This window comes from Protopterus annectens, chromosome 3.part0 (genome assembly GCF_019279795.1).
Source record: "Protopterus annectens isolate FY-2018-M chromosome 3.part0, PAN1.0, whole genome shotgun sequence".
NCBI lineage: Eukaryota > Metazoa > Chordata > Ceratodontiformes > Protopteridae > Protopterus > Protopterus annectens.
Window position 1 is genome coordinate 1,638,672,521 of NC_056731.1, and position 72,089 is coordinate 1,638,744,609.

A 72,089-nucleotide genomic window follows, 5' to 3' on the forward strand; every position below is an offset into this window, starting at 1 on the left:
GTTAGGATCCTTTTGAATTTTAGGTAAGCCCTTTAAAATAGGTAAAACTGGCTGGTCTACTGATAAAAACTGAAATAATGACTCTTCTATAGTCCTACACATCATGAAATCATAATGAGTATCTTGTATCTGTCCTAATACTTTTTGTACAGTCTGCTAAATGTGCAAAAATGGGAAAAAGGGTTTGAGGATGGTTGGATGAAGATTAATATATGTTAGGAGGCTGGCATAATGGTTAAGGCATTACCTTACAGACACAAGGTGCAGGATTTAATTCTTACATGGGGTAGTTGGCTAGGCTTAACATGGCCAACAAGGGTAGTAATCTATGCGCTGTATGTTGAATTATTAAAATACAAAAACATCAACAGTAAACTGATTGATTCCAGCATTTCAAAACTCACCATATCACAAAATTCACAAAAAAAAATCATTGCACAAGGAAACATACAGTTTCCTTGTGCAATCCAGTCATCAAAACTGTACTACACATTCAGACCAAATTTGTCAGAATGTTGGTAGTTCTAGAAATGGTTACGTGTATACATAGCAGGCATTAGTAAGATGGGGGAGGGGGCTTCACCCACTACCCCTAACCCTGTCTCTGCCCCCTGTTGTAACCCTAATCCACTTTTACTTACACCACCAGTCCAAATCCCCAATGACAAACCCTTCAGAATATCGAAAAGAAGCTTTGGCATTAGCTTCCCAAAGCCACACTTATTTTACCTTCATACTTTTAATATTCCATTCACACGAAATCTTAAGATTTCAATGAATAGAACACTTGACTGCATTTCAGAGTTACTGACAAGGTGAACAACATACACACACACACACACACACACACACACACACACACACACACACACACACACACACACACACACACACACACACACAGATCTCTCTCTCTCTCTCTCTCTATATATATATATATATATATATATATATATATATGTATATGTGTGTATGCATGTAAATACATATATATATTCATACATATGCACCTCTTGTATCACAACACTGAATAAGATAATGTACGTATCAAAAAAATCTATGTATGAATGAAACTTGTTTGTTACATTTAGCAAAGTGCAACTTTGATAGCAGGTGACAATGTAAGCTGGTAATGCAGTGTAATGAGGAGAACTCCATGATATAAACATGACCGAGGTCTGTTATCCCTTTAGCAACTGCTTCTTAGTGCCTGAGACTGATGTCGCGCAACATACAGAATTGCAGTAAGCAAGATGTAATGTATGTTATCAAAATGTGGTTAATTTGGCATTGTAGTGAACTTTTATGTCAAAAGCCCTAGATCCAGTTACTTCTGTGAGAGAAAAAAGAAGGAAAAAAATAACAAAACAAGGCATGATCTAGCAAGGTAGTTTTACATTTGTTATTCATTTGTTGAGTGAGTGGCTTGTTTTGTGGAGTGCTCTTGTTAAGAGTGTAGTAATTCAGAATTGTGGACAGTTTAATTTCTTAGTGACACAATGCACAATCATAGAATCTCAAACAAAGTAAAAGTCATAGACTTTCAGATACAGACATACAGTACATAGTCACAGAGTCTCAGAAACAGTGTGTGATTATAGACTCTCTGATATAATTCATAGTCATAGACTTTCAAATACAGTAGTTAAAGACTATCAGACACAGGACAAAATATATAGTCATAGACTGTCAGGCACAGCAATTAGTCACAGACTCACAAAAAGTAGATAGTTATAGAATCTCACATACAGTACAGAGTTATAGACTCTCAGACAAGGTACATAGTTACAGACTCTCAGATACACCACATAGCTATAGACTCTCAGACACAGCACATAGTTTTAGACTCTCAGATACACCACATAGCTATAGACGCTCAGACACAGCACATAGTTACAGACACTCAGATACACCACATAGCTATAGACTCTCAGACACAGCACATAGTTATAGATTCTCAGATATACCACATAGCTATAGACTCTAAGACACAGCACATAGTTGTCGACTCTCAGATACACCACATAGCTATAGACGCTCAGACACAGCACATAGTTATAGACTCTCAGATACACCACACAGCTATAGACTCTCAGACACAGCACATAGTTATAGCCTCTCACATACACCACATAGCTATAGACTCTCAGACAAGGTACATAGTTATAGACTTTCAGATACACCACACAGCTATAGACTCTCAGGCATAGCACATACATTCTCAGACATAGTACACAATAATAGATTATAGATTCTCAGACACAGTATGTAATTATGTGCTCTCAGATACAACACATAGTTATAGACGCTCAGATACATAACATAGTTATACACTCTAAGGCCTAGTCTGCTACAAATTCATACAGACTGCAGAAAAGACAATCCAGAACTTATCTAAAAAGTCCTGTCTTGGTTTGTGATTTATTGATCTTTATTGCATGCAGCAGTGAGCAGAAGCTACTCACACATTTGTGTGAGATTTAAAGGAATTCCAACCTTTTTGTGACTTTCACAACTTCTACGGTCAGCGGAACAACTTTATCGTGCTTAATTTAATATTTAGTTGTATATTGTTTGTGTGACTTTTCTCTTACAAGTTGATTTAAGTTCTCTTTGAATTCTGTCGTAACTGGTTTTGATTATTTTCTTTTAGAATTTTTTATTAATTTGTAGCCGAATATGGATTCATTAAATGAGAATGTCATTAATGATTTGCTAAGGCATAAATATCTTGTACAGTGTAATAAATGCTATGTATATTTAAAGGTAACATCTGATAACACTGGTGATCTGTGCGCCTCATGTCAAAAGTTAGGTGATTTGCTTACCATTATTAGATGCAAATCTATATGACGACTGGACTTGTGCAATTGGCACGTCTTGGAGAACTGCTGTTACATATATAAATGACTGGATTGATGATTTAAATAATGTTAGGCAAAGTGCAAACTGAACACATTTAATAAAGGATATATTAAGCAATCTGAGGATTTAAGGTGTATAGAAGGAACTAAAAAAGAAAGAAAAAGTTCATAGCAAATAAAAAAGAAACTGATAAATGTAAAGCAAAGAAAATGCATACTAAAAATGACATTGCTTTGTTATGAAACACACAGATTACAGGGAATTATATCATTTTTCTGTCAGAAGACCTTTAGTCTACAGTAAAAGGCATATTTTTTTTCCAAAAATAAAATGGTAGAAAAAAGATGCAAGGGGCAGGTAAAATAGAAGAAATCAAAACTGAATGCGGAAGGATTGAAGAACATTACAGTAAGAAAAAGAAGCGGAAGACAGATGCTGACTACATGGCTCAAGCTGTGTATTTACAATACCAGCTAGATGAGAACTGTATGCTTGCAAACATAATAAGCAATAAAACAGTGGGATTAATAAGACTAATGGTGATGAAGATCATTCTTTTATAACAATTGATAGAATAGATATTACTGAATTAGAAGTTGAAGATTCTTCAGAGCTGATCAACAAAGATACTCTTGTAATTGGAGATTCAATTATTAGAGGAAGTGATACATTTTTCAAAGAAGGTAATGAACATCAAATAGTGTTATGCTTGCCAGGTGGATTATGTAAGGCAGGCCTTAAAACGTCTTAATGTAAGGAAGCATGGATCTGTATTTATACATGTAGGGTCAAATGATCTTATCTGCTAGGTCTCTTTGACTGTTACTAGGAATCTTACAGCTCTCTTAGATAGCATAGCATGTACAGGTGTTAGGATGTATTTTTCCTCAAATCACATATGGAAAGAAGAGTCATGTCATCGTGAATGAAAAGATTTTTTATGTAAATACCTACATGAAAAAAATGTCCTGTTTCAAAAAATGGAAATGTGTAGAGCATCCAAACCTAATTTTGGGCACACGTGTTCAGATAGGATAGTATGCATCTGTCAAGGAGGGGAATTTTTGCAGGAGATACTTTGCAATATTTGACAAACACAAGGCAGGATTTTTACCAGGTCAAAAATTTAACAGTCCACAGATAGCAACATTTGATGCATCTCTGATGGTTGTTGATGCTAGGAGCATTATATATATATATTTTTATTTTTTTATTTTTTACTGGAAAGTTTGCTACGTTTTCACAAGACTGATGTTATTGTTTGTAAAAATGCTTAAAGAACAATGACTGGAAAACAGTTCTGTCAGGGTATAAATGTTTTTATTGTAATAGTCATGGTAACAAAAAATCATGTGTGGGAGTTATGACAGGGAATAAAGATAGTTATGAAACATGATTATTACATATTTAATGATTACACCAATATTATAGATTGCATAACTGTGACAATAAAGACAGCCCAGGAGCATACAATTGTGGAAGTGTATAGACCACCAGAGTCAAGTGCTGATGACCTAGAAGAAGTCATACATTTTTTTTGCACAAAACAAAAGATGGAAGAATAATAGTGGCTGGGGACTTACATTTACCAGAAACAGACTGGAGTAATATTGATTCAATAACATTAGTAAGGAAATTATACACAATGTATGTTCAGGAACAATAATTGATTCAGCTTGTAAAAAATCTACCAGAGAGTGAAACATATTCGACATTGTCTGTGTTCTTAAAGAAATTACTATTACTTCATGTCAAGTTTTACCACCCTTGATATGCAGTAATTATGGAGTTATAAAGATTAATTTGCTGCTAGCTAATTCTGCCAAACTGAAATCTAAACCAATGCACAGAAAGTTAATAACAGATTATTTGGAAGCAAAACAGTCACTATGTAAAACTAATTGGAGTGATACATTCATTTGAAAAATTACAGGAGGAATGTGAAAAGTTTGAAAGAAAAATTGTTTGAATACAAAAAAATTAAAAAAATGTTTAACATTAGGCATACAATTTCAGCAGGATATAGTTCCATAAGAACAACATACTTGATTAAGGTGAAAGACAATGGAAAAGAGGTAAAACGACAACTATGAAAACTGAAATAAACAAGCTGAACAAACAAATTAAGCATAGTGTGAGACAAGATCAGGAAAAAAATTAAAGAAAATTTATATAAATATATTGAACATAATAGGAAACCATTTTATAGATACATAAGATGTGGAAGGAGTAAAGACATGCAAATTGATAAGCTGTGTGTAGATTTAAACATTTATTCTCAGATATAGCAGATTATAGGTAAGTTGTCCTTGTGACATCCAGGTAACCTCAAATACTAAATCAAATTAGATTGCATTGAAAAAGAACTGTGCAAACTGGTCCAATCAAAGCACAGGGAGGAGATGGAATTAGTAATAATGACCTGAGAATACTTCGGCAAGAACTTATATAACCATTATGCCTATTATTCACTAGGTCATATAAATATGGGGAGATTCTTCAAGACTGGAGGCGTGCACTTATTAAACCTGTCTTTATGAGAAAAGGGAGTAGGACAAACTCAGACTCATACAGACCCTTAAGTTGACTTTCATGATGTGGAAAATAACGGAGAAAGTATTATTGGATAAGTTATTGTCAGAACTGTAAAAGCTGGGACTTGAAACCATAAATCAGCATGCAAATGTTGAAAATGGATCTATTACCATCTGTAACATGATGTTTTATAACAATATAATAACAGCTATGAATGAAAAAATGTGCTGTGATGTAATTTATAAAGATTTAACTTCTGCATTTGATAGGGTCATACACAAAACACTGATCAATAAATTAGAGCAACTATGTATTGATGCACTTTTGGTAAGATGATAACTGGATAGCTTGCAAATAGGACATGGCAAGTAACTAGAGGGTGCAGTAGTGCAGTGGTAGCATTGTTGCCTCCCAGCAAGAGGTTCTCCAGTTTGATTCTTAGCTGGGGAACCTTCTGTACAGAGTCTGCATTTCCTACCTGCATTTGTGTGGGTTTTCTGTGGGTGATCTGGTTTCCTCTCATGTACAAAGACATGTGTCTGGAGTGTTTTTCCCCGGCCTCTGCTGAAAATTGGCTTTGTTCCAAGTCAGGCTTTCCTGGTAAACAAATATTAATTAAAAAAAAAAAAAATCATACAGCAACTGGACAGGTGAAATTCTTTTTTACAGCATGGGTGCCCCAGAGGGCTCTGTCCTAGGTCCATACTTGTTTAAATTGTATCTTTAAAATCTATCTTTTTCATCTAAGGTGTGCTACAGTCAATATGCAGATGACTTGAAATCAGGTAAACTGATTACATGCGTTATAGACAGCAAATGAACATGACTAAATTGACCTTTTGGGCACAGGAAAATAATATGCATAAATAATAAGCATATGAGATTTCAGAGAAATAAATTGAAAGCTGAATATTTAGTACAGCACACAGTGATTGAAACTGTAGATTCATTTAAGTACCAGGGTATATGGGTAGATCCGCCATTGAGTTTTTCTAATCTTAACTATTAGTTGCTTAATGATAGTTATGGAACTATAGGTTGTATAAAAAGATTTATAAAGTCTGTGAAATCAGAAATGATGAAGTCATTCTTTGTTAGTTACTTTAGACTCAAACTTGAGTATGGAATAATGCAATGGAAACCTTATCAGAAAACAAGCATTTTTAAACTGGAAAGAGTACAGTAGAAATATACTGAGGGCATCGATGAATGTGAAAACTTAAGTTATTATAAAATACTAAAATATTTGCACTTGTACAGTGTTCCCCCCCACCAGCCATAATTAAGCTAAAAAACTTCTCAAAAAGCTGACTACAACCTCCTAAGGGAGGGTATATGTGGTTTCTGGTTCACTACATGATCTCAAAGTTTTGAAATATCTAATTTCAAAATCTCAAGACCATATAGCTGAAACCCCTAAATACCGAAAGTGCAGAAGCACGAATTTCAAAATACCGAAGTTCGGAGATGTTGAAGTAGTGCTTTGGGTGTTGCGGTTTGTGAATGGATTGGTGGATGATCAGGTAAGTATCTATGTTTGAGTGTTTTGGTTAGGGACTTTAGTGTGTGTGTAAGTGTGTGTTGTGATGTGTGTGTGTGTGTGTGTGTGTGTGTGTGTGTGTGTGTGTGTGTGTGTGTGTGTGTGTGTGTGTGTGTGTGTGTGTGTGTGTGAGGGGAATGGAGGTGTGTGGTGGTGTTTTTATGTGTTTGTCTGTGTAGTTCGACCTTGGAGTTAGAATATTTAAGTGGGGAGGTGTGGGGGGTATGGGTGCAGGGGTGCTTGCCCCCCTGCTTGTATGTAGTGTAGGTTTGTGTGTTTGTGTTTTGGGTGAAGGTATGTGTATGTGTGTGTGTGTGTGTGTGTGTGTGTGTGTGTGTGTGTGTGTGTGTGTGTGTGTGTGTGTGTGTGTGTGTGTGTGGTGTATGTTTAGTGTAGTGTAGTGTTCGGGATTTTAAATTTCGCGCTTCTGGTCTACAGGTCTTCTCGTCTTTCAGGTATCTGGTCTCGGGATAATGGCCATCGGTATTATGGGTTTTTGGTCTTATGTAGTGAACCCATGGCATCACACCACTGCACCCCTCAGAGGATGCAACAACTATGCTGAACAGTACACCAATGCAGTATACAAGCATCTGTACAACTGCATGGACTCAGCCATACCCAATAGAACTAAAACCTGCTCCTGAAGGAAACATAAACCTGTTTGGTGGACATCCTGTATCAACAGGCTATAGAACAAAAGGAAGAAACTGTTGTCCAAGGGTAAAAAGGAACAAATTCCAAACTGGAAAAACTCCCTCCTTAGCCTCAACAAGCAAATTAGATCACTAGTGAAAACCTCCAAGGCCAATTATGAATTGAAACTAGCCTCCATAACAAAGGGAAACCATAAAGCCTTCTTCAGTTACATCAGGAACCTCCATGGCAAAATCCAGGTTTGTTCCCAATTAGTACTTAACAGTATCACTTACATTGATCCTGCTGACTTAGTCAACCTTCTAGCAGATAGGTTAAGTGCAAACATCACCCCCTGTCCCCCCAAAGGCCCTTTCAACATCTCTGATACTTGTCCCGCACCTCACATCTCCATAGATCAAGTGTTATAGGCCCTATCAAAGGCAAAGAACACAGCTTCCATAGGACCTGATAGTATCCCAGGATGTATTCTGCACCATCTCCAGCAAGAACTGGCTTTGCCATTGAGCACCCTATTCAACCACAGCCTACGTACTGGCTTCATTCAAGCAGAGTGGAGAACTGCCATTGTCATCCCCTTGCACAAAGGTGGTGCCACTACTGACCCTGGAAACTATTGCCCTATTAGCTTGACAAGTCTGATCTGTAAAGCCATGGAGTGTATTAGTATGGATCTCATAAACAAGGACATAGGCAATCTCCAAGCACTTGACCCCATCCAGTTCAGATTCGTCAATGGCAGATCTTGCCTGTTGAACCTGGTTGACTTCTTTGAGACTGTCAACAAGGCCCTGGATGAGGGAAAGTCAGTACATACAGCTTACCTTGACTTGGCCAAGGCCTTTGACACAATCCCCCACTCGGGCATCATCGAAAAGCTAACACAACTTGGCGTAAATCCCTATCTCATCAGGTGGGTGGCCAAATGGCTCATTGACAGGACCCTCAAAGTCAAAATAGGCACCTCCACCTCTGATAGCAGACCTGTCACTAGTGGAGTTCCCCAGAAATCTGTCCTGGGACCCCTACTGTTTGGCATTTATTTCTCAGAGATCTAGACAAAGACAAAAGGCCTGTGGCAAACCAAGTTTGCAGATGACTGTAAGTTGGGTGCTGTCATTGACTCCCCAAATGATGTTAACATACTGCAAGAGGGTCTCATAGCAACTAATGACTGGTGCCAAAGTCATGGCGTCTAGCTAAATACAAAAAAATGTATCATCTTTCCATTCAGCAAAAACACAACCCCTATTGATTACCACATCAACAGGACCCCCTTAAGTGCACAACCTGTTGTGAGAGACCTGGGCACTCAGGTTGATAACAACCTCACATTCGACCATCATGTAGCGGCAGTGGTCAGAAAAGCCTTTTATTTGGTTCATGTCATAAGTAAAGGGATTGGTTCCAGAAAAAAAGAGGTTATTACCTCTCTATACTCCTCCCTCATTAGTCCAATAATTGAGTATAACACCCCGTTTGGGATGTACCTCTCCAAACATCTGCACCAACTGGAAAGGCCACTGAAATACCTCACAAAGAGAATCCATGGCCTTCAACATCTGCCCTATGCTGACAGACTCAAATTACTTTCACTCTGCTTGGTATCATACAGATTGCTCAAGGGTGATCTGCATCTCGCCTACAAGGCAATCTCGGACCCTGCCCTACTAGAGATGCTCCATATCCATAACTCTAACTCCTCACGCACTACCCGCTCAAAAGGCCTGAATCTAATATGCAACATCAACAAAACCTGCTGGAGAGACAGGTTTGTCTCCCAGAGGCTGCCCCGTCTCTGGAATAGACTTCCCATACATATCAAACAGAGCACCTCGCTTACCCTCTTCAAGCGTAACCTTGATGAGTGGATAGGAAACCACAAATTTGTCCCAGGGGTTCCACCTGTGCCCCTCATTGACAAGGGCAACAGGTGCTAACTGAGGTTTCTTTCTGGGTATAAACTCTTGGCTAGGCTTGGAATGGCCCCAGGGCCATTAGTCTAGTAAACTCCTATGATCCTATGATCCTATTCATATAGATATTTAAGAGGAGACCTTATTCAGGTATATAGAGCATTTAGAGACAACTACCTCTGGGAATGTTTGGGGTTATAGATTAGATTTACATGTAACATCAGCACAGATAGTTTGCACTATTTGGATGTAAATCTAGTTAAGAACACGGAACAGGGCTGTTTTCAATCCAGTATCTATAGGAAGAAAAGTTATTCTAACATGTTACTTCATTTTGACAGCTGCCATCCACTCTTCCAAAAGAGAGGGATTATTAAGGGGCAGCTTATTAGAGCCTCCAGAATGTGCAGTGAGGACAATATATTTAGAGAGGAGGTTTCATTTTTGAAAATATTATTTAAAGAGAGAGGCTACCCCATGCAGTTGTTTGATTCTGTAGCGTTGGAAGTTTCAAACAAAAGGATTGACAACTATTTTCCTTTGCTAGGTGAAAAGCTTAGACAAAATACAGCAGTAACGAAGAACAAATTTAAAGAGCAAAGTAATGTATTTATTTACACTAATAGTAATGAAAGTGTAGTTGTGGAAAGTATTGTAGAAAAATATTGGCCGATTTTGACTATGAATGATGAACTTAAACAAGTCCTTGGTGGCAAACCACAGTTCATTAGGAGAAGGAATATGAACTTGAAAGATTTACTAGAAGCAAACTTGGCAGTTAACGAACAAAAAGGGCAACCTTTGTTGGGTACATATAAGTGCAAGGCATGCAAGCAGTGTCCTTATATAATCAATAGTAAAGGTTTTTATTTAAAACCAAGGAAGGTTTACATTAGATCCCCAGGTTGTTACAATTGTAAAACAAAGGGAGTAGTATACCTTGGGTTTTGCCAGCATTGTTGTAGTTTTTATGGTGGCAAAACCGAAAGGACACTGGCAAAAAGAGTGTATGAACACCTTTATGAAGTTAGTAGAAAAAAGGACTCAAATGCATTCTTTAAACATTCCTTGGTTTGCAAACATATGGACCTTAAATTTATAGTACTTGAGCAGGTTAAAATCAATCCAAGGGGAGGGGATTGGGAAACATCCCTAGAATATAGAGAACTGCTCTGGCAGTTAAAATTGGACGCCTCAAGACCCCCTGGCCTTAATGATGCCATAAGTTTAAGTAGTACACTTAAACTTAGAAGGGCGAAGCTATAATAATCATATTTGGTGTTGGTAGTTGTAAATGTTAGTTTTTTAGTTTTTATTTATAAGTAATTGCAGAATGTATACAGCACAGATATAAATGTTATTTAAACATAGCAGTTAGTTAGTTTATTATGACCAAGATACTGAAAAAAATTCATATATTACATTTACTATTACAAGCTGGTATTTGTCAGTAAGGTTAATGGTATTTATGTAGTTTTTTAAAACTTTTTATAAATGTTTTTAACACTATCTGATGAGTGAACATAGAAATTTACCCTTAGAGCAATAAAGTTTAAATTTAGGGCAAATTGTGCAACAAACTAGTTAACAATGTTGTAATTAATTGATTGAATTATTGATTTTATTTTTAATTGTCAAGTCACAGTATATAAGGATTTATCCAAATGTATAATGGTTCATCTTGAGAAAGCCTGGGAGAGCCTGGGTGAAAGTGCTTGATGTATTGGATGTTTTGACTTCCGATTTTTGTCGCTATCAGATTACTTTTGAATTAAAACAGTGCCTTCAGCACTTGGTTTCCAGTTCATGGACTTTTTTGTTGTTTAATGTTTGGGGTTATCAAAAAGTAGTAGGGAATCAACAGGCAACCTATGTAGAAGATATTATAAGAATGAGAAGTGTACTTATTGGTTCTCTGAGAGAGCAGCTGATGCATGGAATAGACTACCAAATTACATTAAAGCAATCACTAATTTATATATTTTTAAGAACCACCTGGACATTTATTATGGGAACAACTGTTTTTGGTATATTGGCAGGCTAGAAGGGCATTAATGCCTGTGCTTGAAATATTTGTATGTGTGAATGTTTGCATGTATGGCATTGAACAGCTATAGACAAGTACAGAGCAATTTGATAGACTCTCAAGCACAGCACATATTTATAGACTCTCTTGGCTGGTAGTTGTGCAAGACATTTTAGTTAGTGAAACCTAAGAGCAGACATACACAATCTACCTGTACTTTTCACCATGTGGCCTTTGCAACACTGATCCACAGAACATTCTGTGTTATACAGACAACTCAACAAACTGGAACTATCTGCTTGTTGTAAACTATATATGATACTAGAATTACAGCTAAAAAGCAGGCTCAGATGAACAAAGGCTGAAGTATAAAATCTGCAATATATATTTTGAAATCTTAAAAAAAAATGAAACAAAATAATTTCAACTGTTTCCAAAGATATACAAGGAACTTAATCAGTTCTGGCCTTCCCAACATGATCTGGGAGCATTCCCCTTCAGCACCTTAATGTGTGGCCATGGTTGGCTGCAGGAATTCTGGGGGAGGGGGATCACAGCCAGGTGTTGTTGGCTCACATGTCACATATACTGTTAAATGGCCCATTGTAGTAGACAGTGTGGGATGCAAGACAGGACTATTCTGTCTGATGGAACACATACCATGCAGATATGAATGATATGTCTGGTCTGGAGAGATGGCACAGTCCCCATGTAAGTAGACGCCTGTGCAGGTGGTATATGTCAGACCAGGATATTCTATGCCAAGGTGTTGTGGTGTTCCCTTCTCTTGATGGTTAAAAACACCCACCACCTGCTGATGCAGTTTTTCATGGCATCATGAAACTCCATATCCATCCACCATAGCTACCAACTGTTGGCCTATTCCATCTGTATTGAGATACACAAGACCCTACAGACAGAGAAGGCGGTGGTGTAGAGGCCACACAAAGTAGTTACTTCCTTCCACATCGTCTTGTTTAGTTCTTCCCTGGAGTAATGCATCATCTTGGCCTTTTCCTTCACAGCACAATCTGAGAGACAGTAATGACTGACCATATAAGCATGTGTGTACACTGTGTATGGTTGTGATCAACTTCTGGCACATTTATGTATAACAGTCAATATGTTCCTTAGGCATACGAGTTATCACATGTTGTGCATAACATCTGTGTCTTTAACAAATGTACACAGTATTATGGCCAGTCAATGTATCATCCTTACTTTGAGAATATGGAGCATACCATGTGACACAAATGTCACACATGTAGACTATTATTTGAATTAAAGGCACGTCACCACACCAAAGGTGAATGTGCTTTTACAGCTTCAGTTTGTGAACAGACTCTGACAATGAACATTCAGCTGTGTGATTTGTATTCACACTTTGCAATGCATATGTATACATGGTTGTACAAGTATATACAGAACAGGTGTCAGCTGTGACTGTTGTCAAGCACTGTATAACCAAAGAACACATATAGCGATCCTGTGACAATATAAAACATTCCATATTTGTGCAAACTGCACTTGACTTTGCACAAAGTAGAAGTGGGTTAACCAAGTAACATTCAGGTGATAAGCAGTGACTTACTGTTGTGTGAATCATACCTTGTGTTGCTCAGTGTCTGGGAAATAATAGCCTACAGAACCCTGTAAACAATGATAAGGTGAATGACAAAGTGTCAGTCTTAACTGTTGATGTGCAATGTTTAGCCATTCTGGTGCTACAGTAGACTATGGTCATTTTTAATGGTCAGTATGAATTGTCCAGTATGCACTGTGCATAGGAATGTTACTGGAGTACTGATAAAGATGCTTTGCAAGAGCAGTAAGGTCTGTCAAACAGATATGTAACAGATGGACTACTGCAGCTTAAAATAGCTTTTATGACCTACTAAATTCACACTGGAAATGCAATGGCTATGGATGTATGTATTTATGATAGCTCTGACTGAGGCATTGGCCACATACCCAGAACACCCTTCTAGTCTCCTCTCTGTCCTCTTTTGCTATAAGAGGAGCACAAGTTAGCAGCAATTAAATAACTTTTTGGTTTGAAAGACACCCTATAACTATTAAACTTCCATGGTGCTGGTGCAGAATGTCTTCTATGAGAATTAACTACCCTTTGCAGATGCTCTGGTTGGCACCTTGACATATCAGATCACTTGTGTTGGTACTTCCCCCATTTTTGGGGGATCCAGTGTCAGCTGTAACAGTGAAACTAATCCTCTCCAAAATATAAGCTCTGCAATGTCCATCAGGCAGCTGTTGCTGCCCCCCAGATACATCAATATATAGGAAGACATGGCCAATGAGCAGCCTTGTCTCCCTTTGCTCCCCCACTAATGCTTGGGGCCTTTATGTAGATGCTGGTATATTTATACATTTTATGAAAGATAAACTTGTTGATGAATGAAGAGATATGTAGGCATGTGCAGTGACTTGAACACATAGCTGTCAGTCATATCAGCTGTATGAGTATTTTGGGACATTGTAAGAATGCTGTATGTTGATCAATGCTATTTATGAGATATGGTTTGACATACCCATGACTGTGCACCATACTCTGTACAATGTATTTGTTATGTGGCTTGTGCTAAGGATGAGTCATAAAAAAGTTCCTATTGTGATGATTAATTGTATATGTGAGTGCACCAATGTCTGTTTAAATATTGTTAATATACTGGCCTGCTATCCATATGCTTTGATGCATGGTTGTTGCTGTAAGTTGGTAGATTCTAGCTGTCAAGACTGTGTTGTTGTGACATTAAGGGAGGCACAGTGGTGCAGTGATTAATCATTGTCGCCTCTCAGCAAGAGGTTTGCCAGTTTGATTCTTGGTGGGAGTGCCTTCTCTGTGAAGTCTGCATGTCCTCCCTGTTTTCACTTGGATTCCCTCTGGGGATTCTGGTTTCCTCCCACATTCCAAAGACATGCATCTGGAGCGTTTCTCCCCAGGCATCCCATGAAAACAGGCTCTTTCCTGGTCAACAAATACTTAATAATAAATACATTTCTAATATCTGAGATTAGTAAGGAGAATTACATTTCTCATATTTGAGATTAGTAAGGAGAATTGTTTCTCATGCAATTTAGCTTACTGACTTGATTTATATAGCACTTTTCAGAACACAGTCAGTGTTAGTATTTGATTAGGATATCATTATAATGCTGTGGGAATACTGCTATATAACTGAATAATATAGTTACTGCAATGCATTTGTGTTATACCTGCAGAAACATTCCCTGTAACATCACTCTGTGTTGTATCACCTGTGTGCCATTGAATCAGCATAAGAGGAAGGTGAATTCTACTGAGTAGGTGATGCAAGTGCTTCTGAATTTCCTCTTTTCCCATGGTGCTCTACATACAGTAGAGAGTCAGTTACCCAAACTAAGTGGGACCTAGGGTAGTTCGGATAATCAAACATATAAATGAACTGGATAAAAAACATCTAAAATCTTGTTTTTTTCATCACACAGGAATATACTTTTCAACCATTCAATGATTCCAGTAGACAATAAAGAATATTTTTCACACATGAGCTGGCTACAAGCTCAAAAAACATGCTCAAGTGAATACGTATAATGTTTATGGTTTACTATTGTTTGTGCAAACTACATTCTGTCGACAGCAGTGTGCCAAAAATCAGAATGTCGAGCACACAAACAATAGTTGATGAGATAGTCGAAGACACTTATGCGAATGCACTACTGCATTCGCATAAGTGTAATTTGGCTATCTGCACGGAGATCGCGGTACAGTGGGGATTGGAAATTCATCCATATCCCCACTGTAGTGTGATCTTGGAGTTAGAATATATAAGTGGGGGATGCGCCCCCCACATGGGGAGTGCAGGGGGGGCTTGCCCCCTGCTTATAATTGTACATGAGTAATATGTTTCTGTATATATAAAACAGTGATATGTCATATAGGAGTCTGATTTACATCAGCTCCTATATGGCTATCACGTGCTGGTTTCAACAACAATGTCGAATCAAATGTGTCAGGCATTTGGTTCGACATTGTCACCACTTTTTTTTTTTTTTTTCATTTTTGGTGTTACTATTCGTTGTTTCGAACGGCAAGTGTTTTGCCATTCGAATAATCAGTAGTACACCAATGTTTACATATACAAACTTTATGATTTTTCCCACCCAAAGCTATGGAAGGCCGGTTCTGATAATGGACTGTTTGGATAATCGATGTTTGGTTAATCAGCTCTCTACTGTATAGCATGTGATATCTGAAGCAGCACAGGTGGGTGCAGATGGTTGTGGAGGCCACAGAAAGCTCACTTCAGAATATTGTCATAGAATTGTGCCTTCACAGTACAGTAATAGAACAATGGACTCCAGATATGAATTACATGAGTTTAAGGCCCATGGGCCCAAACTGCTCTTTCTTCATGTCAGTTGGTGCACAGGGTTAAGGCTGTGCGTTGTAGTTCCTGTGGTACAGGTTTGATTCCCCCAACCCTCATTTGCTTCTTGTATGACCTTGAACAAGTCACTTAACTAGACATTGCGCCCAGGTCAGCCAAGAAAGGGGACTGGGTGTCCAGTGGGCTTACATAGTTAACAAATGGGTATTATTATTATTATTATTATTATTATTATTATTATTATTATTATTAATTAATGATATTAGGTAAAAGTGAGAAATACCCTTGAAAATATGTTGATTATGACACATTTTAAAAATTAGTAAAGACTAACGTTCCACTAGTCAATGAGCGGGTGTCAGGAGAAATGAGCACATGATCAGAATCACAAATACAACAGCTTGAGTATAGTAAGAGTTCTGAGGTCAGGACCTTTGGTACATATTAAATTCATGAATGCAGATTTCTCCTGTAGTTCATTCTCCTGTCCCAGACAAAGAAGTCCAAGGACTATCATAGTAGTGGTCAATATAAAAGGAGACTGACTTAGCTCCTCTGGCATGTTTGCCTCTACAAGTGTGATACAGTTTCCTGATGGCCCTGCAATGTAAGTCAGTACTCCTTGGTGAGATAAGGTCTCCAAGATTTGTTTTCTCCTTACCTCTTAAGTCTATGTTCATTCCTATTATATTTTATTCTCTGATTCCCTTCTCCAAAATACATCACTTTTAATTTCATTTTCCTTTATTTTTATCCATGGGAACAGTAAGCAGTTGCTTATTATCATGAATCCAAGATAAACAAATAAACAAACAAACAACAATAACCTTCTGACACTGGGTGAGTTGAAGCACTGATCCCCCTCTTGTCTAACTATCAGGTCAGTTTTCTAGCTTCTCAAATTCTTCATACTCACTAACACTATCATCAGTAACCAGTGGTCCACTCTTGGTGTCACTTACATCTGTTATACGGTTAAAGCTCTGCTTGATACCAGCCAAACATATGGCAAACAGCAAGGGCTCACAAATGAAAACTGTGACACTGTGGCACCCTGGTTATCGCCATTTTTTCTTTTGATTTGCCCACTTCTCATTAATACTGCCCTTTAGTATGTCATCTCAAAGTTAGCTCTGCACTTTCCTCACAAGGCTTTCTCCCACCAAAATACTTCAGTCTCTTTAGCTGCTTTCTGTTAGGAAAGAAGTAAAGAGCTTTGATGAAGCCCAAATTAAACCACTTTGCTGAAATCATGCATTTAGCTCTGATGTGCTGTAATAAAACTGCATTAAACTGGATTGACAACATCTTGCTAATATGAATCAATAATCACTTGAAATGTATATGACATAGTCTTTAGACCACCAGGTTTGCTCTCTCACAAATATGTTGATAACAGACAGCAGTCGTGTTGGACACTAGAAGAATCATACATTGAGGACTCTTTTTACAGATGGTGTCCACAAATACAATTTGTCTAGCAATTAGTTTTTATCATATGGGGACACAGACACAGAGGCATTGCATGCTGACTGTGAAATAGAAACATCTAAGCATGGTCTTTGGTGTTGCAAGGTCTGCTTTGTTCTTAGTTCCTTTTTAGATATTTCTCTTTATTAGTTACGTCTTTTTTAAATCGATATCTGTTTCTGAGACTTTTGCCATCTAGATCAGTCCAGCTCTGGTCACCATGGTTACATTTGAAGTGAAGGCCAAGCCATATGGGAAATAAAGCAAAAATAATACATTTGTAAATGAAACTAACTGATGTTTGTTCTGGTCGATCAAACTGTTTCAGAAATCTTCCGAATGCTTTGTGTACAGGGCAGTAAGTAAAAAAAAAATGCTTTATTAACATTTAGAAGGATTCATTTTCAAAATAAAAATGCATCATCATTTCATATAACAGCAGACAAGTAAGATACATTTTTAAAATATATGTATATGCAAGAAGGCCTAAAACAGTTATACAAGACAAAATCCATATTTCCAAATAATTAATGTCGCAAGGGGAACAGGTTGGCAGTTTATCACACAGTGATGGAAAGCCGCAACTGCCAATGACTGTGCCAGTATTCGTATTATAAATTTGTGGTGTCATAAATTTAAAGGCTAAAATATTGAATCCCTGACATGAGAAGCCAAACAAATGAAACTCATCCGCTCCAAAACCATTTGAAAGTGAACTGAATACCATGTACCATGATACCTGAGATAAGTAGAAAAACAAAATATACATTAGAGAAAAAGAAAAAAATAACATATATATATATATATATATATATATATACACACACACACACACACACACACACACACACACACACACACACACACACACACACACACACACGCACACACACACATCACCTAGCATTTTACAAGGGGGGGGGCTCTGTCCCCTGTACTCACTTACTTATATATATATGGCAATTTTACAGTCATATATAACCATGGGGGATTCAGCAATTCCAGGATTATAAATAGCTGCATGCTCTCTGCTGCAGTACTTACTGCAGCTGACATGACCTGGGTGCAATAAACATACTCATGCTCCTTGCAAATGAAATAACAAGTGTATCCATAGGCAAGTAGGCATAAATAAATATGGAATCCAGTTCATGTTGTAAAATGCTGAAATGTTTATTCAGCTGTCATTACTTAACCATGAATTTAAAAAGGATGAGGCATTAAGCTTCTCCTTGTGTTAGTGATGCATCTAGTAAATGCCAGTGTTACTGTAGTACATTTCACAGAACCTTGATAACCCAAGGACACATGTTATGGATGATTATCCTACTGGTGGTTGAAGCTTGACCTCTCAAGCTTCATCTGCCTGAGCTTTAACTTGCCGACGATTGGAGCTCCTCCATAAGAAATCATTGTTGGTGAGTTGTGCAACACTTGATTGCCTTTTGGGAGGAATTTCTCTTTTTTTTTTCAAGTAAGTGTGACCTTAGAGTTGGAATATATAAGTTTGTGTGTGTGTGGGTGGCTTGCCCCCCCCCCATGTCTGGGGGTGTAGGGGGCATGCTCCCCTGCTCAAAACACTTAATTGTAGACCCAATTATAATGCTTTATAGTACATGGAGTTTTATCTACTCTGTACTATTGATTGCAAAAAAAGTGTAGGAGTACAACATGTTTTACTGGCTAAGCTGGTAAAACACTTAGTGCTGTCAAACAGACAGCAGCAGCAAGCTTCTCATCTTATTTTGTTTAAGACTTCTGGACAAATCTAAAAATAATGAGGAGACAGAGGATCGAAAATAGGGACAGGTTTAAATAATGCTCTAATTGATTTAAAAAATTAATAGAAGAACAGATTTTGTATCAATATGCATTTTCTGAACAGTAAGAAATATGTGACTATAATGTCTGTCATTACTGACTGACTGTAATCCTCAGTGATCTACCAGAAAATCAAAACATTTACAAGGGGCATAGCAAAATATCAGACAAACTCAGGAAAAGTTGAGAGACATGGAAAACAGGCAGAAACAAAATGATTGAGCTGCTGTAGCTATACTTTGCAAGCCAACACTGTCTGCTGTTTGTCCTTAGAGTGGCAATCAATCATAACAGCACTTAGGGGGGTGCTTAACAACACATAAGCACCCCCAAGCACTGTTAGAATTGCATCTCACACTAGGGAGGCTTTTAACAAGCTTATCCTTTTTCCCCAAATCAGATGTAACTTCAGCTCTCCATGCACTAAATCAGTTTTACAACTGAAAAGAAGTCTGAAACTGTAATATCTGGCATTATGGACTAATTGTAATCCTCACTGATTTTTATCAGAAAATCAAAAATTTAATGAAGAATGGGGCAAAAATTTGAAAGAAAATCAGAATGTTCTACAAAATCAGGGACAATTGAGAGGTATGCTCAGAGTTACAAAAGGTTAAATTTAACATATAGGGTTGCACATTAAAAAATGAGAACTTGCATTCCTGGCATGAAATGAATATAAAATCATGAGAAAAAATGAGTTTCATTCTGACACTATTTCTTGGTCTCATTAACTCAGAACTGGGAGCAACAGTTAAGGCAAATAGACCAGTGTCGTCTTAATGCCTGGACACACTGGGCAGTTGCCCGGGGACCCCATGAGCATGGGGGGGACATGCTAATCTATGTATGATGTGACTTGCTGTCAATAAATAAATAAATGAATAAATAAATAAATAAATGCTACACTATACTAAATTACAAATGTTTGAAGAATTATGAAAATAATGAAAATTATAAATATTAGAAAGCTCTGTACAGTAGAGCATCAATCATCCAAATCGACAATTATCCAAATGCAGCCTTCCTAAAACATCAATTATTTGAACACAGCCTTCCTATCCTAAAAATTGTATCTGTATGTGCATCACCTGTTCTTCCTACTACACAGAATTTCTGTGTGTGTGTGTGTGTGTGTGTGTGTGTGTGTGTGTGTGTGTGTGTGTGTGTGTGTGTAATGCCCCAATTAGGGATAACTGTCAGTTAGTGTTACTTTGCTGAGGCTCAAACACTGTACCTTAGGTACAAGAGCCTGAATTCTCTTCCCCTACAAGTGCTTGTGTTTCAAGGAGTTGAGTGCATAGCTCTCAGCTGTCCAGATTTTCACAAAATGTCTGGAATTTTAGGCTCATACTTTTGATCTGTTCCTCTAAAATGTGTGGTTTTCTTACAAATCAGTGAGGACTGAATACACTAAATATAGTAATGACAGACATTTAAGTTTCAGTCTTCTTATCTTTCGGGAAATACATGGTAACACAAAACCTTTATTCTAGCAATTTTCTAAGATTATGCAAGCAATATTTAAAACGTGTCCCTGGTTTTGGGACTTTTTTCCTCCCCACCCCCATAAATTTTGTCTTTTTCCAGATTTATTGTGCTACAAAGTTGAGAGATATGTTTGAGTGTCAAGTGCATTTTACAAGAAAGTGAGTGTCAAGTGCATTTTACAAGGAGCAGAGAGCTTTAGGGGAAGAGAAGCTTAGTGCTGCTTATGTGCCAAGTCTGCTTACAATGTGCAGCTGTTGTTTCACAAATGATATCACTAGTATTGTGGTAAAGTATTTAAACTCATTAGTAGCACAGCAAGGAGTATACTTGCTTTTGATGAAGAAGGCTGTGGGTTCTACTCCCATAGTATATAAATAGATTGCTAATACTGTTTTTTTATCCAGTTCAATTATATGTTTGATTATTATAATAATTTCATACTGTGCCATCTGCGTCTGCATCATTTATTAGTTGTAGGATCATTAATTTGTCAAAGTTTTTGTGTTTTTCAAGGCTCATGTTACATTGTTCAAATGTTTATGTTTGTGATGCCCGTGCCCTGGCCCAGCAATCAAGGAGCTGCAAAACTCACCACTAACACCAGAGAGGGTATCTCATATGAGAAGAAAGGATAACAGGTGCACACAGTAAAGTGCAATTTCCCTTAAGAGCACACAGAGATCACAGTCAGTCTGGGGCTAGTCACTCCCTTGCTCCCCAGGTCCCTAATAATACTCCCCACTGGCACAGCTATAGCGTCCAGATCTCAGCCTAGCTGGCAAGCTAAAGCCTCCAATACCCTCTCTGTCCAACCAGTGCTTCATGTCCCTGCCCAAGTAGCTGACACATACACACACACACACACACACACACACACACACACACACACACACACACACACACACACACACTTACTTTGAGATAAGTATTTATACAACTTCACAGACACTCCTGGGAAAGGCTGACACATATTCTCCAGCTGTGCCCCTATACACAGACTATACAGTAGTAATTCCTGCCACCACCAGCTAATAATTATCAGCTACCCAAAGGCCCTTAAAATGGTGTCCAATTATTACTGTGCAATATTATTATCCAATAGTAGTGTAACTAAGCAATCAAAGCTTATTGGAAGGGCTTATTACAGGATCACTTATAAGCATGCAATATACTCTAGAGCTTAATTTATCTCTACATAAACCAGCCACAGTTTAAAAGGTTTTAAAAATATTTAATAATAAATACTAAAAACACAAGACAATACTACTATACCACAGTGCTATTCAAGAGTTCAGTGATCACATATAAACTTAAAATAATTCAGTAGTACAGTTCTGACATAACAGAAAAACACTTAGACTAATCTTTGTAGTCCTAGCTATTTCTACAAGAAAACACACTTCTAAGATAACTTACTAAAGACAAAGGCAAAGTGCTGATAAGTTGGATATCAAAACAAAAATGCTTAACGATCTCTGGTTCTCACTGTTTAAATTGAAACTGCAGTTCTGATAAACATTACATCATCTTTTATACTTTCCTGGTGTTCCCAGGCTAACACATTAACTAAATTTACATTCTTAACATCTCCCTTTTGTTATCTTGCAACTGGTCAGGAACAGAGCAATAAAAATACATTTGCATATTTAAGTCTAGCAATTTTACTCTTGGTTAAAACAATAGAAAGAATTTCTTCATCTAGACTTTTTGGCACCACTGTCTACTTGAAAGGGTCACCACAGGCTTTACTTTGGCCAGTAGAGTGCGCTGTTGTCACATTTATTTTCAGTTCCACATTCAACAGTATTTCTTTACATTTAAGACAAGAAGCCTGTGATTCACATTCATATTTACAAATGCTAGAATTATGTATCAAATTCTATTTGACTAGGCTGGCAGCCTTCACCCATCTATCTCTACCAGTCTTCACAATGTTGACTAATGTTTGCTGTACAATATTTTTTTTAATGTTTAAACACTGATTTTGTTGAAAGTATCAATAAATATATGTTTATCTTTATTGGCCATTTTCATTTTTAATCCTGTGAGTGGTTATGTAGGTAGGGATCCCAGTGTACTGCTTTTCCCGAGGGCCAAAAATACTGTTAATACAGCCCTGAAACAGACATTTAAATTATTTTTTCAGGTCTGTCTTTTCTTGCTGCCTGATATCCTAACAGCTAAGTACTGGCTTGTGCTGCCGTTTTTTTCCACACAATACCACAGCTGTCCCTTCTCTGCTCTGAATATGTTGTAAAAGTCTGCTATCTGTATTCATTGCAATATGGTCATGTTGCTGCCTTGTACTTAAGTAATTAAATTTTGGTTAAGAGGTATGCCCACAGCTGTGTAAATGTTTTGATGTGTTCATTATTACTATTATTACTATTAGTATTATTATTATCATTATAAAGACATGCGTGAATGGGCATGCCTTCGTTGAAGGTTGGGAGTCGGGCTGGCACCTTGGCACCATACAAATCAACTGCCAATCATTAGCGGACCAGAATTCCGCTGTGGCGACCCCTAACCGGGAAAAGCCAAAAGAAAAACAACAACAACATTATCACAAAAACAATTACTGACCAAGCTCAGAAAAACATTTTTATTCACTTTATAGTATGCTGTATTCCTGCACTATTTGGAAACATTGCTGTTTTTCAGGAGCTTTACCTTATGCCACAAAATTGTATTTGAAAGCATTGAGCTATGTAGCATTTACTGTGTGTGTGTGTATGTGTGTGTGTGTGTGTGTGTGTGTGTGTGTGTGTGTGTGTGTGTGTGTGTGTGTGTGTGTGTGTGTGCATGTGGTGTGTGCATTTCTGTGTGCATATACATTTTTCCTTGTCATCAACAGCAGTGAAAAGTGGTCTCAAAACTAAGCAGTATTATAGTTAGGCAGGAGGGACCATTCTACATGAACATTATGTATATACATATTACTTATTTAAAAATCAAAACATGACAATGCAGTTGCCCATTTTCCTAAATAAAATAATACTTTCCAAGGTGTGCATAATAAATAAACTCTGGATACTCTAGGTGTGTGGTGCTGGACCTCACATCACTCCTCAGTGGTCCCTTTTTTACTTGCAATGTTTCAGGCATTTTTGCTTGTATAATGTCTATAGGTCTGTACAATATTATTCAATGGAACAAAGCAGGTTGTTTTATATTATGCTACACTGTGCTGCAAAAAATGACAGGTAGTGATCAATCTTTTCTTATGTTACGTTACTCTGACACTGTTTAGAAAAGGTCTGGGACAGAGGTAAGCACATATACGTGTACAAATGTCCAGCACAATACTCCTCAGTGGTTAATTTTGCTCCACAAATATGTATAAGCTACTTGATTCCTCTAACCTTGTATTTTAGAAGAGAATACTACAGCTACTGATTCTCATCCAGTTCAGAAACATAATTTTTCAACATCCATTTCCAAAAATGTGCTTAACTGATAGGGAATGCTTCTCTCATGGATGTCAGCAAATGGAAATGGCGATTTCATGAGAGCATTTCCAAGAAAAAAAGTCAAGCACTTACCAAAACAATAGATCTGTAAGAAAAAGACTGGTAACCATGAGGACTGATGATCCATCATTTAGGTAGATAAAACTTTCTAAAGTTGTCTGGTATCCTCCTCCTTCCCAGCATTCATTATGCATATCTCACCATCCAGTTCAGTAAGTAGCACAAAGATGAAGAAGGAGGTAAAAGGCAGAGGAGAGAAAAAGCAGAGAAGAATAGAAATGCCAAACATGGTAGATGGAAGAAGGGTGTGTTACCAAAGAAGAAACTTTTTTTAGAAATCTCCTTATAGTATTAGGATTGAGTCCCTAGCTAATCCGTTGGGGTGGTTACCATCCTGCAAACATAATCCAGATGACATTAATCCTGAAATAAAACCAGAACCTGGAAATAATCCAGCTTCCAATGCCTAATAAAGTTTTTCTAAGAAAGACTAATTGGAGCTGCCCAAAAGTCATCTAGAGGGGCATTATAGACATAGGGTGAAGAAGTAGCTGTTACTTTAGTGGAATGTACCATGCAATTTGCAGAAGGAGGTTTTCTATATTTATGTGACAAAAAAGTTAATGCAACTTGTTAATTACCTGGTAAAAGTGTGTATAGTAAGTTTTGTGATTAGTTTAGACTTAGCAAAGGAAATAAATAACTAATCAATCGTATGAAGAGATTTAGCCCTGCCCACAAAAAAAAAATAAGTTGCCTATAAAATGAAGCATAGACCGAAAACAATTTATTTGATAGAAAGAGCTTAGAAAGTCTCATCTGAAGTAATGATTATTAAAAACAGTATTTCCCAAGCTTAGAACATCATATAAGCAGATGCTATAGCTTAAAAAGGCAGGAAAATAAGCTTCTCAATTTGGAAAAAATATCCACAATGGAATGCCTTAGGTGGAAAGTACCATGAATAAAGCCTTACAACCTCATCATAATCACCAACCACCTATTTCCCATTTCTACCTAGGATTGAGGTGTTGTATCAATTGTTGCCACATCTGTCAATTCAGAATCCTTCTGTTATCATCTTTAAGATTCACACCTGACTGTTGTGCGTCTCCTCTCACGCAATCAATCCATTTCTTGACTGGACACCCTCATCTCCTATTGCATTCTTCCTGTTTCTCCCAAATTATCTTTACCAGTTAAGAACAGAATGTCCAGAGCCACAGCTGATTTTTATTATGTAGTGATGCAGTCAATAACACACAAGCTTTCATGCACCTCAGTACACTTTATTAAGCATTAAAGTTGTGCTGAAGCGTGTATGTTACTGAGTATATTGTTGTATAATAGTTCCAGATGCATTGTTCTTTATTGTTTCTATGAACTTGGAAGTTTTGTCCACATTTGTTTATTGTACTGAAGGTTTTTTGTTTCATAAATTTTAATCAATACAGCTTCTGGTTTCCTTCACATGTGAACTTGTCTGCAATTGGGGCTACTATGGCTTCTGCTCATTTCTTCATCTGTTCTGCAATGTGGATCCTACTACCCATCTCAGACACTTCAATGCCATCACCTCTGGTTTCCTCAACTGTTCTGCCTTCACTTCTCAGTTTTCTCTTCCACACAGAATTACACTACTGTTTTATATGCCTTACTTTTCAGCTTTTTGGCATTTTTCTGTCACATATTACTTCTGACACTTTGTGCCAGTTGGCTGCAGCACCTCTGATTCTAACTTTACAAAATGCCTTGCAGACCTTCAGTAAAGTAAGAAAAGCAGAATCTGGAGCAGAACGAAAGCTGGAAATAGCCACCAAACAATTGTTAATGAAGGAGTAACTAAGTTTAGAATCAAACAATTCAGAAAGATAGGAAAGGACTACAGAAGAGGGATGCTGATGGGATCAATAGTTTTAATAGTCATCCAAATAAAAACAATGACTTCATTTGCCCTAAAAGTTTTCTATCCAGATGACCATTGAAAGGTAAAAATGATAGATACCAGTTTTTGTGTAGGGCATGGTCCTTTGCCTGTCATCAAGACACTAGATTATCAACTTCAGTAATAGATGGTCTTGGTGTAGTCTGCAACAAGGGTAAGATAACAGTGTCTTGAATATTATAGCTGGACAGGTTTTTAAAAGAGAAAGGAATGCAAGAGAAGGAACCAACTCTTTCTAAGCCAAAAGTGGGCTTCAAGAAAGTTTGTTTTTTGAGGAGCTTGTCTTTTTGAATGATTATTGTTATCAGATATAATGGAGAAACATGTAAAGAGTCTATTTGGTTATTGGTTGTTTAGGGAATCGCTGACCTCCCAGTTAAGGGATCAGGGAAAAGATGTCACATAATGGGACACCTCATGGAAGAAATATTCTGTTTCATCAGAGTGGCTCAAAGGCCACTTGTAAGACATCATTAGACAATGGCTAGAAATCAAGGGAGGGGTGAATCCCTATCTAAGGTGGAAATTTAATTCCATTAGCTCCAAAGGTGGGACAATCATTTTTGATACAGTGACTCCTTCCACATTTTTACATCACTTTTCATATTCACAGTGACTCTTTCCATAGTTTTACCATATCTGTAATAGGGGAAACCTCTCCATTAAGCCTTTAGAGTGCTTTTTCCTGCATCTCTACCATATATCTATGATAATGTAGAGAATGTTTAACCTCCCAAGTGGTGAGAAGCTCCCAGTACTATCTTGGGACCAGCTGGAAGGCCTAAAAGTGGACTCCTTCCTGGGGTAGAAATTTAATAATATGACAACACTCCTAACATAAGCGCTGTCAGACACAGCAGAGCTGAAAGACTACATAGCTGCCAATAAAGCTAGAACTGTAGCTTGCTCAGTGAAAATGGCTTTCTTTGAGTCTACAGGTATGACTTAGTTATAATCCATGTGGAAGTAAATGACATGAGATATACCTTTGTGGACTATATGAAGAGACACATTGTGGAGCTCTGAGACAACATGTCTCAGGCTGGTATGAACCTAGCATTGAGCAACATTCTACCTTCAGCAAGGATGATGCCATTATGTGAACAGAAAATGATTGACTTCAATAATTAGCTTAGCTTCTGGTGTCATTCAAAGTGGTTACAATGTTTGTCAGCATGGGAGGATATGGTCAACAGACCATGTTGCTTTGCCAAGCATGGTCTGCACCTGTCCCCTCTAGGCTTTTGAATATTGGCTCAAACATTATTTTACCCATAGTGATTTTTTTAGGCAATACCAAACTGAAAAACATTCCATCTTAACAAAATCAACCCAAGGGAATCAAATGAGTTACTGCTCAATGCCAGGAGCCTAAATAAGAAACTCCACTTTCTTAAAGCTCTCCTCACCTTGGACAATGCAGACATCTGTGCAGCTACCAAGACATGGTATAAAGCTGCAGAGCACAACACTGTAGTTCAGGGATACAATGCCTTGTACACATTTAGACCAGTTACTGCACAGGCAGGGGATTAAAGGTGGATTGTCTTGATTTACATCAAAAACAGTCATACCTCAAGGTTGGTCAGACAGTATGATATGCTTGAGCTTCTCTGCATCCAAATTACCATAGGTAGAGTCCCCTATCATATCCCTGCAAGCTATGGACCACCCTTTATGACCCAATAAACCCTTAGCTCATACTTAGACTCACTGGAGGCATTTACTATTCAACCCAATAGCATATTTATTAGGACCTTAACTACCGCTCTATAAACTGGAAATCCTACATGACCACAGACTTGTAAACACAAACACCCTCGACTGGTTAGTCCACTCACCAACAAGAGGTTCTAGCATACTGGATCTGCTAGTCAGAAATATGGGAGAACAATGCACCTCCAGCATAGTATCCTCTCTTGTGAGATCAAACCACAAAGCTGTCTCTTTCAAAAAATGCCAAGACTCCAGCAAACCGTGTAAAAGTTATGAACTATTTTAAGGCAAACTGTCTATTTTTATGGAGTTACCTGGCAAAATTTCAAGCATCTCCAAACCTAGGCAACACAGAATTTTACACAGAAGCACTGTGCATTCATATTAATAAATGCATAGAGACAGGTGTGCCTACCAGAGACAACACTGGAGCAAACTCAAAAAATAAACCACCCCGTTGGAATCCAAATAAAAACAGATTGTTCTAAAAAAGCAAAAAGTCATCGCTAAAATTAAAAAGTGCAACACCCAGAAGGACAAAAACTCTCTCATCAGGCTAAACAAACAAAACCAATTTCAAGGTAAATATAGCCTCCCAGGACAAGGACAACCACAAGGCTTTCTTTAGCTGTGTCTAAACATCAAAGGTGTTACACATCAGTGCACAGAATTGACTGTTAATGGAGCTACTAACATGGATCAGAAGATATAATAAACCTGCTGGCTGACAAATTCAGCTCCAGTTTTACCCCCTTCACCAGCTGCCCCCAAAGTAATACTTTAAATATAACCCCCCAACTATCACCAGGAAGCAGGTCTTAAATGCATTCTCTAAGGCTAAATACAAAGTATCCATGGGGCCTGATAGTATACCAGGATGCTTCCTAAATAGCCTGAACCATGACCTATTTGGACCCCTAGAGTCACTATTTAATCATAACCTCCAGACAGGCTTTGTACAACATGAATGGAAGAATGCAATGGTCATACCTCTGCACAAGGGCAGTCCATCAAGAGACCATGGAAACTACAGACCCATAAGCTTGACTAGTCTCGTATGCAAAGCCATGGAAAGAATTATCACGGATATGATTAATAATGATATAGGAAATGTTCAAACCCCAGATTTAACTTAGTCAGGCTTCATCAAGGGTGGATCATGCTTACTCCATTTGGTAGACTTGTTTGAAAAGGTCACCAAGGAAATGGATGAGGGCAGAATGGTGCATATTGCCTCTCTTGACCTGGCAAGGGCATTTGATACAATGGCCCATTTGGGCATTGTAAAGAAGCACACAGAATTCAGCATTAACCCTAATGTTACACACTGGATAGTCAGCTGGCTCTCAGATAGGACCCACAAAGTTAGGATAGGGGAGACCAGCTCCACAAAGAGGCCTGCCACTAGCAGAGTCCCACAGGGCTCTATGCTGAGCCTGCTCCTTTTTGTATTAACTTCTTAGAAGTCAAAGCCAATGTCAAAGGCATCTGGCTGACCAAGTTTGCAGATGACTGCAAACTAGAAGGAGTCACACCATATCCCCCAGACACTATCATTCTACAGGAAGATCTAACACAGACAAATGACTGAAGCAAAAGCTATGACTTAAAACTCAGTGTCAAGCAATGTATAATAGTACCCTTTGAGACATTGGCCACCCAAGGAAACTACATCAATGATAGCATATCACTAACACTGGACCCAGTAGTTAGGAATTTGGGTTTGTGTGTAGATAGTAACCCGGCTTTCAACCAACATGTGTCTAAGGTTGTAAGGAACTCATTCTGTGTTGGTCAACTTATAAGCAAGGGTATGACATCTAGGTTAGAGGAGGTCATTGTTCCTTCATATTTGGCTCTCATCAGACCATCTAGGTTAAAGGAGGTCATTGCTCCTTCATATTTGGCTCTCATCAGGCAATAAAGGTCAAAGGAGGTCATTGTTCCTTCATATTTGGCTCTCATCAGACCATCCAGGTTAAAGGAGGTCATTGTTCCTTCATATTTGGCTCTCATCAGACCATCTAGGTTAATGGAGGTCATTGTTCCTTCATATTTGGCTCTCATCAGACCATCTAGGTTAGAGGAGGTCATTGTTCCTTCATATTTGGCTCTCATCAGACAATCTAGGTTAGAGGAGGTCATTGTTCCTTCATATTTGGCTCTCATCAGACCATCTAGGTTAAAGGAGGTCATTGTTCCTTCATATTTGGCTCTCATCAGACCATCCAGGTTAAAGGAGGTCATTGTTCCTTCATATTTGGCTCTCATCAGACCATCTAGGTTAATGGAGGTCATTGTTCCTTCATATTTGGCTCTCATCAGACCATCTAGGTTAAAGGAGGTCATTGTTCCTTCATATTTGGCTCTCATCAGACCATCTAGGTTAAAGGAGGTAATTGTTCCTTCATATTTGGCTCTCATCAGACCATCTAGGTTAAGGGAGGTCATTGTTCCTTCATATTTGGCTCTCATCAGACCATCTAGGTTAGAGGAGGTCATTGTTCCTTCATATTTGGCTCTCATCAGACCATCTAGGTTAGAGGAGGTCATTGTTCCTTCATATCTGGCTCTCATCAGACCATCTAGGTTAGAGGAGGTCACTGTTACTTCATATTTGGCTCTCATCAGACCATCTAGGTTAAAGGAGGTCATTGTTCTTTCATATTTGGCTCTCATCAGACCATCTAGGTTAGAGGAGGTCATTGTTCCTTCATATTTGGCTCTCATCAGACCATCTAGGTTAAAGGAGGTCATTGTTCCTTCATATTTGGCTCTCATCAGACCATCTAGGTTAAAGGAGGTCATTGTTCCTTCATATTTGGCTCTCATCAGACCATCTAGGTTAAAGCAGGTCACTGTTACTTCATATCTGGCTCTCATCAGACCATCTAGGTTAGAGGAGGTCACTGTTCCTTCATATTTATCTCTCATCAGACCATCTAGGTTAGAGGAGGTCACTGTTCCTTCATATTTGGCTCTCATCAGACCATCTAGGTTAGAGGAGGTCATTGTTCCTTCATATTTGGCTCTCATCAAACCATCTAGGTTAAAGGAGGTCATTGTTCCTTCATATTTGGCTCTCATCAGACCATCTAGGTTAAAGGAGGTCATTGTTCCTTCACATTTGGCTCTCATCAGACCATCTAGGTTAGAGGAGGTCATTGTTCCTTCATATTTGGCTCTCATCAGACCATCTAGGTTAGAGGAGGTCATTGTTCCTTCATATTTGGCTCTCATCAGACCATCTAGGTTAAAGGAGGTCATTGTTCCTTCATATCTGGTTCTCATCAGACCATCTAGGTTAGAGGAGGTCATTGTTCCTTCATATTTGGCTCTCATCAGACCATCTAGATTAAAGGAGGTCACTGTTCCTTCATATATGGCTCTCATCAGACCATCTAGGTTAGAGGAGGTCATTGTTTCTTCATATTTGGCTCTCATCAGACCATCTAGGTTAAATAAGGTCATTGTTCCTTCATATTTGGCTCTCATCAGACCATCTAGGTTAGAGGAGGTCACTGTTCCTTCATATTTGGCTCTCATCAGACCATCTAGGTTAGAGGAGGTCACTGTTCCTTCATATTTGGCTCTCATCAGACCATCTAGGTTAAAGGAGGTCACTGTTCCTTCATATTTGGCTCTCATCAGACCATCTAGGTTAGAGGAGGTCACTGTTCCTTCATATTTGGCTCCCATCAGACCATCTAGGTTAGAGGAGGTCACTGTTCCTTCATATTTGGCTCTCATCAGACCATCTAGGTTAGAGGAGGTCATTGTTCCTTCATATTTGGCTCTCATCAGACCATCTAGGTTAGAGGAGGTCATTGTTCCTTCATATTTGGCTCTCATCAGCCCATCTAGGTTAGAGGAGGTCATTGTTCCTTCATATTTGGCTCTCATCAGACCATCTAGGTTAGAGGAGGTCATTGTTCCTTCATATTTGGCTCTCATCAGACAATCTAGGTTAAAGGAGATCATTGTTCCTTCATATTTGGCTCTCATCAGACCATCTAGGTTAGAGGAGGTCATTGTTCCTTTATATTTGGCTCTCATCAGACCATCTAGGTTGAAGGAGGTCATTGTTCCTTCATATTTGGCTCTCATCAGACCATGTAGGTTAGAGGAGGTCATTGTTCCTTCATATTTGGCTCTCATCAGACCATCTAGGTTAAAGAAGGTCATTGTTTCTTCATATTTGGCCCTCATCAGACCATCTAGGTTAGAGGAGGTCATTGTTCCTTCATATTTGGCTCTCATCAGACCATATAGGTTAAAGGAGGTCATTGTTCCTTCATATTTGGCTCTCATCAGACCATCTAGGTTAGAGGAGGTCATTGTTCCTTCATATTTGGCTCTCATCAGACCATCTAGGTTAGAGGAGGTCATTGTTCCTTCATATTTGGCTCTCATCAGACCATCTAGGTTAGAGGAGGTCATTGTTCCTTCATATTTGGCTCTCATCAGACCATCTAGGTTAGAGGAGGTCATTGTTCCTTCATGTTTGGCTCTCATCAGACCACCTAGGTTAGAGGAGGTCATTGTTCCTTCATATTTGGCTCTCATCAGACCACCTAGGTTAGAGGAGGTCATTGTTCCTTCATATTTGGCTCTCATCAGACCATCTAGGTTAAAGGAGGTCATTGTTCCTTCATATTTGGCTCGCATCAGACAATGTAGGTTAGAGGAGGTCATTGTTCCTTCATATTTGGCTCTCATCAGACCATCTAGGTTAAAGAAGGTCATTGTTCCTTCATATTTGGCTCTCATCAGACCATCTAGGTTAGAGGAGGTCATTGTTCCTTCATATTTGGCTCTCATCAGACCATCTAGGTTAGAGGAGGTCATTGTTCCTTCATATTTGGCTCTCATCAGACCATCAAGGTTAGAGGAGGTCATTGTTCCTTCATATTTGGCTCTCATCAGACCATCTAGGTTAGAGGAGGTCATTGTTCCTTCATATTTGGCTCTCATCAGACCATCTAGGTTAGAGGAGGTCATTGTTCCTTCATATTTGGCTCTCATCAGACCATCTAGGTTAAAGAACGTCATTGTTCCTTCATATTTGGCTCTCGTCAGACCACCTAGGTTAGAGGAGGTCATTGTTCCTTCATATTTGGCTCTCATCAGGCCCATCATTGAGTACAATGCACCTTTCAGTATGTACTGGACAAGGCACATGCATCAACTGGAACATCCACAGAGGTGCCTCACAAAAAGAACACATGGTGTAAAAAACATGTCCAGTGCACATCCCCTGAAAGCCTTATCTCTGCACTCTGTTTCCTGCAGACTGTTGAGAGGTGATCAATGTCTGGCATATAAGGCATCCTTGAGTTTTGCTCTGATGCACCACAAAACCAATAGCATCCAAACTACTCAATCTAGGGACTTGAAGCTTGCTTGTGACATAAAGTTGTTATGTTGGAGGGACAGGTATGTGTCTCAGAGAATTACCCTCCTTTGAAAAAGGCTTCCCATCCATGTAAAGCAGATTTCTTCCCTAACTCTATTCAAGTGTAATCTGGACCTGTGGATGAGAAATCAGAAATTCGCACCAAGTTTAGCACCTATGTCTTTAATGGACAGAGGCAGTTTGCAAGTAATACCTTAGCTTATATATACACATTAAAATAACATCTGAGGCACAAAAACTTGCAGAATCTCTTTGGGATGCATGGCTAGACTTATAAAGGCCCTAGTGGTTGTTTGCCTACTATACACCAATAAACCCTATTTGTTCAGTCCACTCATCACAGAGAGGTGCATTCAGTACTTAATGACCATGCAAACACCATTTCTAGCCTTTACACTAAAATGCATGATGTCAAGAACAGGAAAAAAGGTGTAATATAAAATTGGTAGGGGTACCAGAAGGCAAGGAGGGCTCACAAATATTACTAGAAGATTTTTTTTTCTTTTTGAGGGTTTTTTTCCTCCTCAGTTCTTTTTTTTTTTGGTCCTTATGTACGAGAAAATGTCTTTTTTTCCTCCTCAACTTTTGGGGAATAGCACAGGGAACCAGAATTGTTAGCTACACCTCTACTTAGAAGGATGTAGGCTATTTTAGCTGTTAACCATGACAGGCAGAGTTCATGTTTGAGCTCAGCTGAATGTTTATTCATCATTTTTTATCTTTATTGGACATGACAGTTTTTAAAAAGTGACATAGGGGCACATACAGTAATAGAAAAGAAATCAAGCCATAACAACATTTACATTATATGTTTCATACAGTAAACATAAACATTTTCTTTTTAACAATTTTCATTCACTCTAGTATTACATAAATTGCTCAGTTCCTGCCTTTCCTTAAGTTTCATTCCTCCTTATGAACATTATTCCGCATATATTGTTCCCACAAAATCCATTCACTTCTATGTAATTTGCTCCTTCTCTTTTTAAAGATCTTTTCTCCAGTTCTTTTAACTTCTTTATTATATTCAATAATTCAGTATATCCACACAAGAATTAGTTCAGAAATACCCATATTATGGAGAAAGGATAAGATATGTATTTATATGCATGAATTAAAAAGAAGTCTATTATTTCAGCTTAAGATATGAGAAAAGAGATTAAACAAAAGATAATATAAAACCTGAGAAACTCTTGATTATGAACATGGATAGTAAGATTGCAAGCAGTGAAAATGTTTTCAGTCCCTTTAGTTTTATATGCAGGTCATGCTTCTTAATGTCTGGCACATCACTGGCTACATCACTCAGCTACCTTGAAAGATTGTGTGCTAATTCCTTCTTATTGCATTTGCACAAGTTTATTTGATTTTATTAAATGTTATTTTTTTGGATAATATATAACTTAACTCATTGATTATTTAGCATGTCTTAACTTTGCTTGAACAATGATCTATACAAATATATACCCTGGAAACTGTAGCTTGTAATTATAGACTTTGGGCACACCTCTTAGGTGCATAACACAATTTTCCTATCCCCTCCCTTACATGACTTGTAGAAATAAGAGAAGTTGGTGTTTTAAATGCATTCTGATCATAGAATGGAATGCGTTATTATACTTCTTGCTGTGATAACTCATTTTCAATGCGACTGAAGCACAGGAGCCAGGTTATTAATCTAAAACTGTACCTAGGTATGTTTTAAAGAGCTGAAGGAATAGCTAGGAAAGTGTGAGAAACATAGAGTCATCTATGAGAGAAAAGCTGACTGACTTGCAGTTGAGATGAGTTATTTGTTTACACTGTGCAAACTTTTAAGGTGCAGTGCTTTTGCAGTGTTCTGTCGTGTGCAAGAAACAACAATTGCTGCATGGGTTTTTAACTATATCTTCAAGTAAAGAAAGCAATTTGCAAGTTGAAAGGCATTCATGTTAGTGAGAAATTATGGCATGGGCCCACTAGTCTGTATGGATAAGAGCAGACTTAAGTTTAAAGGTTCAATTCTATTTGACGGTACTTAACTGTTTAACTTATTTTTATTATCATTTCACTGCTTTCTACAAGATTCTTGTTCTCTTGTGAGTACATAACTCCTTGATGAGCATCTTGCATTTCTAACCTACTGGTGAACTGTTATGGTGGCTTTGGCTGCATGCTGGGACTGAGAATTATATTACTTTCAGCCACCACTTTTTCATATAACCTATCCATCCATTGTTGTTGCGTCACTTTTGACTCATTTTATGACTCCATGAGTAGCAGTCACCATCTATAGCATTTATATGGTGAGTAGGGAATGGAAGCAGATTACTAGGCCTTTCTTCCATGACACACACACTCACCTATAGACAGTTTAGAGTTGCCAGTCCACCTACTGCATTTTCATTTGCGTGTTGAAGGAAACAGGCATGCATATACAGGAAGGACATGCAGAATCCACACAAAACGTACATCAGCTGAGAACAAAGTGAACAAACATCTTGCTCTGAGATGATAATACTACTCATTGTACCACTGTGCCACACTTGTGCATCCTGTGGTTCAGTGCTATATTTACAATTAATTCTATTGCACACTTTCTGTCTTGAGCTTGAATCTTACTTGACTCTTTTTTGGCTTTTTGCTTTCTGTTCTTTACTTTATTTGAAAAAACTAACTTTATCTGGCAATTTGTTTTGTTAAATTTTTTCTAGAAGTCAAAATTTGGCATGCATGTTGTTGTTCAGAGTTTTCAAGGTGGTCTTGCACTCTCAGAGAACTGGAAACTGCACATTTCTTCTAACCCGGTGAGCTGGAGTTCAGCTCACTAGTGGTTTGAAATTTTGATCTAATTCTTTGTTCTTAGTGCATTTGATTTGCCACAAGATTTGGAACAGGACAGTTTGGACTATATCCTCGAATCTCTGTCTCATCTTATTTAGGTATATTGAAGGTGCATTCTGTCTGGATACTGTCTTTTGCCCCAACCCAGTCATTCTAATTGATTGCTTTAGTTTGGTGTTGCCCATATTATGCACTGTGAATTAATGGAGACTGCAGATTAATTGATGAATAAGTTGTGTGGGATTACAGTTATTTATACCATTTTTTAGCTTTGAATTGTACTGTACCCGATCAATTATTTTTATGTTTTCTTTTGGGGAGGCACAGTGGTACAGTAGTTAGCCTTGGTCCCTCACAGCTATGATTCTCTCTCTTCTGCTTCTCATCTGGCTTTTGTAGTGCATTTGGTGTGGGGCCTGCATGATCTTGTTGAATACATGGGGGTTTTGCTCGGTGGTTCAGTTTCTTCCATGTCTCAAAAACATATCATTGGGTAAACTGATGGTCCTCTATACTGTCAATGTGTGAAAATGGTGTGTGACCTATTGGATGTGTGTATGTTTATCTGTGTGTGTGAGTGTGTGTGTGTGTGTGTGTGTGTGTGTGTGTGTGTGTGTGTGTGTATGTTTATCTGTGTGTGTGTGTGTGTGTGTGTGTGTGTGTGTGTGTGTGTGTGTGTGTGTGTGTGTGTGTGTGTGTGTGTGTGTGTGTTCTGAGGTGGGCTAACATCTGTCCAGGTTTAGTTCACTGCATCATTCCCCATTGAGTATCAGAATAGGCTCCAACTTCTCCCTAGACCAGAAAAGGATAAACCTGACACTGGAGAACAAATGAAGCCTTTTATCCCCATACCAACTTGGATTAATGGTTTAGCTAGAATTTCAGGCTTTTTGGATGCTTGCTAATCATATGTTCTGTATCACTTGAGTTACATTTTTTCTACCTGAAGCTGTTCTAGTTTCAGTGTTAATCTGAAATACACGTTAGGCTTTATACTATGATTTAGCTATGTTCTAGTGGATTATTTATGCTATACTTTTCTTTAAACCTTTGGATTGCATACAGTGTTGCCTTTGTGCTGTCACATAGAGTGATTTGACATTTATCGCAGGGGGTTGGTAATTCTATCTATTACATCTGGATCACACAACATCAAAGATTATTTGACCCAAAGATATAATCTGCTGCTAAGATATTTCTGATTCTCCTCTATTCAGGTGGTGTCATCATTATTGCAGATAATGTTGAGTGACAAACCTTATTTTTCCTATAGGAATCTTAAAATTCATTCTCATTTTATGACTCCATGAGTAGCAGTCACCATCTATAGCATTTATATGGTGAGTAGGGAATGGAAGCAGATTACTAGGCCTTTCTTCCATGACACACACACTCACCTATAGACAGTTTAGAGTTGCCAGTCCACCTACTGCATTTTCATTTGCGTGTTGAAGGAAACAGGCATACATATACAGGAAGGACATGCAGAATCCACACAAAACGTACATCAGCTGAGAACAAAGTGAACAAACATCTTGCTCTGAGATGATAATACTACTCATTGTACCACTGTGCCACACTTGTGCATCCTGTGGTTCGGTGCTATATTTACAATTAATTCTATTGCACACTTTCTGTCTTGAGCTTGAATCTTACTTGACTCTTTTTTGGCTTTTTGCTTTCTGTTCTTTACTTTATTTGAAAAACTAACTTTATCTGGCAATTTGTTTTGTTAAATTTTTCTAGAAGTCAAAATTTGGCATGCATGTTGTTGTTCAGAGTTTTCAAGGTGGTCTTGCACTCTCAGAGAACTGGAAACTGCACATTTCTTCTAACCCGGTGAGCTGGAGTTCAGCTCACTAGTGGTTTGAAATTTTGATCTAATTCTTTGTTCTTAGTGCATTTGATTTTCCACAAGATTTGGAACAGGACAGTTTGGACTATATCCTCGAATCTCTGTCTCATCTTATTTAGGTATATTGAAGGTGCATTCTGTCTGGATACTGTCTTTTGCCCCACCCAGTCATTCTAATTGATTGCTTTAGTTTGGTGTTGCCCATATTATGCACTGTGAATTAATGGAGACTGCAGATTAATTGATGAATAAGTTGTGTGGGATTACAGTTATTTATACCATTTTTTAGCTTTGAATTGTACTGTACATGATCAATTATTTTTATGTTTTCTTTTGGGGAGGCACAGTGGTACAGTAGTTAGCCTTGGTCCCTCACAGCTATGATTCTCTCTCTTCTGCTTCTCATCTGGCTTTTGTAGTGCATTTGGTGTGGGGCCTGCATGATCTTGTTGAATACATGGGGGTTTTGCTCGGTGGTTCAGTTTCTTCCATGTCTCAAAAACATATCATTGGGTAAACTGATGGTCCTCTATACTGTCAATGTGTGAAAATGGTGTGTGACCTATTGGATGTGTGTATGTTTATCTGTGTGTGTGAGTGTGTGTGTGTGTGTGTGTGTGTGTGTGTGTGTGTGTGTGTGTGTGTGTGTGTGTGTATGTTTATGTGTGTGTGTGTGTGTGTGTGTGTGTGTGTGTGTGTGTGTGTGTGTGTGTGTGTGTGTGTGTGTGTGTTCTGAGGTGGGCTAACATCTGTCCAGGTTTAGTTCACTGCATCATTCCCCATTGAGTATCAGAATAGGCTCCAACTTCTCCCTAGACCAGAAAAGGATAAACCTGACACTGGAGAACAAATGAAGCCTTTTATCCCCATACCAACTTGGATTAATGGTTTAGCTAGAATTTCAGGCTTTTTGGATGCTTGCTAATCATATGTTCTGTATCACTTGAGTTACATTTTTTCTACCTGAAGCTGTTCTAGTTTCAGTGTTAATCTGAAATACACGTTAGGCTTTATACTATGATTTAGCTATGTTCTAGTGGATTATTTATGCTATACTTTTCTTTAAACCTTTGGATTGCATACAGTGTTGCCTTTGTGCTGTCACATAGAGTGATTTGACATTTATCGTAGGGGGTTGGTAATTCTATCTATTACATCTGGATCACACAACATCAAAGATTATTTGACCCAAAGATATAATCTGCTGCTAAGATATTTCTGATTCTCCTCTATTCAGGTGGTGTCATCATTATTGCAGATAATGTTGAGTGACAAACCTTATTTTTCCTATAGGAATCTTAAAAATCTTAAAAGGAGATTATGTTACAAGGATTTTAAATCAGTGGATAAATGCCATGTAGTGAACAAACTTGGGACAGTTAGATGTATGAATTGCAGTTGTAATGACATTCTTGCACATAACTACATTTACTCATCCTACAACTAATAAGCAATATGCTTTTTCTTGCTCAGCTAATTGTAACAGCATAATTGTGGTCTACCTTGCAACATGTATCAAATGTTCATCATTCTATGTGGGCAAGCCCACTAGAAAGTTAAAAGAAATGATTATTGAGCATAAGTCTGACATTGGTAGGAAAAATTTAAAAAAATGCATTGAGAAAACATGTTATGAGTGAAGGTTCAGAGCATTGCTTTAGGTTTAGGGCTATAGATGTAGTGTTCAAAGACCCCAGGGGGGCAATATAAATAATGTCCTGGAGAATAAGGAATACAAATAGATTGTCAGACTGCAGGCAGATTTTAAACCTGGTCTTAATAATTCTGTGATTATTAAACCAGTGTTAGTAAGAAAACAGCAACAAAATCTTTAAAACTGTGTTTATCTTACATGTTTTTGCATTTTTATTGTATTTTTATTGTATGCTGTGTTTTAATTGAATGGGTCATATGACAGGCTGGCTGTGGTCATGTGACTCATATTTGCTGTTATTTAAAGTGCTTATTAGTTGTGTAAAGTATTAGCACTGAAGAAAGGTGGTTTACCAGAAAGCTTTGCCTTGGAGTAAATTGTCTTTTGACATTGGAATTTTTGTATTGTTGATCAGATCCTCTATCCAGGTGGTGTCATCATTATTGGAGTGATCAGATCCTCTTTCCAGGTGGTGTCATCATTATTGGAGTGATCAGATCCTCTATTAAGGTGGTGCCATCGTTAATGGAGTGATCAGGTCTTCTATGCAGGTTGTGTCACCATTATTGGAGTGATCAGATCCTCTTTACAGGTATGTCATTATTGGAGTGATCAGATCCTCTTTCCAGGTGGTGTCATCATTATTGGAATGATCAGATCCTCTATCCAGTTGGTGTAATCATTATTGGAGTGATCAGATTCTCCAGGTGGTGTCATCATTATTGGAGTGATCAGAACCTCTAGCCAGGTGGTGTAATCATTACTGGAGTGATCATATTCTCCAGGTGGTGTTATCATTATTGGAGTGATCAAAACTTCTATCCAGTTGGTGTCATCATTATTGGAGTGATCGGATCCTCTATCCAGGTGGTGTCATCATTATTGGAGTGATCAGAACCTTTATCCAGGTGGCGTCATCATTATTGGAGTGATCAGAACCTCTATCCAGGTGGTGTCACCATTATTGGAGTGATCAGATTTTCTATCCAGGTGGTGTCATCATTGCTGGAGTGATCAGAGCCTCTATCCATGTGGTGTCATCATTATTGGAGTGATTGGATTCAACACACTTTGCCTCTGTACTTCTCTAACCTAATTTATATCAGGGCTTAGAGTCAGGTACATCCTTCACTGTCTTGCTGATGTCATACTAATGAATCTTTTGCCGCCAATACCACTACTGTGTTACTCAGTTTTGTTGTCATCATTTAAGTCATTTTCCCTGTTTATTTACACCATAGTATATATATATATATATATATATATATATATATATATATATATATATATATATATAACATTTTGCTACACTTTTTGACAGGCTACTAATTGTACTGTTTTGCATACATACATGCATATCATCATGACCTCTGGAAAAACATTTGGTTTATAGGGCTATGACAGGAGCATCTACATGATTGTTCATGCCTTCATTTTTCTCCAGGTGGTGTAATCATTATTGGAGTGATCAGATTCTCCAGGTGGTGTCATCATTATTGGAGTGATCAGAACCTCTATCCAGGTGGTGTCATCATTATTGGAGTGATCAGAACCTCTATCCAGGTGGTGTCATCATTATTGGAGTGAGTAGATCCTCTATCCAGGTGGTGTCATCGTTATTGGAGTGATTAGATCCTCTATCCAGGTGGTGTCATCATTATTGGAGTGATCAGACCCTCTATCCACGTGGTGTCATCATTATTGGAGTGACTGGATTCAACACACTTTGCCTCTGTACTTCTCTAACCTAGTTTATATCAGGGCTTAGAGTCAGGTACATCCTTCACTGTCTTGCTGATCTTTTGCTGCCAAAACCACTGCTGTGTTACTCAGTTTTTCATTTAAGTGATTTTCCCTGTTTATTCACACCATTTTGCTACACTTTTTGACAGGCTACTAATTTCACTATTTTGCATACATGCTTGTTCATGCCCTCATTTTTCTGAAGTACGGAGACACAGAGACAGACATCAGAAGTGGCCTTCTATGGTGGTACCTGAGTTGAAGGGGTCTTACGTCCTTGTGTTGGTAACTCTTCACTGTTGTGAGGCAAAGCCTCTTGTATTATTTAAGCCATGTGTTCTACATGAGCTCAGGGAGTCTGCATTACATCACAGATAGGTCCCAGGTGTCTGCTGTCTATACTGTTATGTAAAGTACTGCATTTTTAAGTGAATACTGATTGCTATAATCCTGGAATAATCTCTGACGTGTTGCATAATGCTGATTTTGTGTTTATGGTAGAAGCCTGTCCAACCCAAGTTTGTCACACATGTGTTACTGCCTGTAAGGCTTTCAGACACAAAGAGTATGCACAACAAACCCTTAAATTTGCTGCATGTTTGCTAATGTGTTTGCTGCTTGTAGGATGAGGCTGAAAGTGACAATAATTAGTAATATGGACTTACAGTAGGTCACTATGTGGTTGTACTTTTAGAAACATAATATTATGACAATTCCTGAAACCTTTCCCAGTAGTTTATGTTTTCCATTCCTAACATTTAACTAGTAAGGGAAATATGTCCTCTTTCTAACCATTTTATTTGTTTGAAAACTGTAGTCTAGAATACAGCATTTTTGATAGAACAAATCTTTGAGATATAAGTTTGTACATTGAGCTCTTTGGATTCTGACTTGACATGCATTTCAGAATTACATGTACAATATATTTTTCTGATTTTGGTTCACATTTATTGATCAACGTTTAAACAGATGTCCACCACTGCTTGCAGATCTTTAATGAGAGCATTATTCTTATTAATTAAATATTTATTTTGCAATCATAAATTATGTTTTTTTTTTGTTTTGCCAGGTTTCATGATGCTATGTTTATTGACCTTAAATGGGAGGTCATTGCTTGGAGAGTATCTTTGCTATCTTTTATTGACATAATTATGTTATCCAATTTGCAGTCATGTAGGATCTAATTACCCAGACCCAATTTCCACTTATATACCTGAGAACAATCTGAATAGAAGTAGTCAGAGTACAGAATCTTGTAATCTTACCAGGTTCTGTAGATAACTACCCCAGATAGTTGTTTCCAGCTACACAGGGGATCTTTTTTTTTTACACAGAACTGCATAGATTGGCATTTAATGCTTTTAATCTGTGACTTACTCCTTTACACAGAACATTGTCAAATGCCTTTGCAAAGTAGTAATAAACATTGTGTACTATCAGGCCCCTTAAGGACATCAAGTGTTTCAGCTATATGGTTTCTGAATATCCATGACTTTTTTCCTTTTTCCTTTTTAAGTCTTTATGGACAAATGCAGGCTAACAAAGCCAGGTGCTTTACTTTTTGGTTTTGTTTGTTAGTTGAGATATTGTGCAGGCACTTTAATGGTTATGAAGATCAGCTGAGTTTAAAGACCCTGTGTTTCTAGAGTATAGCCAAACAATCTGCTTATGCTGTGCTGATGATGTCATAAGAAGACCGAAACATGCATGTCCACAGCTAGTGGTGTTTGGCTTTGTTGGTCTGTGTCTGTCCATTAAGACTTAAAAAGTAAAACGTCATGCACATTCAGAAGCCATATAGCTGAAACACTTGATGTCCTTAAGGGGTAATTTACATATATCCAATGGGCCTCTGTTCCAGGAGTTGTAAGGTGTCACACAGTGAAAATTCTAGCTTGGCTAGGTTTTTCTTGTTGTTTTTACTAATTGAGCTGCTGTGTGTATCATACAAACCTACAGCTCATGAAAGGCAGATTACACAGAAAATTATATTATTACAGTGCATTTTAATAATTGTACTCAATATGAATTACTCAGTTCCACAATTAAGCAGTTTAAATGTCAAAAAATTACTTTAACTGAACATGTAAGGCTAAAAGCTTCTTTAAATGTTCAGTTAAAAATATTTTTCTCACATTTAAATTTTCTTTGTCTCTGAGCTCAAAGCAACTGCTACCCAGCCTATAAACTGAAAGGAGGGAGTGTAGCACCTCTGAAAATGACTGTCAGCAGGTATTAATGAGATCAAAAATACCTTATCATTTGTTTCAGTCTTTGAAATCAAAGTGAAGCTGTAATTAGGCCTGGAAGAGTTAATTGATAAGTTGTTTTTTTTTTACTTTATTTAATATAAATATGTATAGATGACAAGGGTAATTTTTGAAAATTAAGTAATACTTATTTTTCAATTTTGTATTTCCAGTTACCAATAGTTAGACTGTAGAGTGCAACCCGTTTACTTTAGAACTTATGACGCAGGAGCATGTATACCCCAGAATTGATTGTGTGATGTTGTTAAGAAATATCAGTCAGTTTAGTGCCACTTACTGGAGACCATGACTTGTGACCTGACAGTAACCATAAGTGTGCCTAAACTGGGAACGTCACGTAGACAGTCAACATGGTGAGGTATGCATTGTGAAAAGAACCTCTCCAGCAAGTTCTTGTTATCATGTGAAAGTTAAAGTGTAACCAGTATAAGCATAGAGAAGCTGATGCTTGCTGATGCAGTATATGTAGGCTGCATGGCTTTCAAAATATGGAAAGTTGTTTATAAAAATGTAGAAGAAAATGTTAGTCTGTTTTTTTTGCGCTGTAATATATCATAATATAGATGTAAAGATTTTGAGTTTGCTGACTATAATCTGTATAAAGAATTGCATTTGCTGAAAACTGGTGCTATTTACTGTTTAAGCACCATTTATACTTTCCAAGACGCTGCTATTTGTTTAGTTTGTGCATTATTATTATTTTTTTCAGAAAATGTTTAGTAATTTAATGCAGGCTGCTATAGGTTTGTCTATTTTTCTGAGATCAGGATTAAGAATGACAGCTGCTGGTTGTGACAGGGATGAATTCTACAAAGACAGTCCAATTTTTCTTGAGTTCATGTGTTTGCTCAGTCACTTGTGTCTTTACTGTTATATGATGATCCATTTCTTACATTCTTTGGATTAATATTTGTTATGTGTATATTAACTCAAATAGTGGACCACTACCTTAAATTTTAAAGTCTAGTTTCATGAATACTGACAGCATGAAGGATCATATGGCTTAAGGTGATTCACTTTTAACCTCACATATTTTGTCATGGAAATTTATTGCATGGCATATTTCTTTTTTTTTCAAAAACAATTTTACTTTGTTTTCATTACAAACATATGCAAATGTCCATATAACAAATACAATAAAACAATAACAAAACTATTTACAATATTTACATTCATCCATGATGAACGATAATTTTATCCATGAGACATTATCAGTATTTGTTCAAAAGGTTTTCCAATTTTTGCCATGCTATTTTTTTATGAGTAATGTTATGAATTCTATAACAAATGGTTTGCAGTTCTTTTTTACAAACAACTTTTGCTAAATTAATAAAATGTTTAAACATCAAATCTTGTTTACTTTTCCAGGTCAAAGTAATAACTTTTCTGGCAATTGCAAGAACTGACCAGAGTAACTGAATCTGAGATTTAGGTATTACATTACGTATAGGAACACTGAATAGGATTAGTGAGCTAGAAATATGACAGTTATCAGACCATAAAGCATTTACAAAATATATGAAGTCTTTCCAGTATTGAACAACATTTCTACATTCAGGGAACATGTGAACCAAGTTGGCCTCTAGTAATTCATCACATTTCCAACATTTACTTTCACTGTTTTTGAGAATAAGATTTATTATATGTGGAGTATAGAAACTCCTATTCATAAATTTCCCATGTATACAGTCTCCAGTATAATGAAGAAGAGGTACCATACGTAGAATTCAATAACAATTTTTTTTTATTCATATTTGTTCTCCATTGAGCTTTACATAGTAATTCCAAAAATATGAGTCAAACTTTAAAGTGTCTTCTCTTAATATCTTACAGATAGGTGAGATACTTAATTTTTTGATTATCTGACTTTTCAAGACACCTAATAAAAAGCTGAATGAAACTAGGCATAGATTCAGTCTCTAGGTTGATTGATACTCTCATTTTGTTTTCTATAAACTGCCGTAATGAGTGTATAAACAACCATCTTGACTATTATCAAAACTACATAAAAGAGAGTTTAGTGGTTTAATACTCATTTTCAATAATCTGATGCCAGAATATCAAGTTATTTTCCTTTAATTTTTGCATCGCATTGATGAAAGAATCTAGGCAATCAGGGAAGTATGCTATAGGGAATATAAGAAATAGGAATTGTTTAATGTTGTAATTACAATCAATTATATTTTTAAAGTTATTAAATATTTGATTAATGCCATAAGAAAAATGATCAAATTTCTTATTAAATAAACAAAATTCAAGTAAAAGCCAATGAACTCTATGTATTCCATATGGTTCCTTATATTTTCTATAGTTCTGACATCAGTTATATGAATCTCATGTATTCTTTTCCATCCGGATATATAGGTAGGTGTGATCCAATGTAATATTACATTAATTACAACTGATTTGGAATAAAGATCTAAGCTAGGGAATGCTATCCCATTACTGTTCCAAGTTCTAATGTGCCATTTATATGCAATCCTATGTTTTAAGGGGAACCATATAAATTTAAGTAGCATGGAATCTAATTTTTTAAATAAGTTTTTGGGAAGGGGTAGTATCAATGACTGTATATAAAACAAATTTTTAAGTAAAATTATCATTTTAATTAAAGAGACCCTATCGTCCATTGTGAACAACATTTTATTCCATCTTTTGATAGTTCACTAATGGTGGTTACTAAATTATTGTAGTCTAGTTTAACAGATTCTTTCCATGTACTCTTTATACTGACACCCAGATATTCTAATACATCATTGTCTCTATTAAACAGGCTATTCTCTATTAGGTTTTTGTTGATCTTTTTGTTAATTAGTAATGTTTTGGATTTATTATGATTAAATTTAAGCCCTGAAATTCTTTCAAACTTGCTTAAGGTATTTATAACATCATGTAAAGAACCATCAATATCACCCAAAGTTGACAACATATCATCAGCAAATAATTCCATCTTAAGACAATAGTCCTTATTAATTTGAAAGCCTTTTATATTTTACTTGTTTCTGATATATGTAGCAAAAGGTTCCATTGAAAGAGCAAACAATAATAGTGACAAAGGACAACCTTGTCTAGTTCCCTTGAGGATTTCTAGAGGTGAGGATAGACATGATCTGATTTTCACATAAGCTTCTGCCCCACTGTAAATTTTCATTAATAAGTTGACAAAATCTGAGGAGAATTAAAAACCAATCAGAATTCTTTGTAGATAAGACCAACTAATACAATCAAAAGCCTTTTCTATGTCTAGGTTGATAATAGTTAGTTATGTTTTGTATTTGCATGCTATGTCTATTAATGATAGTAATTTAATAATGTTATCTTGCACTTTTCTATGAAGAATGAACCATGTCTGATCATTATGTATTAGATTAGGAAGTATTTTCTTTATCCTATTAGCTAATATTGTCATGAAATTTTGATAATCAGTGTTTAGCAATGAAATTGGCCTATATGAATCACAAGATTTGGGGTCCTTACCTTGTTTTAATATGGGGGAGATAATTGGGTATTTCCATGATGGGGGGGTGTTATGCATTTTTGCTTAACCATAGTAAAGACACTCATCATATTCTTTATTATATATTCAGGAAAAATCTTATATAGTTCAGGAATGATTCCATCCAGTCCCGGAGCTTTATTATCTTTTAATTTTTTTTTTTTTGCTCTTTCATTTCTGTTGGTGTTATTTGTTTATTTCATATGTTATTTTGTTGCATTGACACCTTAGTAGTTATATTTTCTTGAATAAAAGTATTTATTACATTATCTGTCTCCAAAAGTGGTGTGTTATTATTTATATCTTTATAGTAGTTTTTGAACACTTCTAATATGCCCATTAAGTTAGATGTACTCTTAACTGAACCATCACTTTTATATTTGATCTCCTTAATAAGATTTTGATTGTTTACTTTTTTGGATCTTATTGCTATTTTATATAGATATTTGGGATTTACAGCATAAGACTGTAATTTCAATTTTTCCAGGTTTACGGCTACCTTATGATTAAGAACTTCTAAGTATTTTTGATTTAACTTAGTCATTTCATTATGTGCTACTTTATTTGGTTTTGCATCCATTTTTATGTTGTCTATGTTTTTTTTTTGTAAGTCTAAAAGTTATTTGTCTCACTCTCTCCTTTTAAGGTACCAAGATTTTATTCTACCATATATATAAACTTTAAAGGTGTCCCGTAGTATAGTATCAGTCACTTCACCATTATCATTTGTTTCCATAAACATGTCTATTTCTTTCATTATCCATTCCCTAAACTCATTTAACTTAGTTATGTAAGCAGAAATTCTCTGGAGAAATCTTAAATCATCTTCATGTGTAGTTAACGTAAAGTTTATAGCATTATAGTCTGAAAGTGGACAAGTCATTATAGATACATCACTTATTTTAGAGTACATATTATTTTTTACAAAGACCTTATCAATGTTTGTTTGTGTACCAAACTGATATGAATAGTGATTGTAGAATAAGGAATGATGTTCTCTTAGACCATGTATATCTTTAAGGTTCATCTGGTTTATAAAGTCATTTAACTTCTTGGCTTGACATGTTAGGTTTATGTTACCATTTTTAGAAGTATCATTGTCTGATAATAGGCAGTTAAAATCACCTGTTGCTATAATTTCTCCTTTAGCATTTAAAGTAATCAGGTCCAGATATTTGACAATATATTTAGTACTCAGTCCTGGTATCCAGTATATATTAATCAAAGTATAATACTTTCTATTGATTTCCAAATTGACCATGCTTAGCATCCCATCTTGATCTGAAATTGTATCTATAATTCTTGGCATAGTATAAGTATTTCTCCATAGAATAAGAGTTCCCCTTCTCTTTGTCTTAAAACATGAATCAGACAGAATGGTATAGCCATTGAATGAGTATTTTTGTAGATCTGTTTTTAATACATGGGTTTCCTGTAAAAGGATTATCTGAGCTTTATGCATTTTGATATATTTAATCAAACCAGCTCTTTGTTCAAACCATTAATATTTAATGATAAACATTTATAAGCCATTGACTATAATGTGTATGTTATTACTAACTGAAAGACCTTTCTTCTATGTTGACTTGAAATCTACTGAAAACTTACTTATCATGGATGCGTAACATATGTTAAGCACTTTTTTCAACCCAAAACTATTTACAAACACATACATGAAACATAAAGTTTCTGGTTTAGTTAAAAACTTAACTAAACCATCCTTCCACCATCTCTCCAACACCAAAAGACACAAATTATCCATCTCTGCTTAAAATATAGTATAAAAACAAAAAAGAAAAGCATTATGAAAGCAACTAAAGAAATCTGAATCTATGAAATATACATTAGAATGAGTGTCCAATATATCTGAAGCTATATGAATATGTCACATATGATAATAGCACCTCTAATTCATAGATATGCCAGAAATACACATCAGATCAAAGTATGTATAAACATTAGAAGCTGAAGGTTAAGAAGACTGTCATTATTTCCAAGACTTTTCAAGAAACATCAGATAATTTAACCATTTTGTCAGTCATCTAACATTTTTCATGTAAGAATCTGTTGAATATATATATATATATATATATATATATATATATATATATATATATATATAAAACACTTATTACAACATAACGATTATATTTTGCAATTATACACATATTACTCATATGTATTAACAATATCTATGTTGACGTATTTCATCAGGAAGGGAGAGAGAGAGAGAGAGAAAAAAAGGGGGCCTCACAACCCTCTGTTTAGTTGCTAAACATTTAGTTATATAAGTCTGATGTTAATATGCATAATGAGTTTTCTAATGCAGCTCCTAGCTCACTTGATGTCATTTAGTTACTAACACTGTCATTGAATCTGCAGAATGTATGCATCTATAAGAGAACATAGGCATTTTCAAAGGAGTTAAATACTTTTATCAGAACTAATTATTTACCACTTAAAGTATCTAGTGAAGGATAACAGAATTTCAAAAACCATTTAAAGCATCTAGTGAAGGATAACAGAATTTCAAGAGAAAAGAATTCTAAGTACCACCATTTAACAAGTTCAAAAGGTCAAATAATATCATCACTGTTGTTCTCTCAAGCTGCAGCTTTATAAACTTGTTAAAAGGTATCTAAATAGGCTCATGCACAACAGAAGTTGTCTCTAGTGAAGAAAAAAGCATTTTCTGCAGGAAATTCAGATCTTGAAGCTTTTAGAGTTTACAGAAAGCAAAAAAAAAAAAAACATTCAAGCTGCCTTGTCAGTGCATGTCATGAATCTGCACAATTAGAATAGTCACACAGACCACCAGTTTCCTCACAAAACATCAATCTCATGAAAAATTAACCCTTTCATATAAAAACAGCTATTTAGAAGTAACAACAGCTGCCTCAAATCAGAAATCATATTATAACATTTCAATCATTTACCCACCAATTAACCGGGCCAGAGAGAGAAAAAAAAAAGGAACCTAGTATATATATAGGGTCTGTATTAGATGAATGAATGATCAAAATGTTGAGTACAACATGCTTGACACACTTTGATCAATCGTTCATCTAATCAAACTCTGAAAATGCCAAAAACTGGAGTTTCGAAAAGTTTTGTTTGTCCCACACCTTTCCTATACTAACATGCAACACACACACATACAACTAATACATATAAACCCCTACATGCTCACATCATTCAACAACTTTAAAACCTAAACACAGTCTTCTGCTTTTAAAACAAAGTGGGGGGCTTCACCGATGCCCCCCGATGTGTGCCCCCACACCCCCCTAACTATATACACCAACTCCGAGATCGCTCTACATTGGTGAAAGGGCAATTTCCTTGTAATCGCAAAATGAATACTTACACAAGTAAAGACTTCACTTACCTAGCCATTCCAGACAGTGTGGTATCTTTACATCACAAGCTACACTCACTACCATGGCCAACTAAAACTTTTTGAAACTCTTGTTTTTGGCATTTTCAGTTTCCGATTAGATGAACGTTCGATCAAAGTGTGTCGAGCATGTTGTACTCGACATTTTGATAATTCGTTCATCTAATATAGACCCTATATATATATATATATATATATATATATATATATATATATATATATAAAAATTTATATTTAGATATCTATAAAATACCATTAATGTAGAGTTGGTAAAGGTGGATGAGATTAAGTACTTGGGATCAACAGTTCAGAGTAATGGTGAATGTGGAAGAGAGGTGAAGAAGAGAGTACAGGCAGGGTGGAATGGGTGGAGAAGAGTGTCAGGAGTGATTTGTGACAGACGGGTACCAGTAAGAGTGAAAGGGAAGGTCTACAAGAAGGTAGTGAGACCAGCTATGTTATATGGGTTGGAGACAGTGGCATTGACAAAAAGGCAGGAGTCAGAGCTGGATGTGGCAGAGTTAAAGATGTTAAGATTTGCACTCGGTGTGACTAGAGGGTCAGCTCATGCTGGACAGTTTGGAGACAAAGCATGAGAGACAAGATTGCGTTGGTTTGGACATGTGCTGAGGAGGGATAATGGGTATATTGGGAAAAAGATGCTAAGGATGGAGCTGTCAGGTAAGAGGAATAGAGGAAGGCCTAAGATAAGGTTTATGGATGTGGTGAGAGAGGACATGCAGGCGGTTGGTGTGACAGAGCAAGATGCAGAGGATAGGAAGAAATGGAAAGAGATGATCCGCTGTGGCGACTCCTAATGGGAAAAGCCGAAAGAGAATGATGATTAATGTTTAAATGTATCTAAACAAAGAGTCTAAAACATCTAGTTAGAAACACTAATCAGAAACACCTTGTTACCCCACCACCGACCCACTAGAAAAAATGCACTTTGGTATTAAGCCAAATTATACTATTACTGAAGAATTAGAAGACATACATCATTTGTAGTTATTTAAAAGGGAAAAGTATGTAAAGTACTTATAATGGGGAAAAGAGAGAAAATGAACATTGGTAACAAAAAAGAATAGGAAGAAAGGAGAGAGAGAATGTTATTTAAATACTTAGTACTGTATGTAATTAGAAGAAGTAGATATAGAAAGGAAAAGAGAAAGTTAATAATAAAAATGATTCACATTACCTTACAGCATAGTGACTTTCCAGATTCAAATATATTATGATCCATAAAACAAAGCATTTAAAATTAGAAGGAATTTATTCATTTGTCCTTTAGTTTCTTAGTTTTGTTTGCTCCTTCCTTCACAGCCTATCTCTTCAAACTCTGGGATGACCATTCCATTTCTTCTATGTCTGACAGTATTTTCTTCTTTTGGATAAATTCTACTGCTTCTTGTAGGGAATCAAAGATCTTCACTCCTTCTGGCAAGGTGATTTTTATTCTGAAAGGAAAAAGAATTTGAGCTTTAATATTGGCTTTTTTTGAAGGAATTAATTAGAGGAACACACTCCTTTCTTCTGGACTGTAGAGGTATAGTAATTGTCAAAATGAATAACTTTTTCATCCATCTTGATAGGGGAATTAGTCAAGCTGATTTCAGCACTAAATCCTTGTCTTCCGATGAAAAAAAATCTCACTATCATAGACCTGAGGTTATATGAACTCAGAGATAAAGCTGGGTTCGCCAGGGACTGATGAGCCCTCTCAATTACAAAAGAGAGGGATTCAGACATGCTTAGTGCTGATGAAAACCACTTATTGAGGAACCGAATCATGTTAGCACCCTCTTCTTTCTCAGAAATTCCATATATTCTTATGCTCTTCCTCCTTGATCTACTTTTAAGGTCTTTCAGTTTCTCAGTCAGTCTGGTATTTTGTTTCATAAGAAATTCATTGTGATGTTCATTTTCTGTCACTCTAGTATCTAGGTCAGTTACTGTTTCCTCTAAAGGCAAGAATCTGTACACATTGTTTTTTACTATTCCATTTAGAAGTTCCAGTTGTTTATTGCATTTTTGTTTGATAATATCTATTTTGTTTTCGAATTCGTTCATTTTAGTGACAGTTCTTGGATGATTGTTATTGTAAGATGTAGTTCTTTCTTCACTGCACTCTCCTGGTGTGGGTTCTTTGAGTTGCTCATGTTTTTAGTGACAGTTCTTGGATGTTTGTTATTATAAGATGTAGTTCTTTCTTCACTGCACTCTCCTGGTGTGGGTTCTTCACGTTGCTCATGTTTTTAGTGACAGTGCTTGGATGTTTGTTATTATAAGATGTAGTTCTTTCTTCACTGCACTCTCCTGGTGTGGGTTCTTTGAGTTGCTCATGTTTTTAGTGACAGTTCTTGGATGATTGTTATTATAAGATGTAGTTCTTTCTTCACTGCACTCTCCTGGTGTGGGTTCTTTGAGTTGCTCATGTTTTTAGTGACAGTTCTTGGATGATTGTTATTATAAGATGTAGTTCTTTCTTCACTGCACTCTCCTGGTGTGGGTTCTTTGAGTTGCTCATGTTTTTAGTGACAGTTCTTGGATGATTGTTATTATAAGATGTAGTTCTTTCTTCACTGCACTCTCCTGGTGTGGGTTCTTTGAGTTGCTCATGTTTTTAGTGACAGTTCTTGGATGATTGTTATTATAAGATGTAGTTCTTTCTTCACTGCACTCTCCTGGTGTGGGTTCTTCACGTTGCTCATGTTTTTAGTGACAGTTCTTGGATGTTTGTTATTATAAGATGTAGTTCTTTCTTCACTGCACTCTCCTGGTGTGGGTTCTTTGAGTTGCTCATGTTTTTAGTGACAGTTCTTGGATGATTGTTATTATAAGATGTAGTTCTTTCTTCACTGCACTCTCCTGGTGTGGGTTCTTTGAGTTGCTCATGTTTTTAGTGACAGTTCTTGGATGTTTGTTATTATAAGATGTAGTTCTTTCTTCACTGCACTCTCCTGGTGTGGGTTCTTCACGTTGCTCATGTTTTCAGTGACAGTTCTTGGATGTTTGTTATTATAAGATGCAGTTCTTTCTTCACTGCACTCTCCTGGTGTGGGTTCTTTGAGTTGTTCATCTTGAGATCTCCAGTAGAAAACTTCTTGACAGGAAAAATTAAAAAATTCTGTTGACTATGTATTCATTTTTGGAAAATAATAGACTCTATGTTAATCTAACTTTTAAAATACTTTTAGTTAGATTTTTCTAAAATTAAAGTATATTTCCTGTCAGGATATTAAAATCTAAGCAGAGCTATGGATTTCTGCTGCTATCAGACTGGCATCTTGGCCATGACCCCCGCATGACATATTTCTGAATGCTGTCATTGCATATGAAATTCTGATTTTATTTTCTGTATGGCTTTTTGAGGTAGAGGTTAGAGTTTAGTGAATATAGTGTTCAGAGCCTATGCATGTGTAGTGGTGTGTGTGTGTGTGTGTGTGTGTGTGTGTGTGTGTGTGTGTGTGTGTGTGTGTGTCTGTTTAAGCATCTTGCCTTGTATTCCTATAGCATTAGTTTAATCTTGGAGCTTATCTCCCTGGGACATGTATCCAGTTTGACTGGCCTGGTCAACAAATGTAAAATAAAATACAATAAAATAAAATCTTTGCAGTATAGGAGTACTGCTGAGTTTAGCCCTTATTCTTGACGTATTTACATAGATTACAGATAAAGTCATGTCAGAAAGGAATGTATTTTCTTTGAATGTGAGTCAGGTTTTGCACTACCTAACTGTAACTCATCTATCAAGTCTTGGTAAGCCAACTCATAAAATGCCTTCATTCATTATTAATAATCCTATCTAAAATACTTCTGACAATGTACTGGCATAGCCGCATTGAGGCAACAGCAGATGGCAATCAAACATGCCTTTCTCCAAAGACAGTGTTAAAGACACATTTTCAAAGCATCATGCAAAGCAGACTTTACTAAATGGAAACAGTGCTTTCTATCCTTGCAGAAATAGCTACCTGTCAATTTTTTCCCATAAAATATCAAGAACTGGTTAGGTGAAACTGGAAGGTGAATTCATTGCTTCACAAGTTTTACTATAGAGTTATACCAGTGTACTACAGACAGCACTACCAAGTCAGATATAACAACTATGCCACAGTGGGAATTGTGGAATCTGACTGTGAAGCTTCAGACTTTGAAGATGTTGGGAAAAGTCATAAAATGCCTGAGCTTTGCATAAGTGAAGTGCAGCTGAAAAAGCCTCCTGCACCATCTGGTATAAGCCAGAGTACTTACCCAGGCAGCTAAAACTTAAATCATTCCCTACAAAAATATATATTTCACCAAACGGGGACAGCCTTTATTATTAGATACTTCACCAGTTTTGCATGGATTGAGCATTCTTAGTCTGATGATGTAGTATATTGGTTTCCATGCTGACATTTCCTCTGCCAGGGAAAATACCAATGTGTTTAACAAACATGGCTTCCAGAACTGGAAAATAGCAAGTAGAAAAGTGATGGGTCACTAACCATGGAGACAGCTCTGAACTCTATCAAGCATATCATACAGGTTGGTGTGATTTCAAGGTAAGTACAGGAGGGTAGCCTCTACACACAATGCTAGTGAAGACTTCTGCAAACATACAACAGAAGATCGTTACTGTATCAAAATTATATGCAATATTTTCAGGTTGACTGCAAAACAATGCATTGCACAAAGAGGCCACAGAAAAGATTAACAGAGTTTTAACCAGGGGATCTTTACAGAAATTTCTCTTATGTTAGCAAAGCACAATGATATGGTAAAAAAAAAAAAAATTACCAGGTGCAAGACGTGCTAAATTCACACATTACATAAATCATGATAAGCTCCTTAATATTATGGTATGATTCGTGAGGCAACAAATTACTGAAGAGTTTGCAGCTGCTGTGCATTTTCGGTTCAAGTGGATTAGACAAAGGAAATTTCAGAAATGAAGCAACTATACATAATGGGAAAATATACAGAGATTGCTGAGGCTTTGAAAAAAGTAAACGGCCTAGATGCAATATCTCTGATGACAAGCAAAATAATATAAATGTTTGCAGAAAGAAAAAAACAGAATCACCACTCCAAGTAGCCAAGAACCAGACTCGGTAGTATCAAATAAAAATTTAATTCCACAACAAGAAAGACTCAGTAGTAACACAGTCAGCCAAGCACTTTCGTCATCCAAGACTTCTTCAAAACTGTGTAATACATCATTGACACACCTTTAATAAGCACCCCCCACTTAACACACTAATTAAACTTTAAAAACATACACCCTAAAAAATCATTCTAAAACAGCAATACATAACACATAAATAAAATTTTGAACTAGTACAAAGTGTTTGACAAGTATGGTATATTATAACACCAATACTGTATCTTAGTAGCCCTATGTTTCAACTCTGGCTTGATACAAATGTGGTCATTAATAACAGGGGCTACAGTGGCATTCAAATGAATTTGCCATCGCATTTCAGCCCTGTCCAATTTGTTGGTCCAGTCACCCCTCTAATGTCCATACCTACCACCTCCAAAAATACCAAAATGGAAAAAGTGCTCAGGATTGAGGTTAATATGCCAGAATAGTGTATTGTTGTTGTCCCTTTTCCTAATACTATATAGGTGTTCATAAATTCTTCTCTGAAACCTCCTTTCTATTTTTCCTATATAGAAATTGTGACAACCCTGGCGTACAGCAATATAGACTACACCGTTGTCATCGGTGTCATCACTTGTTAACCATACGGTGAGTCGAGGCCATTTGGCAGTGGAAACGGGTGCTACAGCACAAGGGGGAGTTGAAATGGCTAGCACTTCACATGAAACTCACGGACTTCCACAGACAAACGATCGTTTTAAGATCTGGATTAAAAATGACTTTGGGTTTTTTAAAACAAGTAGTACTAATGAAAATGATACTATGGAAGCAAGGTTAGTCACACTTGAACAGAAGTTAACTAAAGTTCGGAACCTTCAGTGTGACAATGCTTATTTAACTGAGTGTGTGGCTAAGAGCAGAGTCCCTAAGGGACTGCGTGTCTTTAGATTTCCCAATGGAGTAAAAAAGGGACAGACTGAGTGTAAAGAATTGTTACAAATGTTTGATCGCCATGGTATTGAACTAATGGAATTTATTGTTAGGGTTAACAATAAAAAGATTGATGAGTTACTAGCTGAAATTGATAATAAGAATGAAATTATTTTGAATTATGTTAATCTTAATAATTTTTTGGGCAAATATAATAGAGTGTTTCACAAGGTTGAACATGATGTGGGGAACAACATAAAAAGGAAAAAGAGGAAGTTGGTGTGGGATGAATTTGAATACACTAATAATTTTAGCTTATCCTTTGCCCAAAGCTTACACTGAAGTGGGGGATGACAATGTAGGCAACCAGAGGGTTGACAACTATAACACTAGGCCAGACTCTACTCAAAGGGAAGGTGGTAGGGTTACTACATATGATCAAGAATACCCCCCTCTAAGGAGGTCCGAAAGACTTCAAAATAAAATCAATTTTAGGAATGATAATAATGTATTTTAGGACAACAGGGACGGGGAAGGGTGAACACTTACAGGAATCAGAAACAATGGAGGAAGAACAGTTACCACTAGATATTCCTACTTGTGATAATACAACAGTGAGTGAAGCAGATGAGATTATTACTTCATTCAGGGGAGTCCTACACACATACCGGGGGTTTAATATTTTCAACTATGCAGGTGTTGAAGTAAGTAAGGACCTTTTTTCACTTTTAATGAAGGGAATACAATTTGTACCGTCTAGGAAGGAGGATGTTTGTACTGCTTTATCTGAATTTAAAATTTTCACTAGAACGATGAACTTGAAATATCTGTTTAGGGACACCCTTTCATATAATGAAAAGAAAAAATTAAAAAAGAAGAGCTGTTATAACCCATCTCTACACCTTCACTGATAGACTTGTGACTAGAGGTTACAATCGAGAAATGGTTAATGATACCATGAAGGACTCTATTATGTTAAGGGAAACCATATCAGCACCATGGTTATCCCATAAGGGGAAGATCAACAGAGTCAATAATATGGCACATCAATCACAACGCTACAGAAATAGATGTGTTTACAATGATAAAAGTCATGTTCCCCTGTACCTTAGCTACAGTAGTGATATTAGATGGGTACAAAATGTTATAAGAGATAATTGGAAGATTTTAAATACAGATGACTCTCTGAAGTGCTTGGTATGTGGACAACCTGATTTTGTCTACAAGAGAAATAAGAACTTAAAACAAATTCTCTGTGATAGGACTTGTAGTGCCATGATGATGCCCAATAGAGTAGGCACATATCCATGTCAATGCTGTAAAACTTGTAGGTTTATTAACAGAACACACACTTTCAAACACCCTATTACACATAAAGAGTATTCACCTAGAGTTTTTGGTACATGCCTGTCACAAAATATTATCTATCTGGCCTCCTGCACTTGCTGTGCAGCATTTTATGTAGGCAAGATGAATTGCAGGTTTGAAGGATAGAATTCTACGACATCTTTTAGCAATAAGGTTATTTGATAAGCACAATACTCTAGCCATGCATATAGAAGGTCATAAAGATCACAGCTTTTTGTTTCAAGCCTTGCAACTTATAAGAGAGGGCAATAGAAAGGGGGACACTGTAAATAACACTGAGTATAATGAAACGAGATGGATTATTGAACTGGGAGCCAACAGATACCCTGGTCTAAATGGCGTGGTACCTTTAAAGCCTATACTCAGTAGGCGTAGACCCTATGTAAAATAATTATGTTGAGTGTTTAATTGTTTCCATTTGGTGATTGGTCAGCATGTATTTTAAATAATGTGACTGTTAGATGTTTCTATGTCTGAGGAAGAGTTTTTACCTGAAAGTGCTAACTTCACCTTTGTTTTAAATAAAGAACTTCTATTTTAGCCTGGTGGTCTGTGGATTTATCTTCTTTATTTTCTCCTACAGGACCAGCAGGAATTTGAAAAACTTGTTCGAACATCCTCTTGAGAGTAAGAATAAGAATATTAAGGGAACTACCAAGTGTGGGGCATGCGTGTATTGTAAATACATTATCTCATGCCCTACTGTTTGCTTAGGTTCCAATGACTTTGAAGTTAGGTTGGCCACAGGAACTTGTAACACCAACAGTGTATTCTATATTGCTGTATGCCAGGGTTGTCACAATTTCTATATAGGTAAAATGGAAAGGAGGTTTCGGAGAAGAATTTATGAACACCTATATAGTATTAGGAAAAGGGACAACAATAATGCACTATTCCTGCATATTAACCTCAATCCTGACCACTTTTTCCATTTTGGCATTTTGGAGGTGGTAGGTATGTGGACATTAGAGGGGGTGACTGGACCACTAATTTGGACAGGGCTGAAATGCGATGGCAAATTCATTTGAATGCCACTATAGCCCCTGGTATTAATGACTACATTTGTATCAAGCCAGAGTTGAAACATAGGGCTACTAAGTTACAGTATTGGTGTTATTATATACCATAATTGTCAAACACTTTGTACTAGTTCAAAATTTTATTTTGTATTATGTATTGCTGTTTTAGAATGATTTTTTAGGGTGTATGTTTTTAAAGTTTAATTAGTGCGTTAAGTGGGGGGGCTGCTTATTTAAGGTGTGTCAATGATGTATTACACAGTTCTGAAGAAGTCTTGGATGATGAAACCACTTGACTGACTGTGTTACTTCTGAGTCTTTCTTGTTGTGGAACTAAATATTTTTATTTGATAGTCTGGTTCTTGGGTACTTGGAGTGGTGATTCTGGTTTTTCTTGGTGCATTATTTCCACTCTGTACACCATTTTGTTGTTCATAAATATTTGTAGGTAACAACATAGGTATCAATACATGTGGGGCAGTGCTGTGATTATACCAGAATGTCTCAGATAATGCTATGATGAGAGGAGATGTAGTACAAGTTCAAACCAAGGTTCACGAAAAAGTTCCAGATGCTATCTATGTACACTGTTTCTACCACAGGTTAAACCATGTGATTGAGGCCAGTGTCAGAAATATTCAAATGCCTGGTGAATTCTTTTCATAACTACAGAATCTATATAATTTTATTAGTGGCTCAGGACTGCATGCTTATTTTATACAAATGCAAAAAGAAATTATATTTTGAAAAGTGTCAATAGAACTGAAGAGTTTATGTGACACTGGGTGTATCTGTCTGTTTGCTGCATGTAACAGTATACACACAACCATACCAGCCATCCCAGAAACCTAGCAACAGTGTGAAGGAGACAGAACCAGCATGTCTCACAGAGGCTGAGGCTCTTCTAAATGCAAGAGACAATACATTTATTACTAGTCTTATTATGTTTCAGATTATTTTTAATAAAACAGCATTGCTGCAAAGCCTTTGCAGACTTCAGCTCTGTGTCTGCATGCACTACTCAACAAGAAGCTTGGTGGAAGAATTATGTGAAGTAAGACATGAAAGTTTCTTCATCTGGCATGCATTCTTCACTGTGAGTAGAAACAGAAAAAGTAGTAATGTCTGTTCTTCAAAATGAAAAACATTTTTGAAAGCACCTTTTTTCCCCAGTTCCTTACAGGATCATTACAAAGTTAAAGAGAACTGTGCAATATTAAACTCAGTCAAAGAGCAAACTTCAGGAAAGGATACTTTCTTGTCAGACGCCATAGGTCTTTCATTGGCACTCCACCAAGGCTCAAACATAACAGACCCATTAGTAGAACTGCAGATTGCAAAGAGCCTTCCATAAATAAATCATAATGAGTACATAATCTATATGTATGCTCTCTTAAATTACCTGAGTTATGTAAGCTACTTATCATTGCCCTTACTAGTCTATTGGATGTGAATGTTCTTTTAGTAAGCTAAGATTAATTAAAACATGCCTTTGCAACAAAAAGGCAAATATAAGACTAAGCAGCTTGGCAGTTCTTTTCATTAATGACAACCATATATAGGGGTTATATATAGACAGAGTAGTAAACACATTTGCTGACATTCACAATAGCAGAAAATTCTTGTAGGATAACTGTGTAGTGCTTGGAAATTATGTATTTATGACATTTCTTAAAGTACATGCAACTGGCATCAGAAAATGGAGGTCATCAGGATAATTCAGGGTGACAAAATAATTCCTACTTCATGGAAGTTTTCTGTAATCTCATCTGCACTTAACCAATGTAAGGACAATAAATTAGTCTCCTCATATACACCTATTTTATTATTAAATGTAGACTATAACATATTTACTTCCATTTCCCCACAGGATTAAGCGATATAGTAGATAAATTGATTAATAAAGTTCAAACAGAATTTATAGTCAAGAAAGTAATGTATGATAATATAAAAAAGGTAGTAACTCTCTTAGATTTTGCAAATGGAATTAACAAGAAATTGGCCCTAATTAGCTTAGATATTTAGAAAACTTTTGATTCTGTATATTGGAACTACTTGTTTAAAACTTTAGAAGCATTTGAATTTCCAGGACAGTCTATTGAAATATTAAAAACTCGTATAGGGACTCAAAAGCATATGTTAAAATTGGATCTTACATCTCATGGATTCACTTTAAACAAAGGCACAAAACAAGAGTGTCCCTTGTCCCATTTATTATTTACAACAGTTGTCAAAACCTTACTTCCGCAGTGGTGCAACTGTAGTGTTGTTACCTCACAGCAAAAGGTTCTCCCATTCGATTCTCGGCTGGAGTGCGGGGAGTGCCTTCTGTGTGGAGTCTGCATGTCCTCCCCGTGGTTGGGTGAGCATTTGAAGACATGTGTAAATGGGCATGCCTTCGTTGAAGGTTGAACGTCGAGCTGGCACCTCAGCATTCGCGAAAATCTACTGCCAATCATTAGCGGACCGGAGTTCTGCTGTGGCGACCCCTAACTGGGAAAAGCCAAAAGACAACAACATCAGTTGTCAAAACCTTAGCTAACAGTATAAAAAGCAATGGAAAAAATTGATAGATTCTCAATTGACAGAGATTGTCAATCCAGAATACAGCTTTTTGCAGATGATATTTTACTAACTGTAGGAGATTTAAATTATTCAATTGAAGAAATAGATGAGGAAACTGAAAGTTTTACAAAATATTGCTGCTGAAATTTAATAACAATAAAACTAAAAGTTTAATGTTAAATCAATTACTAGACAGTAAGTTTAAGAATAAATATAAATATAATTGGGAAGGAAAAGAATTAAAATATTTAGAAATAAAAATCTATTCAGATGTGAATAAGATTAATACAAATTTTGAAAAAGTAATTGAAGAAGTGCTACTTCTTATTAAAAAAATGGAATAAATGTTTTTTTTTTTTTACGTTTGAGGATAGGTTAGTGCTTATTAAAATGATTATGTTATCCAAGATTTTATATATATATATATATATATATATATATATATATATATATATATATATGCAAAACACAAAGAGCCAAACCCGTTTTAGATGAGAAAACACCCTCGGAAGGTAGCTGCTGCAAAATCAAAGTCAGGATAACGTATGAGCAGTCTCTAGTATTCAGGAAAAATAGGCAAATAATGAAAATAAAAATCTTTTATTCCAGGCCAAAACGTAAGCGCTTTCACGGAGTCTTCCTCCGCTTCATCAGATGTTGTAAAAGCAACTCAGATACATCACTTAAATAGTAAAACATCACACTGGTTTAACCAATTAATCAATTAACCATACAATACTAAAAGTCTCTTAAAGAAACATCTACAAAAGGAGGCAAACATTATTGAAAACATCATTAAAAATATAGAAAATATATAAATGCATGTCTAAAAGTCATAAGTATCAATACATTACTAATCCTAACCAACCCAATAAACAATAAGGTGCCTATATGCGTCACTATACTGAACTATGTATTGAAATATAAGTCCCAAGTATACATAGACTAATAAGTTATCTTAGAATATGATGTACTGACCAACATGTACAACAATAGCGAACTACACAAAGAGGGTGGTGTGTAAACAAATATCTATATAAGGATCTGAACAGCTAACGTAACCTCCTGCCTTTTAAAATTGGTTTGATAGTTTACACACCACCCTCTTTGTGTAGTTCGCTACAAACCACTTAATGGGTTACTTCTTTCCTTCCTCTGTCATCATCTCCATAGTACATATCATATTTATCTTCATTGTGTTACAACAGATATTGTGTAATGTCTTGAGTATGGTTCTAAGCACATATGATATATTGAAATTTCTCCTTATCACTCTGAAATCTAATATTTGGAACTGATTTATATGTTCTCACATCTTTTGTATCATAATGCTTTATTTGTAAACTAATGTTTCAGTATCTGTGTATAATTATGTGTATATCATATTGTATTCCACTGTTTATTGTGCTATGTACTGTTTTCTATGTGGAGCTTTTCTCCTCAGGACAGTGCTGAAAATGGACTTGTGTCCAGTCAGACTTTCCTAGTAACAACATATAAACTAAACTAAAATAAAATAAATAAACAAACAAGCAAACAAAAATAAATAAATAAAAGCTGATTAGACACATGTTTATGGATTATGAAAAATGAAATGTATATTGGAAAGAGGTAAGTACATTTTTTAAGGGGTTATGTTCTGATAATTGTTCTTTAACTAGATCAGTAATATTAGTGAATGTTCCAGTCCCTGTATCTGGAAATGTCAAAGAACACAGACTCTTTTGGGTTCTCTTGGCAGTTACCAGAAAAGTTATTACAAAAAAACGGAACTCGAACTTATTTCCTACATTTAAAGAATTTTTAAATTTAATAAAAATACTATGTAAAACTGAAAAAAGAAATGATCAGAATAGGAACTATAAATCATAGTAAGACCTTCAGTTGTTGGGTACCATTGAAATATTGCTAATGAAATACCAAGATTCTTAATGTGTTAATTGTATAAGATTACTTTGATGATTCAGTGTATTCCTAACATTGTATAACAATATGTGAAGTTGAATTTCTTCCATTCTGTGTATAAATATGTAAAATTAATTAAAAAAAATGTTCAAAAAAGAAATAAAGCAGAGATCATTATGTAGAGTCACTCAATGATGCTCCATGTTATAACATGGTGCTCATTGTGCAGTAAATTAAGTAGCATGCTTCTACAATGTAAACTATAAAGCTGGAATTTGTTCATTCTATACAATATGAACAAGAAAGTTGAAGTTCAATCCAACAGTACTGTTTATCTAATTAAACTTCTCAGTTTTAGGATGCATGTTATTGAACTTATTTCGTTAATCCCAGGATAGCGGCAGGAGTCCAACCTCTACTGCCAAATAAGTTTGCACCTTTCTAAACTCAGAGAGTCAGGTCCCCCTCTTCCGTCATTCTGGAACTGGTCAATTACCCGGAATTGAAATTGATGTCCTGGGTGTGAGAAGTTTAATTAGATAAACAGTAGGTATAGTGTTCCACTTTGTGAAACCGTGAAAAGGATGAAATAGAATAAATAGAATAGGACTAAAATAACTACAATAAGGTTTCAACAAGTTTTAATAATGTTCGACTCACACAATGTGTTAATTTAGACCAGAGTTAGATATAACAATATTATTATCTTCTATTTATCTTTTGGTCTACAGAGATAAAAGAAAGAAGGTGTTAGTTTTATTATCATTATGCCTTAATAAATGTGTATATATATATATATATATATATATATATATATATATATATATATACATACATACACACACACATATATTTTAAACTAAGGAAACTTGCCTATCTGGTTATGTTATATATATATTTACTTGAACAGATTTCAGAGGATAAAAACATCAAAAAAATGAGAAAAACACACAATTTTATTATTTTAATTTGTACGTTTTACTGATGATATAAGTTTGTATTTATTGTATTTCAATATTTAGTCAAATTGATTTACTATTTTATAGGTAACACAGCACTTTTGAATGGGAGGAGTTCATTAATACTAACTTAGAAATAGTCCTGTATAACCAATAATATTGGCTTTTGAACATCACGAGTTCTAAGAGGAGGGGAATTTAAACCCCGGTTTTGTAAAGTTTTGTATTTCTGATGAAGTTAACCACTGTGGTTTAACGAAAAGCATTTTTTTACGTTTAACGCTTAAAATAAATGCTGTTTTTTAATCAAACAACAAACGTTATCATTCTCAACTTTAATTTAGTCCATTGAAGTACTGTTGGATTAACTCAGGAGGTTTGGATTATGTTTAGTTGTTTATATTCAAAAGAAAGTTGAAGTTGGTTTATTCTATATAATGTAGGCAAGAAACTTGGAGTTTTTTTCATCCTACACAACAAGCAAGCAAACTGGATTAGTTTAGTTCAGCTTCAAGCTCTCAAACACCACTCATTTTGAAGCCAGAGACTCAAGTGTCATGTAGCTCACACAAGCTGATGCTAATACTCAAACCTGAATATGAGTTTGGGCAAGCAATTGTCACACCTTACCCAAACACATTGTTCAAATTTGAGCAAGGTAAGGGTTGCAGCCATAGGAAGGGAGTGGGAGGGGGTGAGAGAGTATATTAGGGCAGTGATTTGGAAGGGAAAACTAACACCTTCTTTCTTTTATCTCTGTAGACCAAAAGAAAAATAGAAGATAATAATATTCTTATATCTAACTCTGGTCTAAATTAACACATTGTGTGAGTCGAAAGTTATTAAAACTTGTTAAAACCTTATTGTAGTTATTTTAATCCTATTCTATTTATTCTATTTCATCCTATTCACGGTTTCACAAAGTGGAACACTATACCTACTTTTATTTAATTAAACTTCTCAGTAGACCAAAAGAAAAATAGAAGATAATAATATTCTTATATCTAACTCTGGTCTAAATTAACACATTGTGTGAGTTGAAAGTTATTAAAACTTGGTAAAACCTTATTGTAGTTTTTCATCCTACACAACAAGCAAGCAAGGAGAGGTTGGGGGAGTTTTAGAGTTAGCAAATGGGAGTGGAGTTTAGGGTTAGGCAGCAGCAGGGTACTTTAGGTTTATGGAGCAATCGGGGAATTTAGGTAAAGGCATTGGAGTTTTTGGTTTAGGGAGTGATCAGGGACTTTAGGTTTAGTAAGAGGATAAGTTTTAGCATTAGAGAGAGAGAGGAACTGGGTAGGAGTTTTAGCATTAAAGTCATGGCTCTGATATGGCTATACAGTGTAATATGGTTGGGTGTTGTGAGGGCTGAATAGTTAAGTAAGATGAAGCTTGTAGGAGTTAGACCACTTGGCTTTTCCAGCAAGTGGCAGTGATCAAGTGTGTATCAAGCTTCAAGCATGTGAGTATTCTAGTAAGCCCATTAGTTTTACTGTAAGCAATAAAGCTGGTGTTCTTTCTGTACAATACAAACAAGAACAGCAACATTTTTTCTACAGAATACAAGCAAGAAAATTGGAGTTCATTCTGTTCAAAGCAAGCAAAAAAATAAAAATAAAATAAAAAAATGGAGTTAATTCTGTATAATGCTAGCAAGAAAGTTTCACTTTATGCTGTCCTAAGTATAAAAGAAAATTGCTGTTACGCGGTTATGTATCTGCTCATTGCAAGCCCAAAAGCTACTGTTTGCTCTGTCCTAAGTAAGAAAGTTATGAGTTCATTCTACAGAATGTGAGCAAGAAAGATAGAGTTTGCACTGTACAATGTAACCAGACAAAGCAAGATAACTGGAGTTGTTTCTAGACAATGCAAGCAAGAATATTGCTGTTTGCACTGCCAAAAGAACCCAAGAGAGTTGCTGTTTGTTCTGTCCTGTGCCAGCAAGAAAGATGAAGATGTTCCTCATATTGATCACTGCTGCATTAGCTGTAGCTGTATGGGTAATGAACTGCCAAGGACATAACAGCTGGCCTGCTTACAAAGCTTCAGGGCACCTTCCATGTGCCCAAACTGTCATGCAGCTTGAACAGAGCAAGTCAGGGCACCAAGCTCTTCAGATCCCTACTGCCAATAAAGAGTATGCTCCTCAGAGGCTTTTGAGGATCAATGGTTGGCTTGTGCTATTCCTTTGCTGGCCAGATAAAACCTTCCATTTAATATTTTGCGTATTATTTATACTTTCCTCTTAAAAGTTGAAAGTTATTTTAAACCTAGGTGTTTTTGTTTCAACGGACTGTCATGAGACTGTACTGTACTTTTAAACAGAAGTGCTCTTTTTTCCTGCCAGTTTAAAAGTAAATGAAAAACATAAAATAATTTTTTCCTGTGGAAATTTGTATTTATTTTACTTTGTGAAGCTGGCATAGTGATTTAAAGTGATTTTTAGTGTGTTTGTCAAGAAAAAAAGTGACTTTTAAATACTTTTTATTTTTACTGGCATTTGCTGCTTGTTTTTCCTGGGAAACAGACATTTACCCATGGAACAAATTGTTGGTTGGTCCTTCTTCCAGACACAAAATGAAAAAGTTAAGCAAACAGTCTTTGCCACCACAGCAGGCTAGCAGTTTGCCTCAGACATAGGTGGGTGACTCTGCTGTGGCCATTTGTAATACTTCAGACCAGTCATCTTTTACTCCTAATCTCTCTGGTGTAGCACTTACAGCCACTATGCATGGGGGGGTTAACCACATCCTCTGGCTAGTAGGGTCCCCTCGGTGGGCAAGGGAGAGCCAGTCTTGTTGGTCCTAGGAGAGGGAAGAGGGAAGACATCCCTGTTTTGCCAGAATGTTGTACCTATCCCTAGGAAAGTTGCTGCTGATGCTAATAACACTTTTAAACCCATTTTTCTGTTAAAACGAAGCAGAAAACTAAGCATGTATCTACTCCTCCTTGAATGTCCTGTTATGGAAACTCAAAACCAAGGAAAGTCCAATAAGTCAGAATTACTATTTCAGAGATTTTGTTACCCCCTCCCATCCCAGAACCCCCTTTTGTCTTCCAGAAGGTTTGAATCTCCACTTTTCTCTTTGGCAACAGATAGTTCCAGACAAATGGGTTCTGAAAATTATTCATCGAGGCAACAGAAGGCAATAGGTTCATAGGTTCATAGGTAGGTACTAGGCTATTGGCCCAAGAGCCTACGTAAGCCTAGCCAACATATTTCCCTGGCTTACACCACCCGATAAAGTTTTTTTCCTGTGCCACTGTCAAGCAGAGACACAGAAGTGATCCCCGGGGTGTATTTCCTATTTCCCATCTACTCATCAAGATTTTTCTTGAAGAGTGCTAATGAAGAACTTTCCTTGACATAGATGGGTAGCCTGTTCCAGAGTATGGGAAGTCTCTGAGACAGGAATCTATCCCTCCAGCATGTCCTGTTTATTGTGGTGACAAGATTTAGGTCCCGAGAGTGTGTAGCTCGAAGGGATTGGGATTTCTTTAGGTGTAGCATGTCCAACAGCTCTGGGTTTGACATAGCTTTATATGTTAGGCAGAGATCACCTCGGAGTAGGCGATATGCTACGGAGTAAAGCTGGAGTTTTTTGAGATGGTCAGTTAGGGCATTTGTTTGATGCCAGTAATCCTCTTTGTGAGGTACTTCTGTGGCCTTTCCAGCTGCTGCAGATGTCTTGTGAGGTACATTCCAAAAGGGGTGTTGTACTCTATAATGGGTCTAATGAGTGTCGAGTAGAGGGGAACAATGGCCTCTTTTTTCCTGGATGAGAACCCTTTTATAATGAAGTGTGCCACGTAGAAGGACTTCCTGACTACTGTGGCGATGTGACTATCAAAGGAGAAACTACTGTCCACTTGGGTCCCAAGGTCTCTTATCACACATTCAGTGTTAAGTAGATTGCTGCCTATGTGGACAGAGTTTTTACCAAAAGGGATGACACTGCACTTTTTTGGCACTGAGCTTAAGCCCATGGCTCTGACACCAGGCATCTGTCTCAGCGAGGCCCTTCTGTAGGATGTCCACATAATTTAGGGACTTGACTATGGCTCCTTGTTTGCAGTCATCTGCGAACTTCCTTAGCCAGAGGCCTTCTGCGTTAGCCTGTACTTCAGAGAAGTAGATACCAAACAGGAGAGGTCCCAGGATGGAACCCTATGGTACTCCACTTGTCACTGCTTTGAGGTCAGATTTAGAGTCTGCAACTTTTACAGTGTGGGTTTTGTCAGTGAGCCAGTTGGCAACCCATCTTGTGACATAGGGATTTATACCTAGTTTAGTGAGTTTAGCTAGAATTCCAGAATGGGGGATGGTGTCGAAAGCCTTGGCAAGGTCAAGATAGGCTGTGTGAACCACCTTACCCTCATCTACAGCTTTGGTGACTGCCTCAAAGAAGTCGATCAGGTTCAGGAGGCATGATCTGCCTTTCACAAACCCAAACTGGGTGGGATCCAGAGTTTGGAGGTTACCAATGTCTTGTTTATGAGTTCCATGATGATATTTTCCATGGCCTGTAGACCAGGCTCATCAGGCTAATAGGCCGATAAATCCTGGGATCAGTGGTGGCTCTCCCTTTGTGGAGTGGGATAACAATGGTAGGAAACTCCTACTTTCTAGGGGGTAATTCTTCTTCCTCCAGACAAGACTGTTTTATTTGTACCTGCCCTTTGTCACATGCTGCTCTAGGGAGTAATAGAAAAAGTTCCACTTCCCAGGTGGAAAATGAATTTATTCAAGGACATTTTTAGTGTCAAAGAAAGAATATGCTTAGAGACCAGTTCTGGATCTTTCTTTTCTAAACCTGTTTGTGATAGTGCCCAAATTCAAGATGATGTTTGTCAAAGGAAAAAATAACTTTAAAAAGATCAATACATGGCAGGTTCAGGTTAAGGCACTTTAATCTTGCAGCAAGGAGACAAAAACGTGCTAATACAGAGTTTGTCTAACTAACATCAGGAAGTGAAGCCATTCTTATACATTTCTTACAAGACATTGCCGATTAAGCTGACATAATAAATCACAAGTTCTTACAATATTATTTCATAGCAGCTGTTTGTCCATGATTTTCTGCTGACACTATCAAGTTTATGAAAAAACTTCCTAAGAAAAACAACGTGGCCTTGGAGACCACCGGTTAGATACAACTTCTCACTATATGATGTTACCATTCAAGGTACTATGGCTAATTTGAGCACAAAGCAAGCACAGATTATAGTTAATTTCTTCAGGCAGTCTTTGTTCAACTGTATCTATCTTTTTCTGCAGCTGTGCATGTTCTCATAACACGAACAGAGCTGATTGTTCAAGTTCAATAACGTTATAGAAAACAGTATTGTTCTATTCATTATTTTCCTGACCTAGCAGATAATCACCTGCTTCTCAGTAAATTTCCAAAAGGCATAAAAATGAATTTTGCTGTGCTAGCAAATACTAGGTCAAAGAGCATCTTGCAGTTTCAGAAAGCATCTCGTAGTTTCATACAAAACTAAGCTGTACATAAAATAGAATGAAATGTGTTAACCCTTTTAGCTTCTAATAAGCACTAAACACATACATTAATACATATTTTTCTGACATTTCCCCCCTGTTAATACTTTTTATTCTATTTTCAAAAGCATAAACAGTTTGCTTCTTCTCCTAACCTCTTTTGTTCAGAATTTGCAGTTAAGAGAGTCATTCAGTTTAAACTTATGAAAGTGTTTCATTTTTCAACAGTTCTTTAAATTCAGTACTTTGATACAAAGTCTCAGAAACTGACATGTCTATAAAATCTTTAATTAATCTTTTCATGCAGGGAATACCAAAACAAACACACACTCCTAATAGGAGTAATCCCACACAAATGGCAATCAGGATGTTCATTAGGATGGTACCCCACCCCACAAACAAATTCTGGAAAAAATCCATCAGTGGGTTTGGGCCTGGTTTGGTCATGGCTGACACTTGCTGAATTACTTCGAGGTGGTCGTCTATCTCATGCTTGTTGTCAGGAATATACGAACAGCACTCCTCTTTTATTAAAGTGCAAATACCGCCTTTCGCTGCTAGGGTGAAGTCGAGAGCCATGCGATTTTGAAGCACTACAGTTTTCATAGCATTCAGTTCATCAGTTACTAATTCGAGAGCAGAAAAAGTTGCATTGCTCATTACTTCGAGAAGTTTGGACAGTTTTCTCAGCTCCCAAATCGATTTTACAAATCCATGTGTGTCAGTTTATCTTTGTTTTTTATGGAGTTATGGTTTCTCCAGCCTGCTTCGATTCATCCCACTGGATTCTCAGGTTTCTTGATTGGATTTCCAGGTTTCTTGGTGACCTCTCTGACATTTTTAATTCTTCCCTGAGGCAAAACTGCAGTGTGTCGTATGGCCGGAACCAGGTAACCCAAAAAACAACTGCCGGACCAATTCTCAGGTAACCATTTGTATGCTTTTTTCCCACACACAAAATAACAATCCTCTACTTTAGTATTAATATATACTTGCCCTGCATGAAACATTTTTCTATCAATGATAGATAGTTGCTTAAAAAGAACAGGATTATGTTGTACTTCATTAACTGTTTTGTACATTGATTCAAGAAATGAGTCATAGTTTGTATCACAAATAGAACCTGCATTATTAGCTTTGGTATAACATTTGTAAGGAACAGTCATATTACAATTGCTCCAACCCACCTGAACAGTATCATTTTTGTAAAAACACACAATTCCCTTTTGTGTAACAGGCAGGTACAATGCTATTTTGTCTTGTGATTTTACAGTTGTAGTATCAAAAATCACATTTTTCCAGGTCTCATTGACCCCTAGGGGGGCAGCAGTCATTAATAATCCCCCGTATGCTGTTGGTATAGCTGTACAAATCCAACAATTTAAAACATTAAAAGTCTCAGCATACACGTTTGATCGCTTGTTAAGTGTTAAAATTTGGATGCCAGTCTATGAGTAACGCATCACGTTTATTCAGTTCAGCTCGTGTGGCTGGAAAAAGGAAAGGCCACAGCAAAAAGATTATTATTATCAGTATAGTTAACAGAATGATCATGCAATACTTCTGAGGTTGTTCTGCATTCCTATTTGCTCCATATCTGGTCATTTTGTTCTTGTTGTGTAACATTAACAAGTTTTTTGTCCAGTTCAAAGTTTTTAACCAGTTTACAGTGTGTCAGATGAATCCCGGACACTCGCTCTGCGATCTTGACTGCAGTGGGTGTTGACAGTAGCACTTGGTATGGCCTTTCCCACTTCGGTGATGTCCAATTCTTTTTCTTGATGACTTTCACCCAGACCTACGTGCCTGGGACTAATACTGCTTCTGATGGTCTGATTTGTTTTTTATCTGTTCATACACCTAATCTTCCTCTTCCTCCCTTACTGAGATCCTAACCTACACTTTTAATTGCTGAGAGTCACTTCTTAGTACTATGCCTTACTAAGAATCTGTTTGTAACGTATTCCTATATTGTATCCATCTGATTTATTAGTCTAACTATAGTACCATGCCTTTAATTTTTTTTTTTTTTTTCTTCTCTTATTTTACTTCTACTTCTAATGTATTTTTAGATTCTTTTTGTAATTTTCTCCGTTTTTCAACTTGTATATTGTTGTGCATATTAATTTTTTTTTGTCATTTAAAATTGTTGCTTACCTGTTCTGGAGCTTTTCTCCCCGGGCCTCGACTGTAAACGGATGTATGTCCAGCTTGACTAGCCCGGTCAACAAATGTAAAATAAAATAAATAAATAAAA

At 36.7% G+C, this 72,089-nt stretch overlaps 1 protein-coding gene across 1 annotated transcript; it reads left to right on the forward strand.

Annotated features, from left to right (window-relative positions):
- Positions 1-19,750: 19,750 nt before the first annotated feature.
- Positions 19,751-56,227, forward strand: LOC122797145 (proline-rich extensin-like protein EPR1). Its single transcript, XM_044065950.1, has 4 exons — positions 19,751-19,809; positions 30,985-32,064; positions 32,158-33,002; positions 56,160-56,227. The coding sequence occupies exons 1-4, from the start codon at positions 19,751-19,753 to the stop codon at positions 56,225-56,227; spliced, it is 2,052 nt and encodes a 683-aa protein (XP_043921885.1).
- The last annotated feature ends 15,862 nt before the right edge of the window (positions 56,228-72,089 follow it).

Bases quoted from the DNA above. Each gene is read 5' to 3' on its own strand.
- LOC122797145 (XM_044065950.1), top strand. From the start codon at position 19,751: ATGGGGCAAAAATTTGAAAGAAAATCAGAATGTTCTACAAAATCAGGG. The intron at 19,810-30,984 runs GTATGCTCAGAG...GGCTCTCATCAG, and splicing joins AAATCAGGGACAATTGAGAG to ACCATCTAGGTTAGAGGAGG. The intron at 33,003-56,159 runs GTATGTACTGGA...TTTCCTATATAG, and splicing joins TGAGTACAATGCACCTTTCA to AAATTGTGACAACCCTGGCG.